Below are 72,089 nucleotides of genomic sequence, written 5' to 3'. Positions count from 1 at the left end.
GGCTGGACGTTGAAGCAGAGGAGATCCTCCTCTCCAGCATCCTGCCTGCACGTAGGCTCCCCTCCCTGGGGCCCCCTCTCAGGCTACACACTTAAGCCTTCCCCACTCCATCTTCCACCCTGCACTGCCCACTACTCCCCAGTCTTTGTCATTTTTAAGGGTTGCCCTGGACACCTCGCCCAGCCTCCTGCCAGGGGATTGGCCAGGGTCCCTCAAACATGCATATCTGAGCTTCCTCCCCTCCACCACCCCTCTTCCAGAAAGTTCTCTAGTTTCTGGGAAGGTGAGAGGGCTCCAGAAGCCCTGATCTGCAGAACCTCCCTAACCTGTCCTGAGGTGAACTTCTGCCTCACTCCTAGGCTGACCCATCCCAGGCTGCTACTCAGCCTCTATCTAAAAAAAAAAAATGAAATAACAAAACTTCCTAGTTAAGCCCAGGAGGTGTTACATGTGTAAATAATATTTTGTTTATCAGGTGAAAATGTACTCCTGAAAATTTACTGAAATTTGAATTAAGTTCTGAACTTTCCAAAATGAAAAGACTTGTAAATGTACTTACCGGTCCTGCAGTACTTCCAGGGGAGGACAGCTTTCGAGACTTTACTGACTGGATTTTCTGCTGTGCATATATAGGTAAAGTTGATATTACTGGGAGGTACAAACACAATATTCTGTATCGGGGTAATGTCACTGCTGTTTACACTCCTCCAGGCGACGGTCACATTGCTTCTATTTACTGAACATCCCAAGATGACCTCACACATCTTATTATCCATCACATTGGAGATGATGGCGATATCCTCAACTGTTAAGTTACCTGGAGGATGGGAGCAATAAACATTGTAAACGTCTCTCCGGAAAAGTATTAAAACTCCTAACCCTGGCGCTACAAATGTCATTATTAATTATGTAAAATCCATGAATATTACAATTTTGTTTTGGAAGCTAAATGCTAAATGGGAAAATTAAAGGACCACTAGGGCCCTGTGGCTTTTGTATTTTAAATGATAGAGACAGAATATCAACCAAAAATCCAGAAAAAAAACACATGATAGAAATGTTATAAATTGAGTTGCAGTTAAGTGAGTAAAATAAGTATTTGATCCCCAAGCAAAACATGACTTCATACTTGGTGGAGGAACCCTTGATGGCACGTACAGAAGTAAGACGTTTCTTGTAGTTAGTTGCCAGGTTTGCACACATCTCAGGAGGGATTTTGGTCCACTCTTCTTTACAGATCTCTAAATCCTTAAGGTTTCTTGACCGTCGCTTGACAACTCAAAGTTTCAGCTCCCTCCATATATTTTCTATAGGATTAAGGTCTGGAGGCTCCATGACCTTAATGTGCTTCTTCTTGAGACACTTCTTTGCTGCCTTGGCTGTATGTTTTGGGTCATTGTCATGCTGGAAGACCCATTCATGACCCATCTTCAGTGTTCTGGCTGAGGGGAAAAGGTTCTCATCCAAGATTTTACAATAAATCTTGGATTTATTGGACAATAAATGGCCCTGTTCATTGGCCCCTCAATGCGGCAAAGTCGGTCTTTATCTTTAGCAGAGAACCAGCCCCAAAACATAATGCGTCCGACTATTCTCCCCAACCCCCCTGAAGATTGCTGTGATATACCGGCCTCCTGGATCCATACCCCGCTTCCTGGAAGACTTCTCCTCCTGGCTACCCTTCTTCCTCTCCTCTGAGCTACCCACTATCATCCTTGGGGATTTCAACATCCCTGTCAACCTCGACAACCCGGACACAGCCCGTCTCCTCCACTTAACCTCCTCCTTTGCACTTGCACAGTGCATACAATCCACCACCCACTCCGACGGTAATATCCTTGATCTTGTCTTCTCCAACCGCTGCGCTCCCCACAACCTCACTAACACCCCCTTCCCTCTCTCTGACCACAACCTGATCACCTTCTCTATCTCCTCATCCTCCAACGCCTACCCCTCCAAATGTCACACTACTACCAGCCGTAACCTCCGCAACCTTAACCCTGCCTCCCTCCACTCCGCAGTTGATCAACTCCATGACAGCATCCTCCCCCTGTCCTGCCCCGACTTGGCTATGACCGCCTACAACAATGCGCTGTCAACAGCCCTTGACTCACTAGCGCCTTTAACCACACGCAACATCAGACCCCAACCGCTCCAGCCCTGGCAGACTGATCACACCAAAACCCTCAAACGACACAGTCGTGCCCTGGAGCGACTATGGCGCAAAACCAAATCCCAACAAGCCTTCACCCGATACAAATCTGCCTTCCACACCTACACCTCCTTCCTCCATACTGCCAAACAAGCCTACTTCCTGACCCTCATCAAGGCCCTCTCCTCCAATCCTCGCCGACTCTTCTCCACCTTCAACTCTCTACTCTCGCCACCCCCACCTCCACCCAGCACCTCACTCACTGCCCTTGAGATTGCCAATCACTTCAAAAACAAGATTGACACAATTCGCAAGGACATTGCCGCAACTCACACGCCTTCTCAACCCGTCCCCTCTCACACAGCTACCCCCTCATCCCCCCTCCCCCTCGACATAACCCACAGGGACTTCGTCACTGCTCAAACTCCCTCCAACCCCCTTCCCCCTCACTCAGCTACCCCCTCTACACCCCTCTCCCACGGCCCCACCACTGCTCTGACCTCCTCTCCCACCCCACCCTACATTCCTCATACTGAAGCTCCCCCAACACTCCGCACCTTTGACCTTACTACCATCGAAGAAGTCTCCAAGATCCTCTCTGATGCCCGCCTCACCACCTGCCCCCTTGACCCTATCCCCACACAACTCCTACAACCTCCCTCCCCCTCCATCCTACGCTCCCTCACCCACATCTTCAATCTCTCCCTCTCCTCCGGCACTTTCCCTTCCCCTCTGAAACATGCACACATCACCCCCATACTTAAAAAGCCCTCCCTGGACCCCAATGACCCGAACAACCTCAGACCCATCTCCCTGCTCCCATTTACATCTAAACTCCTCGAGCGCCTAGTCTACGCCCGCCTATGCTCTCACCTCAACGACAACAACCTCCTCGATCCCCTACAGTCCGGCTTCCGTCCCCTACACTCCACCGAAACTGCCTTACTCAACTCTCCAACGACCTGCTAACCGCCAAAGCTAATGGCCACTATTCAGTGCTCCTACTCCTTGACCTCTCTGCGGCCTTTGACACAGTCGACCACCCCCTCCTCCTCAAAAAACTACACTCCCTCGGCCTCAGAGATTCTGCTCTCTCCTGGCTCTCATCCTACCTGTCACAACGCTCTTTCAGCGTTACCTATAATGCCACCACCTCCCTCTCACTCCCCCTCTCTGTTGGGGTCCCCCAAGGCTCTGTCCTCGGGCCCCTTCTCTTCTCCATCTACACCTCCTCCCTTGGCCAACTCATACACTCTCACGGCTTCAACTACCACCTCTATGCCGACGACACACAAATCTATCTCTCAACCCCCCACCTCACCCCCTCGGTCTCCGCCCGAATCACACACCTGTTGAGCGACATATCAGACTGGATGTCGCTCCACTTCCTTAAACTGAACCTCTCCAAAACCGAGTTTCTTGTCTTCCCTCCAGCCCGGACACCACCCCCCATTGACTTCTCCATCATGTCCAACAACGCCACCATCAAACCCGCCCCGCAGGCCAGAGTACTTGGTGTCATTTTGGACTCCAACCTATCCTTCCAGCCCCAAGTCCACTCTTTAACAAACTCATGCAGACTCCACCTCCGCAACATCGCCAAAATCCGCACGTTCCTAACTCCAGAAACCACTAAACAGCTCATCCACTCCCTCATCATATCGCGACTCGACTACTGCAACTCCCTCCTCACTGGCCTGCCTCGCCGCTGGCTATCCCCGCTTCAGTCCATCCTGAATACGGCTGCCAGACTCATTCACCTTTCCAACCGCTCCGTTTCCGCCACCCCCCTCTGCCAATCCCTCCACTGGCTTCCGATTGCGCAACGGATCAAATTCAAAATCCTAACACTGACGTACAAAGCTGTCCACCATACTGCCCCGAACTACATCACTGACCTAATATCCAAGTACCGCCCAGCACGCACACTCCGCTCCTCACAAGACCTCCTTCTCTCTAGTTCCCTGGTCTCCTCCTCCCATGCCCGCCTCCAGGACTTCTCCAGGGTGTCACCCATCCTCTGGAACTCCCTGCCCCAACCCATCAGATTATCACCTACTCTCCTCTCCTTTAGGCGCACCCTGAAAACCCATCTCTTCAGGGAAGCCTACCCCGCCCCCTGCTAACTTGCCGACCTCCTCCACTCTTCCTACCACTCCATCCCCCACAGCTATCTCCTCCTGTGCCACCATCCCCTCCCTCCTAGATTGTAAGCTTGAAAGAGCAGGGCCCTCAATCCCCTCATGTTTTGCATTGTATTGGTATTGTTCTGTCACATGTTCTGTCCCCCTTTGTAATGTACAGCGCTGAGCGAACTATTGGCGCTTTATAAATACTGAATAATAATAATAATAAATAATAATGTTTCCACCTCCGTGCTTGACTGTAGGGATGGTGTTACTAGGGTCATAGTCAGCATTTTTCTTCCTCCAAACACGGCGAATTGAGTTAATACCAAAGAGCTCAATTTTGGTCTCATCTGACCACAGCACTTTCTCCCAATCCTTCTCTGAACCATTTAGATGTTCATTGGCAAACTTCATATGGGCCTGTACATGTGCCTTCTTGAGGAGGGGGACCTTGCAGGCACTGCAGGATTTTAATCCATGGCGGTGTATTGTGTTACCAACAGGGGTGGACTGACCATTTGGAAACTCGGGCACTGCCCTAGGGCCCGGAGTCAGTAGGGGGCCCCATGAGATGCCCCTGGTACCTTTTTCATAGGTATTTTGGGTTTGGGCAAGGACACAGGAGCCCCATGATCCCCTATTGCCCGGGGCCCCATGAGTTGTCAGTCCGCCCCTGGTTACCAATGGTTTGTTTGATGACTGTGGTCCCAACTGCCTTGAGATGCTTCACAAGCTCCTCCTGTGTAGTTCTGGACTGATCCCTCACTTTTCTTATGATCATCCTTACCCCACGAGGCAAAATCTTGCATTGAGCTACAGACCGAGGGTGACTGATGGTTATTTTTGTATTTCCTCCATTTGCGAATAACCACTCTAACAGTTCTCTCCTTCTCACTAAGCTTCTTGCTGATGGTCCTGTAGCCCATTCTAGCCTTGTGTATGTCTACAATATTGGTGTCCTTTGACAGCTCTTTGGCCTTGCCCATGGTGGTCAGTAGGGATGGTCTATATGTTGGTTCCCAGGTTGAGGAAAGGAGTGATGTGAGCCTAGAGAGAGGAGGTGCCAGTGAGGGAAAAGAAATCGACAGTCATGTTCCCCCAGCCATAGGACAAATGCCAAGTTGGCTCCAGAGAAGAGGAGGAAGAGGATGATGAGGATGATGAGGTCACTGACTGTACTTGGGTGCCTGAGAGAGCAGAGGAGGAAAGTGAGGAGGAGGCACAACTCCAATGAAGAAGGATGTCCTCCAGGGGCAGCCAACTGATGGCATCACACGACAGAGCTCCACAGGGGCAGGGTGCTGCTGACTACCGGCAGACTCCCAAAAGTTCTCTGGTGAGGGCTTATTTCAACGCATGTGCAGCAGACCACAGTTTTGCTGTTTGCAGTCTCTTTCTGAAACGGATCAAGCGTGACCACAACACCAGCCACTTGGGCACCACATGATTGAGAAGACATATGAGGAGCTGCCATGCAGCCCGTTGGCAACACCACCTGAAAGACCGACATCCTAAAAAAGTGCAGACTTCTCTTTGCTCCTCATCTGGGATCTCTACCCCTTCTATAAAATGTCAATTCTTCTCAACAGGCTCCACTGAGAGGAGTGATGGTACAGCCATGGGTGCCACAGGTCCTTGCACCCAATCTGCTAGCAGGACACCACCTGTTGAGTTCATTACTAGTAGTAAAAAAAAAAAATGACAGTATATATACCGCCATTTGTAGACGCTGTAACTTTTGCGCAAACCAATCAATATACGCTTATTGGGATTATGTAGCAGAAAACATATTGGCCTAAATTTATGAAGAAATCAGATTTTTAATTTTTTTTCTATTGGATATGTTTTATAGCAGTAAATAAAAAATATTGTTTTTTTTTAAATTGTCAATTACCCCCTCCAATTACCCCAGTCCATATCCAAATTCCTAGTTTTTCTCCTTTCCCGTGATGATCCATCTATATCTGTATCCCTTCCCTTCTATCTCCTTCTCTCTGTCGGAAACTCCATTAGAACTCCTCAAATACTCCTCCACCTACCGTATTTTTCGCTCCATAAGACGCATCTAGGTTTTAGAGGAGGAAAACAAGAAAAAAAATATTTTTAACCAATGGACTGCAGATATAGTACAGGAGATGGCCAGAGACTGCAGACACAGTACAGGAGATGACCAGAGACTGCGGACACAGTACAGGAGATGACCAGAGACTGCGGACATAGTACAGGATATGACCAGAGACTGCGGACACAGTACAGGAGATGACCAGAGACTGCGGACACAGTACAGGAGATGACCAGAGACTGCAGACATAGTACAGGAGATGACCAGAGACTGCGGATATAGTACAGGAGATGACCAGAGACTGCGGACACAGTACAGGAAATGACCAGAGACTGCGGACACAGTACAGGAGATGACCATAGACTGCGGACACAGTACAGGAGATGACCAGAGACTGCGGACACGGTACAGGGGATGACCAGAGACTGCGGACATAGTACAGGAGATGACCAGAGACTGCGGACACAGTACAGGAGATGACCAGAGACTGCGGACATGGTACAGGAGATGACCAGAGACTGCGGACACAGTACAGGAGATGACCAGAGACTGCGGACACAGTACAGGAGATGACCAGAGACTACGGACATAGTACAGTAGATGACCAGAGACTGCGGACACAGTACAGGAGATGACCAGAGACTGCGGACACAGTACAGGAGATGACCAGAGACTGCGGACACAGTACAGGAGATGACCAGAGACTGCGGACACAGTACAGGAGATGACCAGAGACTGCGGACACAGTACAGGAGATGACCAGAGACTGCGGACACAATACAGGAGTTGACCAGAGACTGCGGACACAATACAGGAGATGATCAGAGACTGCGGACACAGTACAGGAGTTGACCAGAGACTGCGGACACAGTACAGGAGATGATCAGAGACTGCGGACACAGTACGGGAGATGACCAGAGACTGCGGACACAGTACAGGAGATGACCAGAGACTGCAGACACAGTACAGGAGATGACCAGAGACTGCGGACACAGTACAGGAGATGATCAGAGACTGCGGACATAGTACAGGAGATGACCAGAGACTGCGGACACAGTACGGGAGATGACCAGAGACTGCGGACACAGTACGGGAGATGACCAGAGACTGCGGACATAGTACGGGAGATGACCAGAGGCTGCGGACACAGTACAGGAGTTGACCAGAGACTGCGGACACAATACAGGAGATGATCAGAGACTGCGGACACAGTACAGGAGTTGACCAGAGACTGCGGACACAGTACAGGAGATGACCAGAGACTGCAGACATAGTACAGGAGATGACCAGAGACTGCGGACATAGCACAGGAGATGACCAGAGACTGCGGACACAGTATAGGAGATGACCAGAGACTGCGGACACAGTACAGGAGATGACCAGAGACTGCGGACATAGCACAAGAGATGACCAGAGACTGCGGACATAGTACAGGAGATGACCAGAGACTGCGGACACGGTACAGGAGATGACCAGAGACTGCGGACACGGTACAGGAGATGACCAGAGACTGTGGACACGGTACAGGAGATGACCAGAGACTGCGGACACGGTACAGGAGATGACCAGAGACTGCGGACATAGTACAGGAGATGACCAGAGACTGCAGACAAATCGGCATTGCTAAAGATAATACTTACTGAACACTGTGAGATGATATTTGCAGATCAGTACCTCTTCCCCAATTCTGATTTGTGCCTTGTAGGTCCCCCGATCTTCCAGTCTCGGCTCAGTTATGATTAAGGATCCATCAGATGTGCTGCTCAGTCTTCCTTTATACTCTCTATGCTCAATATCAACAGGTTCTCCTGGTTTTGTTGTGGCGATAGCAGTACTGATTTTTTCAAAAGTCCAAATAATTTTTCTGACCCCAGTGTAGCTGACTTGTAGAGTGACAGCTCCTCCCACAGCGCCAATTACATTTCTCTCACAGGGGTCCTCACTCATCACATCTGATAAAGAAGAACAATACTTGGTGTCAGCGGTCACCAGACATTACATCATATTACATTTCATTATATGCAGCTCTTCTATTGGATCGGACTACGCGGGCCAGCCTTCCCTCCCCATGTGCACCAATGAGCCTTGGCCGACCATGGCCCGGTCTCCCTTTCGCCGTTTTTTCTTCCTTGGTCTGTCCTGACCAATGCAGACCGGGAACATCCCTCAAGAACTGCAGTTTTGACGTTGGCCTAGCCATTGTCCTTCTCCCTGGGAAGCTCTAAAGCAGGGGTTGTCAACCTTACTGAGACCAGGGCCTGGTAGATTCCTACAAAACCCAACATGACCCAACAGTAAAGATTAAAAAAAGTCTATACTTACACAATATATTAAAATATGTATTGAAGGCTCTGGATGGGGCTGGGAGTCATTGTGGGGAGGATGAAGGTTCTGGGGGAGGTTAGGGAACTCTGCAGCTTGGTGGTTCTGTAGGGGATGAGGTTTCTAGAGAACAGGGAGGGAGGGCTATAGAGGGCTGGGGACTTTGTATGGGGCATTGTGGAAGACTAGAAGGTTGGGGGTACTGTGGACCACTGTTAGAAGTTTGGGGTACTATGAAGGCTCTGCAGCAAGCTAGAGGGCACTGCAGGGGGCTGTGGGGTCTATATGCGGTTAAGTAGCACTGTGGGAGCTGAGGTCTTTCAGGGGGCCTGGGGTCACTGTGGCCCATTGTGGGAAGTTGTGTGGTACTATGAGAAATAGAAGGCACTATGGCAGGGGACCTGCAGATGGCTGGGAGCCCGGGAGGAGAAAGGCCATGGCCAAGCATTGAGAACCACTACTATAAAAGACACCCAAACGTGCCTTGCAACTCCACTTCACCTATATTCCAGCCAGTTCCAGATATCTTTTAGATGTTTTGAAAAGTAACCAGCTGATCCACATTTTCCTAAATTTTTCTATTCTATCTTCCTCAATTTGACACAACATCCTCCATCCTGACATGGCCAGGCATTGAGATCCACTGCTATGAAAGACATCCAAAAGTGCAACTCCATTTCATCCACCGCATGATGACCTAAACCAGGGGTCTCCAAACTTTCTAAACAAAGGGCAAGTTTACTGTCCTTCAGACTTTGAGGGGGCCAAACTGTGGCCAGTGAGAGTAGAAAAAGCCCCAGAATCAATGGGAGTAAACAATACCATTCATTGTACATTCAGTAACCCTCAAAGGGTGTACAATCTAAGGTCCCTAACTCACATATATACAGATCATGGGTGGACTGACAACTCATGGGGCCCCTGGGCAATAGGGGATCATGGGGCCCCTGTGTCCTTGCCCAAACTCAAAAAAGCCTATGAAAAAGGTACCAGGGGCATCTCATGGGGCCCCCTACTGACACTGGGTCCTCAGGCAGTGCCCAAGTTTCCAAATGGTCAGTGATACAGATACTAGGGTCAATTTACCTACCATCATGTGTTTGGAGTGTGGGAGGAAGCCCACACAGGCAGAACAAGCAAACTCCAGGCAGGTGGTGCCATGGTTAGGACTGGAACCAGCAACCCTAGTACTGCCAGGCAGAAGTGCTAACCATTTAGCCACTGTGGTGCTGGCTGCTGAAGAGTTCATTGATGCTGCCTGCTGGGGGATCTGTTGTTGCTGCTGGGGGTCTATTGTTGCTGGGGTGGCATTTTGTTGAGCGTCCACTGCTGTTGGGGAATCTATTGTTGCTGGGGGGGGTTCTCTATTGCTGCTGGCTGTATGGAATCTATTTTGCCAGGGGGAGGTGGGGGGGGGGGGGGCTAGTATGGAGGCAAGAAGTGACTCAGAATGGAAATATTTCTACACCTAAGAAAAAAAAAGGATACATAAAAGTATAAAAAAAGAACAATATGGTGATAATCCTCATCATGCAGAGACCTAGAGGTGACCACTGGAGGGAGACATGGACGGGAAATGATCAAACTGTGGATCAGTAGATGTAAGAGACAATACAAAGCAGACACAACACACCCCGTACGTATCCTGGTGTCAGTGAGTTTTGAATGCAGGGATCCCTATACATGGTATGAATTTCAGATACAAGAAGACCCCCCCAGTCATCTAGCCAATCTGTCTGCTCAGGAAGTAGAACTCTTCATCTACCATCAATATTCTGCTACTTTTGTTCATTACTCTATAAAAGTCAGTAAATGGAATCTCCTGTGATGGTCAAAGTGATCGATAAATGACTAGAGAAACAAAATGAGGACATCCTTACAGTTCTGAAGAGTCAACAACACGACCATCCAGAGGTAGAATGGAGACATTGTGTCTGTCCGTGTGGAATGTGTAAGTCGATGGTCAGTGGACAGCTGAGACTGATCTGTATCATGCATGCGGTACAAGACAGGAAATCTGTGAGAGCTCAGCGTTAAAAGAAGGAAGTTTTTTTATATATTAACCACTTCCCGTCCATCCTATAGCAGATATACTGCTACAGGGCGGTGCGGGTGCACAAAATCACGTATACATGCATAGGTAGGGGGCGCGCACCCTACCTGCGCCGCCATTTGTGGTCGCATCTGTCAATCATGATTACCCGCTGGCGCCCGGTGATTAGCGAGCATCTCCAACTTGGAGGAAGACTGTTTTGTTTACTAACAGTCCTCCTCCCTCTCAGCTCGGGCACACTGCACAGCACAGCCATCCTGATCAGTGTGCTTACAGTGAAGCACCAACACACCACCCCCTAGTAAAACACTCCCAGCACAACCCTTTGATCGCCCCTCATGTTAACTCCTTCCTGCCCAGTGCCATTAGTACAGTGTCAGTCCGTTTTATTAGCACTGATCACTGTATTGGTGTCACTGGGGATGTGAGTGACACCAAGTCAGTTCCCTCCCAGTGTTAGAATGCACAGCACAGCCATCCTGATCAGTGTGCTTACAGTGAAGCACCAACACACCATCCCCTAGTAAAACACACCCAGCATAACCCTTTGATCGCCCCTCTTGTTAACTCCTTCCTGCCCAGTGCCATTAGTACAGTGTCAGTGCTTTTTATTAGCACTGATCACTGTATTGGTGTCACTGGGGATGTCAGTGACACCAAGTCAGTTCCCCCCCAGTGTCAGAATGTCCACCACAGTCCCGCTATAAGTCGCTGATCGCCGCCATTACTAGTAAAAAAAAAAATTCCACTATCTACACCGCCATTTGTAGATGCTATAACTTTCACCGTAAACCAATTAATTCACACGTATTGAGATTTTTGTCGCAGAATACATTTTGGCCTAAATTTAGGACGAAATTTGATTTTTTACATTTTTTTAATGGACATGTTTAATAGCAAAAAGTCAAAAATATTGTTTTTTTTCTCAAAATTGTTGGTCTTTTTTTTATAGCGCAAAAAATAAAAACTGCACAGGCGTTCAAATACCACCTAAAGAAAGCTCAATTTGTAGGAAAAAAGGACGTAAATTTCATTTAGGTGCGGCGTTGCATGACGCACAATTGCCAGTTAAAGGAATGCAGCACCGTAATGCAAAAAATGGCCTGGTCAGGAAGGGAGAGGGGAATCCTCAGGGGGGCGAGGGGTTAATATCCGTCTAGCACTGAGCGCCGGGAGAGGACACCATAGGTCTGATTTACTAAAACATGATATGACGGCCATTTACCTACAATGCAGTTTTATTTCCTGAAGTTTGCAATGCAGACACAAAGTTGTAAAGCTCCTCTGGTTATCTCCCCAACAGCTCCCACCGACAGGGTGTCCATTGAGGGCAGGTCCATACCAGATGTAGCCTTCTAGGTTTTTAATTCTGCATCAATAATACATGGACAGTGGTTAACATCAGGGGCGGACTGACAACTCATGGGGCCCCCGGGCAATAGGGGATCATGGGGCCCCTGTGTCCTCACCCACACTCAAACCACACCCAAAAAAGCCTATGAAAGGTACCAGGGGCATATCATGGGGCCCCTTACTGACCCCGGGCCCTCAAGCAGTGCCCAAGTTTCTGAATGGTCAGTCCGCCCCTGGTTAACATGGATGCCAATGGCCTTGGTGTACACCAGTGCAGTGCATTGCAGGGCGTAGAACAAGTTGTGGTAGGGGACCTACTCGCCCTGCACTTGGGGGATCCCCTTGTGTTCTTGTGATCTTCAATGCCCGGGACCAGGCAGGGCTGAGTCCATGTGAAAGCCAACATTATGGCGGTACCCCAGCTAGAGATGAGCAGTACATTGTGTGCAGTAGTTATATGTACAGAGCCCCTCTGTGAAACGTGTTGTCCTGTGTTACCGGGGCTAGGGGCGGACTGACAACTCATGGGGCCCCTAGGCAATAGGGGATCATGGGGCCCCTGTGTCCTTGCCCAAACTCAAAAAAGCCTATGAAAAAGGTGCCAGGGGCATCTCATGGGGCCCCCTACTGACCCCGGGCCCTCGGGCAGTGCCCGAGTTTCCAAATGGTCAGTCTGCCCCTGACCGGGGGCCGTGGATAAGGTGTTACCACCAGTCATCCTGTACGGGGCCCAGGCCAGCAGGGGGGCCCAGGCAGCTGGGTGAATCAGATGTTGGCAGGGAGGATGATCGGCACGGTGGGGGCAATTACTGGAACTGATCCCCTGAATGGCTTTCTCTGCAGCAGCTGAAAGTTGGCTTCTCCTGGCTCCACTCCCCCTGGCTTTCAGCTGCTGCAAGGAAAGCCATACAGAGGATCGGTTCCAGTAATTTCCCCCCCACCCATCACTCTCCCTGTGCACCATACATTTCCACCTGCTGTCCAGGCCCCCCTGTGTGTCCCCACCCCCACAGTGCTGCCATCCTCTCCTTCCCACTGGCAGCTGCAAGCACATAATAGGATTCCTCAAGATGGAGAGCAGGGGAAGGGTCCGGTAAAAATGTCACATTTACCAGCCCCTTCCTTTCCCGAATGAACACAATGGGTGATCAGTACTGATTACTCACTGTGTTCATTCATATTCATACCTGAAGCATAGTAAACTGTGGTTTTTTGGAGGCGGAAAGAGGGCCTGTCAGGTTGGCTGTATAGGGCCCCATAGTTTCTAATAGCAGCCCTGCATGTTACTACACACCCTGGCCCAATGTGCGGTATGTTGCATTTAGGAGGCACACTCCTGCGCCCATGCCCCCTCCACCAGTCCAGCATACCTCTGCCACCTCACTCCCAGTGAAAGAATGGGGTCCCGTGGAGCACTGGTGCAGACCTCATGCGTGCACATTATTAACTTCTATTCTCCCGTACCTCGCAGCTAGGTACAGGGGGTCTCTATTCCGTGGGTTCAGTCCCAAATACCTTGGGGGAACCAACTGCTATGGAGGAAGCCAGAACACCGACCCTCTCGCCACTGGAGGACCTGTTCCCTAAGCTGGGTACAGGGGCGGACTGACCATTTGGAAACTCGGGTCAGTAGGGGGCCCCATGAGATGCCCCTGGTACCTTTTTATAGGCATTTTTGAGTTTGGGCAAGGACACAGGGGCCCCATGATCCCCTATTGCCTGGGGGCCCCATGAGTTGTCAGTATGCCCCTGGCTGGGTACCAAGCTTATTGACCCGCTGCTATACATTCCCATCAGCTCTTGGTTGCCCATGGCAAGTGCTTTCATTCTCCAACTCTCCAGCCGAGTTAACTCTTCGTAATGGCCTTGTTTTCACACCCCGTGGTTGCTTTACAGGCCCTGTTCTTCTGATACACCATTTACCACCATGCATGCCTGGAATAACTTTAGACCGGGCTTAAGAACAGTCAGTGAAACTTTACTTAAGATGCTTCCGGAACATTACAACATAACATGCATCTCAGTCCATCTCCTAGCTAACAATTTGGTGGCTCTTTCTGTGCGAAAGCCATTTTGGTATGCAACGTGCACTAACTTTTTGAAAATGTTCGTGAATGATCGTGTTCTCCATTCCCACAGAAAGATTTATCTCTTGTGCAACTTCATGATAGGTTATGGGTTGAATATCCAGGATCAGGCGCTCCACGTGCTGAATGTTCACAGGAAAGTAGATGGCCTGGAACTGAGCAAAGCTAAAGAGAGGGCCAACATGACTGGGGCTTCTAGACGAGGCAGATATTCTTATAAGGTGGTTCTATATTCATTAGTAAGGGGTGATGACTTACTTGATTGGAGGTTTGAGTGAAAAAGGAGGTTCTCCAGGGTGAGGAGAGGAGGCTGGACTTGTCGGGGGTCAGTCGGAGCTTGTGGCAGCACTGGGGAGGTTTCTTCTGCCCTCCCTCCCTGGACCTGTTTCGTTGGTGTTCTTTGTTTGATGTTCCTTGTTCTGTCTATTGTGATTGTCTTCTTGGCCTCTTTTTGTTTTTATTTCTTGTAATTGAATTTTATATCTTGGGGTCATTGCCCTTGTGTTTTGTCATGGCAGCTGACAGGGGTTGCTGGGTCTTTGAAGGCAGTGCTGGAGTAACATTTTTGAGGATTATGGGTTGGGCCCATTGTAGGTATGGGTGTCCCTTCCCAGTTATATGGTTACATTGGTAATATTGGAGGTAATGGGCTGTACTGGGACTACGTAGCTGTAGCATTGCCCCCGAGGTGCTATAGTAGCGGCTGGGGGCCGTCTCATTGGGTGGCAGATACAGCCAGGTTATTTGATGTGATCATGAATGCCTTTCGAAGACCTTGGACCCGGTTGGGATCATTACTGTTCAGTTAATACATTGATTGTACTTGATGCATTGCTATGTAATAGTTATGTTAAATAAAAGGGCTGCTATGGCCGTGTGACACCATAGAAGGAGAGTTGTGTGGTTATTTCAGGTAGGGGAAGGTTGAGGGCAGGAGCGGACTGACCATTAATCTCATTGTTCCATTGACCATCCAGAGGAATTTCTCAGGTGTTATCTGTCATTACCTATACCCCAATCTGAGTCACCTAGATCAGGGGATCAGGACCCAAACATACAATATGTGGTCTGCCAGACTACACCTCTCCCAGCACAAATTTTTGTAAGGACTGTAATTACAAGGGGTGTTCAAGTCAAACTGGGACTTTTAATTTTACAGGTGTAAAAAAAGGGATGCTGGCATGGAGGTACTACACGCAGTAGTAAGTGGCAAGCGTGTCCTATTACTGATAGGCGGCACACATGTTGCAGGCCAGTCCAGAAACCGTTAATCAAGATGGTAGACAACAGTCTTAGGGTGTGCGTGGAACAGCGTGTGGTGATGAAGTTTCTTGTGAACGAAGGTGTAAAACACTCAGATATCTAAAAGAGACGTCAAGCACAATACGGTGATGAGATGCTCAGCCGCAGTAAGACATTTGAATGCAGGAAACATTTCAAAGATGGCCGTAGGTTCGTCAGTAATGACCTGGCGGTCCCCAGCCCACAGCAGTCATGACTGAGGGACATGCAGAATATCGAGGCTAATCACTTACTAGCCACCTAATAAAGACAACCACCCCTCAACCAGGGGTGGACTGGCAACTCATGGGGCCCCTGGGTAATAGGGGATCATGGGCCCCTGTGTCCTTGCCCAAACTCAAAAAAGCCTATTAAAAAGGTACCAGGGGCATCTCATGGGGCCCCCTACTGACCCTGGGCCCTCGGGCAGTGCCCGAGTTTCCCAATGGTCAGTCCACCCCTGGGTATGAGATTAACTCTCCGGTAGAAGAACCTCAAGTGCCCAGTGCCTTTTGCTTTGACGGTACAACCTTCCGTGGTCGTGGGCTGGGAAAACAGAGAGCCCCCCAGCGATAAGTTCTCTCTAGAAGTGGCACCATGAAGATGCTCTTGGTATCATTATGGGTTTGGAACCCCACTGTGAGAATGAACACTGGGCTATAACACCTCTTGCTTTTTTTCTGCACTACGCCTCATGAACTAGGCCTTTTAGCCAATACTAGGGAAAGTTTTCTTACCAGGCCTCAAGGCTTAGCCAATGCACCTGCACTGGCACTTTTTTGCTGTTACATATTTATTTTGCTCTGCAAGTGTGTCACTCTGCACTTATATATGTTTTCCCTTTTCACTCAGGATGGAGGATGTGGGTCTTCAGGCCTACCCTGAAGTCTAGCGGGAGGATGTGTGGCCATCAAGTTCCTTATTCCCCTGCTTTGGGACATCTTGCTTTGGAAGAGCTCCTCACTTAATACTTGTTGGTCAGCTTTGGCTGATCATGAGGAGAGGGGTCCTGCCAGTCCTTTTGGCTAGGTGTACCTTACTGCTGTCAGGAGCCTTGTACCATAGGATGTCAGGGAAGGGTCCTGCTTCTTTGGGAGGTGGACCGGAGACACACACTAAGTGCACTTTTTTAGTTTACTTACCGGTGTTTCATTTTTGCACAACCTCCACGGATTCAACAAAAAATTAGTTAGTAAATAGATGAAAATGTGACTTTTGTAAAGGATGTAAGGATGGTATTCTTGTTATTGTTCTACAAATATAGAAAAATAAAGATAGACCTAAATGGTTTATGTACCACTGGAAGTGTAAGCAGGACTAACTCACCAACATATTTTTCTCATTTCCAGGACTCCCCCCTCCCATTCCTGACCATGGCCCATATTTGATATGCCTTCAACCTGGTCCCCCCAGAACATGCCGATTTTCTGGATGTTCTCTCCTAGATCACATCTACTTTCTAGGTGGTCCCATCACAAATTATGCAGGAACTGCTCACTTGCAGTCATGATCCCCTTCGTCCAGGGGCGGACTGACCATTCCAGCGCTCGGGCACTGCCCGAGGGCCCGGGGTCAGTAGGGGGCCCCATGAGATGCCCCTGGTACCTTTTATAGGCTTTTTTTGGGTGTGGTTTGAGTGTGGGTGAGGACACAGGGGCCCCATGATCCCCTATTGCCAGGGGCCCCCTGAGTTGTCAGTCTGCCTCTGCCTTCGTCATACCCTTTTTTTTAAGTTAATGTGCATGCTCTGTAACTCCCATATGGGCGATGCTGGGTTCCCAGGACACAGCATCTTTGGGAGAGAAGACAGAGATATGGGATTGTCCCAGTAAATTTTTCAAAGCTGGCATCTATGGCAGGGATGTGTGTTTCTATGTGTTTTCCTTAAAATATCTGAAACATAAAACACGTCCCTCATTCATATATCAACACTTAGGGATCCTAGCTCTGAATTAATAAAGACATACTGGATATGGGCAGCACAGTGGCTAAATGGTTAGCACTTCCGCCTGGCAGTACTAGGGTCGTTGGTTCGAATCCCAACAATGGCACCACCTGCCTGAAGTTTGCATGTTCTCCCTGTGCCTGCATGGGTTTCCTCCGGCTACTCTGGTTTCCTCCCACATTCCAAAGACATGCTGGTAGGTTAATTGGATCCGTTCTAAATTGGCCCTATTATGTGTATGTATGAATGTGAGTTAGGAACCTTAGATTGTACCCCCCTTGAGGGTTAGGGACTGATGTGAATGTACAATATATATATATGTAAAGCACTGCGTAAATTGATGGCGCTATATAAGTACCATAAATAAATATATAGAGATGGGCACTGAGTTCCCTGTCAGCAGGTCTTGCACATGTCTTTATTAATGTTACAAGCAGAGTAAGCAATGGTAACAGCTTGACCAGGATGACTGGCGGGGGACTCCAGATCTAACATTGACTCTTGGAAATAACAGGTCCAGTAGTTTTTCCAATGTTAACATACTGTAAGTCACGAGGATCTGGATTTCTGTGGTACATACAATGATCATCAATACAATGAGCAATTATATTCAGCGCTCACGCAATGATAAATGAGATAGTAACGGATAAATACACATAAGTGGATAAATGAGAAATTGGAACTGACTGTACAATGGATGAGATGACAATTGTCAAAAAAGTCAATAAGTCCATAGGATGGGCAGAATGAGGAAGAAGTGGACCAAGGAAACAGGGCACATGGGATGGGACCGGCAGCTCCTCGTCAAGGATGTGGGGGTTCCTCAGAGATAAACCGAAGGGAAAGGAGGGCGCCAGGTCAGTGAAAGTTAAAACCGTAGATACTTTGTTGCAGAAAACTTACATCTAGAAATCCTTCGCTCAGCATGCAGGATGAGATGGTGAAAAGAGAGGATCGCAGTTCACTCTGTAGGGTGGATCGAAGTAGGTTGCATAATCTGGAAGGGAGCCGCTTATGGACTCGGCCGCATTTGTTCAAAATTCCCACCGAGATGTACAGGGATGTGGCGGGTGCCATGACAGATACCGTGAATGGCGAGTGGACGGGCTTCTGTGGATCTGGATTTCTAAATGGCTTTAGAACACCACTCAAGGTTGGCCAGTGAAAATGGACATGGAATGATCGTCTCCAAATCATTGCCTAGTGCTTCTTGGCTTGGAGACATCTTTAAATACCCAAAATTTATGTACAGTGTCAGGGTTGTTCCAGCAAAACTCATTGCAGTGCTGAACTAAAACAAATTTAGCTTGTATTTCAACATGGCCATATCATTGATGAGTCCTTAATGGCTATCAGTCCACATAAACAGACTGAATATTGAAGTAGGCTGCATAACCTGGAAGGGAGCCGCTCATGGACTTGGCGGCGTTTGTTCAAAATTTTGCCGAGCGGTAGAGGGATGTGGAGGGTGCCATGACAGATACCGTGAATGACGAGTGGGTGGGCTTCTGTGGATCTGGATTTCTAAATGGTTTTAGAACACCACTCAAGGTTGGCCAGTGAAACCGGACATGGAACGATCTTCTCCAAATCATTGCCTAGTGCTTCTTGGCTTGGAGATATCTCTAAATACCCAAAATGTATGTACAATACAGGGCTGTTCCAGCAAAACTCATTGCAGTGCTGAACTAAAACAACTTTGGCTTGTATTTCAACATGGCCATATCACTGATGAGTCCTTAATGGCTATCAGTCCACATAAACAGACTTATGAAAAACACTTATGTATGGAGGCTTGCAGAGGATCAGATATTCCTTGCAGTGAGCCCAGTGTATGGTCTTCAGAAATTGTCTGTACTTGGACGTTGTGTGATCACCTCAGTCTTCAAGTGATGGATGAGTATACAACAGCAGATCAGCAGCACACAGCCAGATGTCACCGAACGTGCGCAGTTCTCTGTGGTGTAATCTGTGTTTTCTGGAAGTAGAAGATGTCATAGAGCGTTATTACATTTGTAAGAGCCTGCAGCAGGGGCTGGTCTATGTCACACATTTGAGCATAGAAACCAGTATTTATATCACTGAGTCATCTCTGAGCTGGCATCTCAGTCCAGAAAGTAGATGGTGACCATCAATGATGCCTGAACAAAGATGGTGCCAATCAACTGGAGAAAAAAACAGATGAAGGCATTGTCATGGGGAATACTGTGATCTCTGTAGGAGGTAGTACATGCCAGTAAGTGTTACACTTTTGTATTGCTGAGCATGCTACACGTGTCTAATGCTAGGCACTCTTCAAAATGATGTTGTGGAGGATAACCTTTGTGGGGGTTCACCACCCTGCTATACAAAAAATCAGCATTTGTTTGTGAAGGATGCCATGTAAGGTTTGGTAGCACTAGTTACTGGACAGAGTTCATTATTGCTGGTATGGCTCCTTTATAGAGAATCTGTTATTTTGCCAGTTCAGGACAAAATGACAGGTTCTCTTGAAAGCTCACAACTCCATCCACCAATGCTCACCTTTGTCATGCTTCCCCACTCCTCCATTCATCCATTGAAGTCCTACGAAATACTGTGTATGAGGTGGTCCTCAACCTTCTCCCTTCCTTCGAGGATGCAGTGCTCAGACTAAAGTGGCCAATCACCATTCCTACTTACAGTTTATGAGAGATCATGTGATCTTCCTCCTTCCTCTGAGGATGCAGTGCTCAGACTAAAGTGGCCAATCACCATTCCTACATACTGGTTATGGGAGATCATGTGACCTTCTCCCTTCCTCTGTGGATGCAGTGCTCAGACTAAAGTGGTCAATCACCATTCCTACATTTTCATTATAGGAGATCATGTGATCTTCCCCCTTCCTCTGAGGATGCAGTGCTCAGACTAAAGTGGTCAATCACCATTCCTACATTCTGGTTACAAGAGATCATGTGACCTTTTTCCTTCCTCTGAGGATGCAGTGCTCAGACTAAAGTGACCAATCACCATTCCTACATACTGGTTATGGGAGATCATGTGACCTTCTCCCTTCCTCTGTGGATGCAGTGCTCAGACTAAAGTGGCCAATCACCATTCCTACATTCTGGTTAAAAGAGATCATGTGACCTTTTTCCTTTCTCTGAGGATGCAGTGCTCAAATTAAAGTGACCAATCACCATTCCTACATTCTGGTTATGGGAGATCATGTGACCTTCTCCCTTCCTCTGTGGATGCAGTGCTCAGGCTGAAGTGGTCCATCACCATTCCTGGGAAGGAGAAGACCATTAACCCCCTGGTAGCTTTGACATTGACCAACATTGAGCTTGCACAGAATTTAAATGCATGGCTCCAATGGACAAAGAGAGAAATGGGGGAGCATGGCAAAGATGTGCATCAGCGGGTGGACAGGTGAGAGTGTGAGCTTTCGAGAGAATCTATCGCTTTACTCTAAATTATCACAACTGAGACATTCACTTTACGGTCCCAACATTAATAGCTGTGGTTGGTCTCTAACAGACAAAACAGATAAATATTTTCCCAAAACCAGAATGAAAAGAGGTTTAGGACATATTAGTAGTCACACAAGCCATACACTACAAAGATACTGGAGCAGGAGGACATACAAACAAGTATTCATTCTGAAATGAAGGTAGAAGTAAGGGTTATATTGCCCTACTAAATACACAAGATATTCACTTTCTCCTGTATTATACCAACACTTTTAGGCAAACCCAAACAAAGTAGACAAATGAGGCTTGGATGACTGGTGAGGGGGTCACAGGAAAACTTTCCTGACAAAAACATGGATGCCATTGCTGACGTCCTTCTGAAGTTATCAATTTCCCGACTGTTCATTGCTTAGGTTTTGTTCATCTCAAGTAACCTTGCACAAATGGGTCAGATGATTGTTGTTTTAGTTTTGATGGGTAGTGTGTTCGGTCAAAGTGGACCTCTGTTGGTATAAATCCCCTACATATCACACATACACCCAGTGATCACTCAGACTGTACATTGAAATTTTCTTTTAGCAAGACAACAACATGAGACTGCAGCAAGGGTCTATCTGTGAGGACAGCCAAGAATGGCACAGGCACCAAGGTTTACATCACTGTGAAGACTCTGAGCCGGTATCTCAGTCCAGGAAGGTAGATGGTGACCCTGGATGATACCTGATCAAAGATGGTGCATAAAAGTAGAAATATTAGTTGTCACACAAGCCATAAACCACGAAGACATTGGGGTAGGAGGAAATACAAACAAGTCTACGGTATTCCAACTACAAACAGACATTTCAGTATGTTGAACACAGATAAAGACATAGCAGGGATCTATCTCAATCACCAGTATAAATACAAGATAAATACGTGTATAGGTGTGTAGCACTACCCCCTCAGGGGCCGCTGGTTCTGAATTGGGTCCCCCTTAAGCTCTGCACAGCCAGGTAACATGTACTTTCCACACCTGTACACTTGAAGACAGTAAACAGTCCTTGAGCTTGGTTTTGTTGTTTTTTTTTATTAGGGGTTAACAATTTGGATGGGGTCTAGGGGTATATGGGATGCCCAAGCAATTGAAGAACTTCAGAACAACTTCTGAGCAACTATGTACAAAAAATGCAGATAGCAACAGTCTCTCTGCTCAGGCTGGACATTGAAGCAGTGGAGATCCTCCTCTCCAGCATCCTGCCTGCAGGTAGGCTCCCCTCCCTGGGGCCCCCTCTCAGGCTACACACTTAAGCCTTTCCCACTCCATCTTCCACCCTGCACTGCCCACTACTCCCCAGTCTCTGTCATATTTAAGGGTTGCCCTGAACACCACACCCAGCCTCCTTCCAGGGGATTAGCCAGGGTCCCTCAAACATGCATCTGAGCTTCCTGCCCTCCACCACCCCTCTTCCAGAAAGTTTTCTAGTTTCTGGAAAGGTGAGAGGGCTCCAGAAGACCTGATCTGTAGAACCTCCCTAACCTGTCCTGAGGTGAACTTCTGCCTCACTCCCAGGCTGACTCATCCCATGCTGCTACTCAGCCTCTATCTAAAAAAAAAAAATGAAATAACAAAACTCCCTAGCTAACCCTGGGGGGTGTTACATGTGTAAATAATATTTTGTTTATTAGGTGAAAATGTACTCCTGAAAATTTACTGAAATTTGAATTAAGTTCTGAAGTTTCCAAAATGAAGAAACTTGTAAATGTACTTACCGGTCCTGCAGTATGACCAGGGGAGGACAGATTTTGAGGCTTTACTGACTGGATTTTCTGCTGTGCATATATAGGTAAAGTTGGGGGGAGATGGGATTGGGGGGGAATGTGTGCTAGGAGAGGGGGATTGAGGGGATTTGTGTTAAGAGGGGAAATTGGGGGGGTTGTGCCAGGAGGGGGGATTTGTGCTGGAGGGGGGATTGTTATGAGTTGTGGTAGGAGGGGGGATGGGGCGGGAATTTGTACTGGGAGAGAGGCGTGGAGAGGGAGTGTTGTGCTAGGAGGGAGTACTAGTTGGGGGATTGGGGGGAGGTTGTGCTAGGAGGGGGGATTTGGAGGGGATTTGTGCTGGGAGATGGGATTGGGGGGATGTGTGCTAGGAGAGGGGGATTGGGGGGATTTGTGTTAGAAGGGGAAATGGGGGGGGGTTGTGCCAGGAGGGGGGATTTGTGCTGGAGGGGGGATTGTTATGAGTTGTGCTAGGAGGGGGGATGTGGGTGGGGAGGAAAGATGGGAAGGGTCATTTGGAGGGGGTTGTACTAGGAGGTGGGATTGGGGGGGAGAGGATTTTTGCTACGGTGGATGATTTGAGTGGAAAGAGGATGTGTGCTAGGAGGGGTGAAGTAGAATTACAGTTGATGTTTTAATTTTCTTTTTTTTTGGGGGGGGGGGTGCAAGTACCCAGCCCTGTCCATTCCCAGAAATAGCAGGCAAAGCACAGGTTCACAATAAAGTGTGAAGTTTAACTCTAGGTGCAAGTATAAGCCGTGTTGTACCTACCTTCTCGGCAGTACTTCCAGGGGAGGACATCTTTCGAGACGTTACTGACGGGATTTTGTGCTGTACATACATAGGTGAAGTTGACATGACTTGGCGGTACAACCACAACGCCCTGCGTATCATTAATGTCAGTGCTGTTTAAACACGTCCAGGCGACGGTCACATTGCTGCTATTTACTGAACACGTCAAGATGACCTCACACGTCTTATTATCGGTGACATTGGATGTGATGACGACATCCTCAGCCGTTAAGTTTCCTAAAGGAAAAAAAAAACATGGAGCGTCAGACATCCCTCCAGAGAAGTATTGCCGCTCCCGCCCCCCACCGTGATGCTGAATGTCGGGGTAATGTCACTGCTGTGTACACTCCTCCAGGCGACGGTCACATTGCTTCCATTTACTGAACATCCCAAGATGACCTCACACGTTTTATTATCCATCAAATTGGAGATGATGGCGATATCCTCAAATGCTAAGTTACCTGGAGGATGGGAGCAATAAACATTGGAAACGTCTCTCCGGAAAAGTATTAAAACTCCTAACCCTGGTGCTACAAATGTCATTATTAGAGATGAGCGAATCGAACTTGGCAAAGTGGAATTCGTTTCGAATATTAGGAAAATTTCGATTCGCCGAATCCAAAAATTAGCAGACTTCGGATGCGCGAATCGAAATTTTTCCAAAAATGGCGGCGACATGTGTGGCGATGGAGCGGGGATCTCTGGGAAGGCGCGCAGACAAGGCGCGCTGACCCATAATGCATTCATTCATGACATGTGATCGCATTAGTCAATCAGCAGCCAGCCAGCCAGCACTGTGTAATGGTCGAGCTATAAATAGCGGCCATCTTAGAATTCTCCATTAGCCTCCGGTCATTCAAGAGAGACAGACCTCTCTGTATTAGGGACAGAGTTAGGGCCACAGAGACTTTAGGGACACAGAATCGTTACTTAGGGACACAGAATTGTTACTCAGGGACAGACACAGAATTTTTACTGAGGGACACAGAATTGTTACTGAGGGACAGACACAGAATTTTTACTGAGGGACACAGAATTGTTACTGAGGGACATAGAATTGTTACTGAGGGACACAGAATTGTTACTGAGGGACACAGAATTGTTACTGAGGGACACAGAATTGTTACTCAGGGACAGACACAGAATTGTTACTCAGGGACAGACACAGAATTGTTACTCAGGGACAGACACAGAATTGTTACTCAGGGACAGACACAGAATTTTTACTGAGGGACACAGAATTGTTACTGAGGGACACAGAATTGTTACTGAGGGACACAGAATTGTTACTGAGGGACACAGAATTGTTACTGAGGGACAGACACAGAATTGTTACTCAGGGACAGACACAGAATTGTTACTGAGGGACACAGAATTGTTACTGAGGGACACAGAATTGTTACTGAGGGACACAGAATTGTTACTCAGGGACAGACACAGAATTGTTACTCAGGGACAGACAAAGAATTGTTACTCAGGGACAGACACAGAATTGTTACTCAGGGACAGACACAGAATTGTTACTGAGGGACACAGAATTGTTACTGAGGGACACAGAATTGTTACTCAGGGACACAGAATTGTTACTGAGGGACACAGAATTGTTACTCAGGGACAGACACAGAATTGCTACTCAGGGACAGACACAGAATTGTTACTCAGGGACAGACACAGAATTGTTACTGAGGGACACAGAATTGTTACTGAGGGACACAGAATTGTTACTCAGGGACAGACACAGAATTGTTACTCAGGGACAGACACAGAATTGTTACTCAGGGACAGACACAGAATTGTTACTGAGGGACACAGAATTGTTACTGAGGGACAGAATTGTTACTGAGGGACACAGAATTGTTACTCAGGGACAGACACAGAATTGTTACTCAGGGACAGACAAAGAATTGTTACTCAGGGACAGACACAGAATTGTTACTCAGGGACAGACACAGAATTGTTACTGAGGGACACAGAATTGTTACTGAGGGACACAGAATTGTTACTCAGGGACAGACACAGAATTGTTACTCAGGGACAGACACAGAATTGTTACTGAGGGACACAGAATTGTTACTGAGGGACACAGAATTGTTACTGAGGGACACAGAATTGTTACTCAGGGACAGACACAGAATTGTTACTCAGGGACAGACACAGAATTGTTACTGAGGGACACAGAATTGTTACTGAGGGACACAGAATTGTTACTGAGGGACACAGAATTGTTACTCAGGGACAGACACAGAATTGTTACTCAGGGACAGACACAGAATTGTTACTCAGGGACAGACACAGAATTGTTACTCAGGGACAGACACAGAATTGTTACTGAGGGACACAGAATTGTTACTGAGGGACACAGAATTGTTACTGAGGGACACAGAATTGTTACTCAGGGACAGGCACAGAATTGTTACTCAGGGACAGACACAGAATTTTTACTCAGGGACAGACACAGAATTGTTACTCAGGGACAGACACAGAATTGTTACTCAGGGACAGACACAAAATTTTTACTGAGGGACACAGAATTGTTACTGAGGGACACAGAATTGTTACTCAGGGACAGACACAGAATTGTTACTCAGAGACAGACACAGAATTGTTACTGAGGGACACAGAATTGTTACTGAGGGACACAGAATTGTTACTCAGGGACAGACACAGAATTGTTACTCAGGGACAGACACGGAATTGTTACTCAGGGACAGACAGAGAATTGTTACTCAGGGACAGACACAGAATTGTTACTGAGGGACACAGAATTGTTACTGAGGGACACAGAATGGTTACTGAGGGACACAGAATTGTTACTCAGGGACAGACACAGAATTGTTACTCAGTGACAGACACAGAATTGTTACTCAGGGACAGACACAGAATTGTCACTCAGGGACAGACACAGAATTGTTACTGAGGGACACAGAATTGTTACTGAGGGACACAGAATTGTTACTGAGGGACACAGAATTGTTACTCAGGGACAGACACAGAATTGTTACTCAGGGACAGACACAGAATTGTTACTCAGGGACAGACACAGAATTGTTACTCAGGGACAGACACAGAATTGTTACTCAGGGACACAGAATTGTTACTGAGGGACACAGAATTGTTACTGAGGGACACAGTATTGTTACTCAGCGACAGACACAGAATTGTTACTCAGGGACAGACACAGAATTATTACTCAGGGACAGACACAGAATTGTTACTGAGGGACACAGAATTGTTACTGAGGGACACAGAATTGTTACTGAGGGACACAGAATTGTTACTCAGGGACACAGAATTGTTACTGAGGGACACAGAATTGTTACTGAGGGACACAGAATTGTTACTGAGGGACACAGAATTGTTACTCAGGGAAGACACAGAATTGTTACTCAGGGACAGACACAGAATTGTTACTCAGGGACAGACACAGAATTGTTACTCAGGGACAGACACAGAATTGTTACTGAGGGACACAGAATTGTTACTGAGGGACACAGAATTGTTACTGAGGGATACAGAGTTATTACTCAGGGACAGACACAGAATTGTTACTCAGGGACAGACACAGAATTGTTACTCAACGAAAGACACAGAATTGTTACTCAGGGACAGACACAGAATTGTTACTGAGGGACAAAGAATTGTTACTGAGGGACAGACACAGAATTGTTACTCAGGGATAGACACAGAATTGTTACTTAGAGACAGACACAGAATTGTTACTGAGGGACACAGAATTGTTACTGAGGGACACAGAATTGTTACTGAGGGACACAGAATTGTTACTCAGGGACAGACACAGAATTGTTACTCAGGGACAGACACAGAATTGTTACTCAGGGACAAACACAGAATTGTTACTCAGGGACAGACACAGAATTGTTACTCAGGGACAGACACAGAATTGTTACTGAGGAACACAGAATTGTTACTGAGGGACACAGAATTGTTACTGAGGGACACAGAATTGTTACTCAGGGACACAGAATTGTTACTCAGGGACACAGAATTGTTACTCACGGACACAGAATTGTTGCTCAGGGACAGACACAGAATTGTTACTGAGGGACACAGAATCGTTACTGAGGGACACAGAATTGTTACTCAGGGACACAGAATTGTTACTCAGGGACACAGAATCGTTGAATTAAAGAGTATGTCAGACAACACGCAGAGGAGTGGCAGAGGAGGCAATGTTTCAGGAGCGAGCAGACGTGGCAGCAGAGGAAGGGGTCGAGGCAGCACTAGTCGCAGCCAGAGGCCAGTGCTCCCGGTGTCATCCAGCGGTCGTGTCTCCACCGACAACCCGTCATCGATTGGTTGGCTCGGTCGTCTTCCTCTTCCCAGGTCACCTCTGACACCTACAGCCAACGGTCGGTGGGTACGTCAGACACAACCGTTAGTTGGCATGGCCCAGGAGCAAGCCCACTGAAATCACGTGTCCTCTACCTGCCCCTGTCCTTTGGTGTTCCCTCACCAAGCGAAGTATCGCATGCTGTGGGCTCAGCCCCACTGTACAGTGAGGAAGAGCTAACAGAGGGCGGTCAGGAACGGGGGGAGACATCCGCCTCTTCAGCAGCCAGGCGAAGAAGTAGTGGCGAGGAGAGTGGCTCGGTAGCCGGTCTAGAGACAGGTCTGTCTCCTGACCCACATGCAGCCGAGGGGGCTAGTAGTGACGCGGAGACCCTAATTGATGATGATGAGGCTGATCGCACTTGGCAGCCTCGTCGTCATCAGGCTATTGCTTCCGCATCATCAGGAGAAGAGGGCGCCAGCTTGGCAGCGAGCAAAACAGTCGGTGGGTTGCCCAGGAGGCAGCAGGGTCGCAGCAGTGTCAGTGGAGGCAAGCGGCCACGGAGTAGAGCACCAGCTCCACTGCAGCCTACCACCACGGCCAGTAGTGGTGCCGGTGTGCACGGAGGAAGTAGCAGTCAGCCAGTGAGGAGTAGCGGGGGCAAAGTTTCCTACTCGGCGGTGTGGCAATTTTTCGTCAAGCCGCCCGAGGAAGTAAACGTAGCCGTATGTCGACTATGTGGCCAGAAAGTCAAGCGTGGCCAGGGGGCCCATGTTGGGACTACAGCGTTGCATCAGCATATGCAGCGTCGCCATTTGGTGGCCTGGGAAAACCGTGATAAAGATACGGCGGTTCTGCCTGCCCCAGCCCCCGCTCCATCACCCGCTCCGTTACTTGCTCCGTCACCCGACGTCAATCGCCCTCTATCAGCCAGTCGAGGCTCCAACACCTCTGCTGAGGGGAGTTGTCGCTCGTTGGCATCTTCCGCTCGTTCAGATGCTCCTTCTCCTGCTACTCCTCTTCACGGATTCCGTCAGCAGTCTTTCTTGGAATCCGTTTCCAAGAGACAACAGTTTGCGAGCACGCACCCGACGGTGCAAAAGCTGAACGTCCTCCTGTCCAAGTTGCTGGTGCTGCAGTCCCTCCCTTTCCAACTGGTGGACTCAGCACCTTTCCGAGAAATGATGGCTTGTGCCACGCCGCGGTGGAGAGTGCCAAGCCGTCATTTCTTCGCCAAAAAGGCAGTGCCAGCCCTGCATTCACATGTAGAAGAGATGGTGGGCCAGTCTTTGAGCATGTCGGTCTCTGCCAAAGTGCACGGCAGCGCCGACGTGTGGAGCTGTAACTACGGTCAGGGACAGTACATGTCATTTACGGCCCACTGGGTGAACGTGGTGCCGGCACAGCCGCACCAGCAACTTGGACAGGTCACGCCGCTTTTGCCTCCACGTTTGCACGTCCTTGGTCCACAAAAGATGTCCGCCTCTACCACCTCTTCTTCCGCCGTGTCCTCAGCCGCCACCCCCGTGCCAAGTCCCATTACCCGACCGGCATATCACATGTGCAGTTCGCAACGGTGTCACGCTGTGCTGCACCTGGTATGCCTTGGCGAACGTAGTCACACAGGGGAGGAACTTCTGAGTGTAATGAACAGAGAAATCGACAGATGGCTGTCTCCGCGCAAACTGAAAATCGGAACCATGTTGACCGACAACGGAAAGAACATGGTGTCTGCTCTGCGTCAAGGAAGGTTGTGCCATGCGCCATGCATGGCTCACGTGTTCAATCTGGTTGTCAAGCGGTTCCTAAAATCCACCATCCCACTGCAAGACATCCTTAAAATGTCACGTAAACTTTGCATGCATTTCAGCCATTCCTACACCGCAAAGCACACCCTCCTTGAGCTGCAGCGGCAGAACGGAATTCCACAGCATCGCCTGATCTGCGACGTTGCAACAAGGTGGAATTCAACCCTACATATGTTAGACCGCCTTTACGAACAGCGAAAGGCCATCACCGATTTCCTGATGTTACAAGCGGATAAAGGTACTCCCCTGTGTAACTTCGATGTCAGCCATTGGCAGCTCATGCGTGACACCTGCCGCTTGCTCAGGCCCTTTGAGGAGGCCACGCTATTCGTGAGTCGGCAGGACTATGGGATGAACGACGTCATTCCTCTGTTGCACGTCCTTGAACAAATGCTGTTAACAATGGCTGGTCAGGGTGCGGTAGACGTGGCGCACAGATCTCAACGCCACATGACCCCTGTGGGGGCAGGACAGGAAGAAGAGGAGGAGGTAGAGGAGGACATTGGTGCTCAGGAATTATTGAGTGAAATGGGTGGTTTTTCCACTCAGCGGACAGGAGTGGAGGAGCAGGAGCATCTGGTAGAGGAGGAGGAGACAGAGGACCCAGACACACCGTGGCAGTATGCTGTGGAGATGGAGGCAGGGAGTCCCTCGCATTCCTTGGCACAAATGGCCCATAGCATGCTCGGTTGCTTGCGTAGCGACAGCCGAATAATAACCATCAGACAGAGGGATGACTTTTGGCTGTCCACCTTGTTTGACCCTCGCTACCGTTCAAAAATGGTGGCCTTTTTCACACCTGCTGAGAGGGAGGCCAAAATAACGTACTATAAAAACCACCTATGTAGTCAGTTGGTCTCTGCCTTTCTGCGCCAACGTCCATCCTCAGACACTGTGGGCCCTGTGCGCTCGCGTTCCGCTGCCATGGCAGCAGGGGAGGGGTGGGGTGGTAGGAGCAGTGGCAGCTCCACCAGCAGCGGCTGCCTCAGTCCGCAGTCGATGATGAGTAGCTTTCTTCACCAGCGCAGTGAGGAAACTACTAACCAGCCGCAGCAGCAGCAGCAGCATCAGGTGGACCTGGAGCAGGAGCTCAAACAACAGGCTTGGGCCTACTTGGACAGCACCCTGCCAACCGAGGTAGACAATCCCCTTGACTACTGGGCAACGAAACTTGACCTTTGGCCCCAACTAGCTGAATTTGCCCTTAAAAGGCTGTCATGCCCGGCCAGTAGCGTGGCATCGGAGCGCGTGTTTAGTGCGGCAGGAGGTATTGTAACTCCACGGAGGACACGACTGTCCACCCAAAGTGTGGAGAGACTCACGTTTGTGAAAATGAATCAGGCGTGGATTAGTCTGGATTTCAAACCACCAGTTCCTGACACAACTGACTAAATCCGCCATGAATCATGCCCCAAACATGGTATTATTTTTAACATAGGCCTCTGTATGGCCTTCAATTTAAGCTGCTTACGCTTCGCCACTCTGCCATGGGCCCCTGTACCGCCTCCTCTTGCTGCTGCCAGGTCCAGAGTGTCTCATGGGTCCCTGTACGGCCTCCCATTGCTGCTGTCTCCATCGCCACACTCTGCCATGTGACACTTTTAGGTCTCCTCACACTGCTGGTGGGTTCCATTTTGTCATAGGGTGCTGGCAGATTACGGGCTTCCCATTGCTGCTGCCAGGCCCCTAATCTGCCATGGGCCCCCGTACCGACTCCTCATGCTGCTGCCAGGTCCAGAGTGTCTCATGGGTCCCTGTACGGCCTCCCATTGCTGCTGTCTCCATCGCCACACTCTGCCATGTGCCACTTTCAGGTCTCCTCACACTGCTGGTGGGTTCCATTTTGTCATAGGGTGCTGGCAGATTACGGGCCTCCCATTGCTGCTGCCAGGCCCGTAATCTGCCATGGGCCCCTGTACCGCCTCCTCATGCTGCTGCCAGGTCCAGAGTGTCTCATGGGTCCCTGTACGGCCTCCCATTGCTGCTGTCTCCATCGCCACACTCTGCCATGTGCCACTTTCAGGTCTCCTCACACTGCTGGTGGGTTCCATTTTGTCATAGGGTGCTGGCAGATTTTGGGCCTCCCATTGCTGCTGTCAGGCCCGTAATCTGCCATGGGCCCCCGTACCGACTCCTCATGCTGCTGCCAGGCCTGTAATCTGCCATGGGCCCCTGTACCGCCTCCTCATGCTGCTGCCAGGTCCAGAGTGTCTCATGGGTCCCTGTACGGCCTCCCATTGCTGCTGTCTCCATCGCCACACTCTGCCATGTGCCACTTTCAGGTCTCCTCACACTGCTGGTGGGTTCCATTTTGTCATAGGGTGCTGGCAGATTACAGGCCTCCCATTGCTGCTGCCAGGCCCGTAATCTGCCATGGGCCCCCGTACCGCCTCCTCATGCTGCTGCCAGGTCCAGAGTGTCTCATGGGTCCCTGTACGGCCTCCCATTGCTGCTGTCTCCATCGCCACACTCTGCCATGTGCCACTTTCAGGTCTCCTCACACTGCTGGTGGGTTCCATTTTGTCATAGGGTGCTGGCAGATTACGGGCCTCCCATTGCTGCTGCCAGGCCCGTAATCTGCCATGGGCCCCTGTACCGCCTCCTCATGCTGCTGCCAGGTCCAGAGTGTCTCATGGGTCCCTGTACGGCCTCCCATTGCTGCTGTCTCCATCGCCACACTCTGCCATGTGCCACTTTCAGGTCTCCTCACACTGCTGGTGGGTTCCATTTTGTCATAGGGTGCTGGCAGATTACGGGCCTCCCATTGCTGCTGCCAGGCCCGTAATCTGCCATGGGCCCCCGTACCGCCTCCTCATGCTGCTGCCAGGTCCAGAGTGTCTCATGGGTCCCTGTACGGCCTCCCATTGCTGCTGTCTCCATCGCCACACTCTGCCATGTGCCACTTTCAGGTCTCCTCACACTGCTGGTGGGTTCCATTTTGTCATAGGGTGCTGGCAGATTACGGGCCTCCCATTGCTGCTGCCAGGCCCGTAATCTTCCATGGGCCCCCGTACCGACTCCTCATGCTGCTGCCAGGCCCGTAATCTGTCATGGGCCCCTGTACCGCCTCCTCATGCTGCTGCTAGGTCCAGAGTGTCTCATGGGTCCCTGTACGGCCTCCCATTGCTGCTGTCTCCATCGCCACACTCTGCCATGTGCCACTTTCAGGTCTCCTCACACTGCTGGTGGGTTCCATTTTGTCATAGGGTGCTGTATGGCCTCCCATTGCTGCTGCCTCCACCGCCACACTGTGGCTCCACACTCTGGTTTTGGCCCCGTGACTGCCCAAATGAGTGAAGTGTGCGGTGATTCTAAGATCGACGGCACTCATCTGCATGTCATACTGACTGACAGTATTATTTCTCTTCCCCAGCAGACTCCAAGGGCATTTAAATTAAAGGTACAGTGTTCTGCACTAATATAAAGGCTCTCTGAAGCCTAGAAACACCCTTTTATAAGTTAAATTCGCAGCGAATATATTCGCATCGAATCGAATTTATTCCTCGAATTCGCCGAATCAGCCGAATCGAATGTTTGAATACTTCGCTCATCTCTAGTCATTATAGATTGTGTCAAATCCACGAATATTACATGACTATTGCACCAGAGATAGGCTTGTCCACTCCCCATTACCACCATGACCGTTCCGTACAAACCCCCCTTTCCCTTTAACCCATTATACTTACAAAACACATGACACCAATTTTTGGAGTAAATGGCCAACATGGCCTTTTAAAAGAATTGTTGTTGGCCTTCGAAGGCACCCCCAAACAATCCGAAATGCACCTGCGGACAACCATATACACTAGGCCTCCAGCCGCAACCAACCAGCTCGGAGACAACCATACCGTCTGCAGTGCAGCACCACCACCTTCCAGTTAAACCTTGGTTAACTGGGAATGTCCCCAGGCATCCCATACCACCGATGGGTCCCACACCATTGTTTTTTACCTTCCAAGATAAGAACCGCCTCCAAAGACCAACAACCCCCCAGGAACCAACATAACCCCCCTTTACCTGGAGGGACCCAATACTCACCAAAAACAGGGAGGGTGGGAGGGAAGCTTTCACTCCTGACTTCCAGCTCAACTGACGCCCCCTCACTGAAACTCCCCACCCTAAGGTGCAGGAAACCCCACCTACTCTCAACCTTCCACCAACCAAATACCCCCACTATCAAAACAAACCCCTTGGATCTGCCTTAACCCTTTCTGTCTATCCTCCTTCCCCACTCTGGGCCTAGTCATGTATGCCCTGCGCCATTTCTTCTTTCTTTTTTGCTATGGGCATTTCTATTTTGTTTTAGAAGCTAAACTTATTGAAATGCTAATTAAAGGACAAATTAAAGGACCACTAGGGCCCTGTGGCTTTTGTATTTTAAATGATAGAGACAGAATATCAACCAAAAATCCAGAAAAAACACACATGATACAAATGTTATAAATTGAGTTGCAGTTCAGTGAGCAAAATAAGTATTTGATCCCCAAGCAAAACATGACTTCATACTTGGTGGAGGAACCCTTGATGGCACGTACAGAAGTAAGACGTTTCTTGTAGTTGGTTACCAGGTTTGCACACATCTCAGGAGGGATTTTGGTGCACTCTTCTTTACAGATCTCTAAATCCTTAAGGTTTCTTGACCGTCGCTTGACAACTCAAAGTTTCAGCTCCCTCCATATATTTTCTATAGGATTAAGGTCTGGAGGCTCCATGACCTTAATGTGCTTCTTCTTGAGACACTTCTTTGCTGCCTTGGCTGTATGTTTCGGGTCATTGTCATGCTGGAAGATCCATCCACGACCCATCTTCAGTGTTCTGGCTGAGGGGTAAAGGTTCTCATCCAAGATTTTACAATAAATGGCCCCGTTCATTGGCCCATCAATGCGGCAAAGTCGGTCTGTAGCTTTAGCAGAGAAGCAGCCCCAAAACATAATGTTTCCAACTCCGTGCTTGACTGTAGGGATGGTGTTACTAGGGTCATAGTCAGCATTTTTCTTCCTCCAAACATGGTGAGTTGAGTTAATGCCAAAGAGCTCAGTTTTGGTCTCATCTGACCACAGCACTTTCTCCCAATCCTTCTCTGAACCATTTAGATGTTCATTGGCAAACTTCATATGGGCCTGTACTTGTGCCTTCTTGAGGAGGGGGACCTTGCAGGCACTGCAGGATTTCAATTCATGGGGGTGTATTGTGTTACCAACAGGGGCAGACTGACCATTTGGAAACTCGGGTGCTGCCCGAGGGCCCGGGGTCAGTAGGGGGCCCCATGAGATGCCCCTGGTACCTTTTTCATAGGCTTTTTTGAGTTTGGGCAAGGACACAGGAGCCCCATGATCCCCTATTGCCCGGGGCCCCACGAGTTGTCAGTCCACCCCTGGTTACCAATGGTTTGTTTGATGACTGTGGTCCCAACTGCCTTGAGATGCTTCACAAGCTCCTCCTGTGTAGTTCTGGACTGATCTCTCACTTTTCTTATGATCATCCTTACCCCATGAGGCAAAATCTTGCATTGAGCTACAGACCGAGGGTGACTAATGGTTATTTTTGTATTTCCTCCATTTGCGAATAACCACTCTAACAGTTCTCTCCTTCTCACTAAGCTTCTTGCTGATGGTCCTGTAGCCCATTCTAGCCTTGTGCATGTCTACAATATTGGCGTCCTTTGACAGCTCTTTGGCCATGCCCATGGTGGTGAGTAGGGATGGTCTATATGTTGGTTCCCAGGTTGAGGAAAGGAGTGATGTGAGCCTAGAGAGAGGGGGTGCCAATGAGGGAAAAGAAATCGACAGTCATGTTCCCCCAGCCATAGGACAAATGCCAACTTGGCTCCAGAGAAGAGGAGGAAGAGGATGATGAGGTCACTGACTGTACTTGGGTGCCTGAGAGAGCAGAGGAGGAAAGTGAGGAGGAGGCACAACTCCAATGAAGAAGGATGTCCTCCAGGGGCAGCCAACCGATGGCATCACACGACAGAGCTCCACAGGGGCAGGGTGCTGCTGACTACCGGCAGACTCCCAAAAGTTCTCTGGTGTGGGCTTTTTTCAACGCATGTGCAGCAGACCACAGTGTTGCTGTTTGCAGTCTCTGTCTGAAGCGGATCAAGCGTGACCAAAACACCAGCCACTTGAGCACCACATGATTGACAAGACATATGACGAGCTGCCATGCAGCCCATTGACAACACTACCTGAAAGACCCACATCCTAAAAAGGTGCAGACTTCTCTTTGCTCCTCATCTGGGATCTCTACCCCTTCTATAAAATGTCAAGTCTTCTCAACAGGCTCCACTGAGAGGAGTGATGGTACAGCCATGGGTGCCACAGGTCCTTGTAATCAATCTGCTAGCAGTACACCACCTGTTGAGTTCATTACTAGTAGTAAAAAAAAAAATGACAGTATATATACCGCCATTTGTAGACGCTGTAACCAATCAATATACGCTTATTGGGATTATGTAGCAGAAAAATATTGGCCTAAATTTATGAAGAAATTAGATTTTTTAATTTTTTCCTATTGGATATGTTTTATAGCAGTAATTAAAAAATATTGTTTTTTTTTAATTGTCAGGTTTTTTTATATAGTACCAAAAAGAAAAACCCAGTGTTGATCAAATACCACCAAAATAAAGCTTTGTGTGAAAAAAAATCACACAGATTTTCTTTGGGTACAGGGTTGCATGACCGCGCAGCTGTCAGTTAAAGTAATGCAGTGACGTATCGCAAAAAATGGCTTGGTCAGGAAAATGACCAGAGACTGCAGACACAGTACAGGAGATGACCAGAGACTGCGGACACAGTACAGGAGATGACCAGAGACTGCAGACATAGTACAGGAGATGACCAGAGACTGCAGACACAGTACAGGACATGACCAGAGACTGCGGACATAGTACAGGAGATGATCATGTGTCTGGTGTCAAATCGGCATTGCTAAAGATAATACTTACTGAACACTGTGAGATGGTATCTGCAGATCTGTATCTCTTCCCCAATGATGATTAGTGCTCGGTAGGTCCCCCGGTCTTCCAGTCTCGGCTCAGTTATGATTAAGGATCCATCAGATGTGCTGCTCAGTCTTCCTTTATACTCTTTATAGTCAATATCAACAGGTTCTCCTGGTTTTGTTGTGGCGATCACAGCACCAGTTTTTTCAAAAGTCCAAATAATTTTTCTGACTCCAGTGTAGCTGACTTGTAGAGTGACAGCTCCTCCCACAGCGCCAATGACATTTCTCTCACAGGGGTCCTCACTCATCACATCTGATAAAGAAGAACAATACTTGGTGTCAGCGGTCACCAGACATTACATCATATTACATTTCATTATATGCAGCTCTTCTATTGGATCGGACTACGTGGGCCAGCCTTCCCTCCCCATGTGCACCAATGAGCCTTGGCCGCCCATGGCCCTGTCTCCCTTTCGCCATTTTTTCTTCCTTGGTCTGTCCTGACCAATGCAGACCGGGAACATCCCTCAAGAGCGGCAGTTTTGACGTTGGCCTAGCCATTGTCCTTCTCCCTGGGAAGCTCTAAAGCAAGGGTTGTCAACCTTACTGAGACAAGGGCCTAGTAAATTCCTACAAAACCCAACATGACCCAACAGTAAAGATTAAAAAAAGTCTATACTTACACAATATATTAAAATATGTATTGAAGGCTCTGGATGGGGCTGGGAGTCATTGTGGGGAGGATGAAGGTTCTGGGGGAGGTTAGGGAACTCTGCAGCTTGGTGGTTCTGTAGGGGATGAGGTTTCTAGAGAACAGGGAGGGAGGGCTATAGAGGGCTGGGGACTTTGTATGGGGCATTGTGGAAGACTAGAAGGTTGGGGGTACTGTGGACCACTGTTAGAAGTTTGGGGTACTATGAAGGCTCTGCAGCAAGCTAGAGGGCACTGCAGGGGGCTGTGGGGTCTATATGCGGTTAAGTAGCACTGTGGGAGCAGGGGTCTTTCAGGGGGCCTGGGGTCACTGTGGCCCATTGTGGGAAGTTGTGTGGTACTATGAGAAATAGAAGGCACTATGGCAGGGGACCTGCAGATGGCTGGGAGCCCGGGAGGAGAAAGGCCATGGCCAAGCATTGAGAACCAGTACTATAAAAGACACCCAAACATGCCTTGCAACTCCACTTCACCTATATTCCAGCCAGTTCCAGAAATTTTTTAGATGTTTTGAAAATTAACCAGCGGATCCACATTTTCCTAAATTTTTCTATTCTGTCTTCTTCAATTTGACACAACATCCTCCATCCTGACATGGCCAGGCATTGAGATCCACTGCTATGAAAGACATCCAAAAGTGCAACTCCATTTCATCCACCGCATGATGACCTAAACCAGGGGTCTCCAAACTTTCTAAACAAAGGGCCAGTTTACTGTCCTTCAGACTTTGAGGGGGCCAGACTGTGACCAGTGAGAGTAGAAAATGCCCCAGAATCAATGGGAATAAACAATACCATTCATTGTACATTCAGTAACCCTCAAAGGGTGTACAATCTAAGGTCCCTAACTCACATATATACAGATCGTGGGTGGACTGACAACTCATGGGGCCCCTGGGAAATATGGGATCATGGGGCCCCTGTGTCCTTGCCCAAACTCAAAAAAGCCTATGAAAAAGGTACCAGGGGCATCTCATGGGGCCCCCTACTGACACTGGGTCCTCAGGCAGTGCCCAAGTTTCCAAATGGTCAGTGATACAGATATTAGGGTCAATTTACCTACCATCATGTGTTAGGAGTGTGGGAGGAAGCCCACACAGGCAGAACAAGCAAACTCCAGGCAGGTGGTGCCATGGTTAGGACTGGAACCAGCAACCCTAGTACTGCCAGGCAGAAGTGCTAACCATTTAGCCACTGTGGTGCTGGCGCTGGGGGTGAAGAGTTAATTGATGCTGGCTGCTGGGGGATCTGTTGTTGCTGCTGGGGGTCTATGGTTGCTGGGGTAGTATTTTGTTGAGAGTCCATTGTTGCTGGGGAATCTATTGTTGCTGGGGGGTTCTCTATTGCTGCTGGCTGCATGGAATCTATTTTATTAGGGGAAGGTGGGGGGGGGGGGTAGTATGGAAGCAAGAAGTGACTCAGAATGGGGATGTTTCCAGACCTCTTCTCTGAGAAAAAAAAACCTGCATAAAAGTATAAAAAAAGAACAATATGGTGATAATCCTCATCATGCAGAGACCTAGAGGTGACCACTCGAGGGAGACATGGACGGGAAATGATCAAACTGTGGATCAGTAGATGTAAGAGACAATACAAAGCAGACACAGCACACCCCGTACGTATCCTGGTGTCAGTGAATGTTGAATGCAGGGATCCCTATACATGGTATGAATTTCAGATACAAGAAACCCCCCCAGTCATCTAGCCAATCTGTCTGCTCAGGAAGTAGAACTCTTCATCTACCATCAATATTCTGCTACTTTTGTTCATTACTCTATAAAAGTCAGTAAATACAATCTCCTGTGATGGTCAAAGTGATCGATAAATGACTAGAGAAACAAAATGAGGACATCCTTACAGTTCTGAAGAGTCAACAACACGACCATCCAGAGGTAGAATGGAGACATGGTGTCTGTCCGCGTGGAATGTTTAAGTCGATGGTCAGTGGACAGCTGAGACTGATCTGTATCATGCATGCGGTACAAGACAGGAAATCTGTGAGAGCTCAGCGTTAAAGAAGGAAGTTTTTATATATATTAACCACTTCCCGTCCATCCTATAGCAGATATACTGCTACAGGGCGGTGCGGGTGTGCAAAATCACGTATACATGCGCGGGTAGGGGATGCGCACCCTACTTGCACCGCCATTTGTGGTCGCGTCTATCAATCACTAGGTCCCGGCCGGTGATTACCCGCCGGTGCCCGGTGATTAGTGAGCATCTCCAACTTGGAGGAAGACTGTTTTGTTTACTAACAGTCCTCCTCCCTCTCAGCTCGGGCACACTGCACAGCACAGCCATCCTGATCAGTGTGCTTACAGTGAAGCACCAGCACACCGCCCCCTAGTAAAACACTCCCAGCACAACCCTTTGATCGCCCCTCATGTTAACCCCTTCCTGCCCAGTGCCATTACTACAGTGTCAGTGCTTTTTATTAGCACTGATCACTGTATTGGTGTCACTGGGGATGTCAGTGACACCAGGTCAGTTTCCCCCCAGTGTCAGAATGTCCGCCACAGTCCCGCTATAAGTCGCTGATCACCGCCATTACTAGTAAAAAAAAAAATTCCACTATCTACACCTCCATTTGTAGATGCTATAACTTTCACCGTAAACCAATTAATTCACACGTATTGAGATTTTTGTCACAGAATACATTTTGGCCTAAATTTATGACGAAATTTGATTTTTTACATTTTTTTACTGGACATGTTTAATAGCAAAAAGTCAAAAATATTGTTTTTTTCTTTTTTCAAAATTGTCAGACTTTTTTTTATAGTGCAAAAAATAAAAAACGCACAGGTGATCAAATACCACCTAAAGAAAGCTCAATTCGTGGTAAGAAAAGGATGTAAATTTCATTTGGGTGCAGCATTGCATGACCGCGCAATTGCCAGTTAAAGTAACACAGTGCCGTAATGCAGAAAATGGCCTGGTCAGGAAGGGAGGGGGGAATCCTCAGGAGGGCGAGGGGTTAATGTCCATCCAGCACTGAGTGCCGGGAGAGGACACCATAGGTCTGATTTACTAAAACATGATATGACGGCCATTTACCTACAAAGCAGTTTTATTTCCTGAAGTTTGCAATGCAGACACAAAGTTGTAAAGCTCCTCTGGTTATCTCCCCAACAGCTCCCACCGACAGGGTGTCCATTGAGGGCAGGTCCATACCAGATGTAGCCTTCTAGGTTTTTATTCTGCATCAATAATACATGGACAGTGGTTAACATCAGGGGCGGACTGACAACTCATGGGGCCCCCAGGCAATAGGGGATCACGGGGCCCCTGTGCCCTCACCCACACTCAAACCAAACCCAAAAAAGCCTATGAAAGGTACCAGGGGCATATCATGGGGCCTCTTACTGACCCCGGGCCCTCGGGCAGTGCCCGAGTTTCTGAATGGTCAGTCCGCCCCTGGTTAACATGGATTCCAATGGCCTTGGTTTACACCAGTGCAGTGCATTGCAGGGCGTAGAACAAGTTGTGGTAGGGGGCCTACTCGCCCTGCACTTGGGGGATCCCCTTGTGTTCTTGTGCTCTTCAATGCCCGGGACCAGGCAGGGCTGAGTTCATGTGAAAGCCAACATTATGGCGGTACCCCAGCTAGAGATGAGCAGTACATTGTGTGCAGTAGTTTTATGTACAGAGCCCCTCTGTGAAACGTGTTGTCCCGTGTTACCGGGACCAGGGGCAGACTGACAACTCATGGGGCCCCCGGGCAATAGGGGATCATGGGGCCCCTGTGTCCTTGCCCAAACAAAAAAGCCTAGAAAATAGGTATCAGGGGCATCTCATTGGGCCCCCTACTGACCCCGGGCGCGCGGGCAGTGCCCGAGTTGCCAAATGGTCAGTCTGCCCCTGACCGGGGCCATGGATAAGGTGGTACCACCAGTCATCCTGTATGGGGCCCAGGCCAGCAGAGGGGCCCAGGCAGCTGGGTGAATCAAATGTTGGCAGGGAGGATGATCGGCACGGCGGGGGCAATTACTGGAACTGATCCCCTGAATGGCTTTCTCTGCAGCAGCTGAAAGTTGGCTTCTCCTGGCTCCACTCCCCCTGGCTTTCAGCTGCTGCAGGGAAAGCAATACAGGGGATCGGTTCCAGTAATTGCCGCCCCCACCCATCACTCTCCCTGTGCACCATACATTTCCACCTGCTGTCCAGGCCCCCCTGTGTGTCCTCACCCCCACAGTCCTGCTATCCTCTCCTTCCCACTGGCAACTGCAAGCACATAATAGGATTCCTTAGGATTGAGAGTGGGGGAAGGGTCCAGTAAAAATGTCACATTTACCAGCCCCTTCCTTTCCTGAATGAACACAATGAGTGATCAGTACCGAGTACTCACTGAGTTCATTCATACCTGAAGCATAGTAAACTGTTTTTTTTTGGGCAGGTGGGGGGCCTGTCAGGCTGCCTGTATAGGGCCCCATGGTTTCTAATAGCAGCCCTGCATGTTACTGCACACCTTGGCTCAATGTGCGGTATGTTGCATTTAAGAGGGACACTGCTGCACCCATGCCCCCTCCATCAGTCCAGCGTACCTCTGCCACCTCACTCCCAGTGAAAGAATGGGGTCCCATGGAGCACTAGTGCAGACCTCATGCGTGCACATTATTAACTCCTTCTGTTCTCCCGTACCTCGCAGCTAGATCTCTGTACCATGGGTTTGGTCCCAGATACCTTGGGGGAACCAACTGCTAGGGAGGGAGCCAGAACACTGACCCTCTCGTTACTGGAGGACCTGTTCCCTAAGCCAGGTACCACGCTATACATTCCCATCAGCTCTTGGTTGCCCATGGCAAGTGCTTTCATTTTCCAACTCTCCTGCCGAGTTAACTCTTCGTAGTGGACTTGTTTTCACACCCCGTGGTTGCTTTACAGGCCCTGTTCTTCTGATACGCCATTTACCACCATGCACCCCTTGAATAACTTCAGACCGGGCTTAAGAACAGTCAGTGAAACTTTACTTAAGATGCTTCCGGAACATTACAACATAACATGCATCTCAGTCCATCTCCTAGCTAACAATTTGGTGGCTCTTTCTGTGCGAAAGCTGCTTTGGTATCCGGCGTGCACTAACTTTTTGAAAATGTTCGTGAATGATCGTGTTCTCCGTTCCCACAGAAAGATTTGTCTCTTGTGCAACTTCATGATAGGTTATGCATTGAATATTCAGGATCAAGCGCTCCATGTGCTGAATGTTCACAGGAAAGTAGATGGCCTGGAACTGAGCAAAGCTAAGGAGAGGGCCAACATGACTGGGGCTTCCAGACGAGGCGGAGATTCTAATAGGGTAGGTGTATATTCATTAGTAAGGGGTGATGGCTTACCTGATTGGAGGTTTGAGTGAAGAGGGAGGTTCTCCAGGATGAGGAGAGGAGACTGGACTTGTCGGGGGTCAGTCGGAGCTTGTGGCAGCACTGGTGAGGTTTCTCCTGCCCTCCCTCCCTGGACCTGTTTCGTTGGTGTTCTTTGTTTGATGTTCCTTGTTCTGTCCATTGTGATTGTCTTTTTGACCTCTTTTTGTTTTTCTTTCTTGTAATTTAATTTTATGTCTTGGGGTCATTGCCCTTGTGTTTTGCCATGGCAGCTGACAGGGGTCGCTGGGTCTTTGAAGGCAGTGCTGGAGTAACATTTTTGAGGATTATGGGTTGGGCTCATTGTAGGTATGGGTGTACCTTCCCAATTATAAGGTTACCTTGGTAATATTAGAGGTAATGGGCTGTACCGGGACTACGTAGCTGTAGCATTGTCCCAGAGGCGGTGTAGTAGTGGCTGGGGGCCGTCTCATTGGGTGCAAGCTACAGCCAGGTTATTTGATGTGATTATCAGTGCCTTCGAAGACCTTGGACCCGGTTGGGATCATTACTGTTCAGTTAATACATTGATTGTACTTGATGCATTGTTATTTAATAGTTGTTATGTTAAATAAATGGGCTGCTATGGCCATTTGACACCATAGAAGGAGAGTTGTGTGGTTATTTCAGGTGGGGAAAGGTTGAGGGGTGGTTGTCTTTATTAGGTGGCTAGTAAATGTATAGCCTCGATATTCTGCATGTCCCTCAGTCATGACTGCTGTAGGCTGGGAACCACCACGGCCAGGTCATTACTGACGAACCTACGGCCATTTTTGAAACGTTTCCTCCATTCAAATGTCTTACTGAGCGTCTCATCACTGTACTGTGCTTGAAGTCTCATATCGATATCTGCGTGTTTTACACCTTCTGTGATGGGAGTCACGTTGGGTGGGGGGGCCCATGGAACCCAGCTCACTTTGGAGAGGTGGGGAGACCCCTGTCTCAGCTCCCCATATCCCTCTGATGTGTAAGTCACTCTGTGCCTGTTAGGGGTACAGGGTGATCTGTCCTAATATTGGGGTGGGGGGTTGTTGATTGTTTAATGACATATGGTTGCATCCCATTGTTCTATTGTGTGTCTTCCTTGGGAGCAAACTATTATAGGATGTATGTGTATTACCTTAGTGGGGGTGTCTCCAGCAGCCCTCCCTCCTGATGGGACTGTCTGCTGGTGTGAAGTTTGAATACCTGCGTGTCTTGTTGCTAAGTGTAGATTGCCCCGCACTGTGTCATTGTGCAGGGAGGAGGGATTGTCCCGAGTGTATAAAAAGCCAGTTCGAGTTTCAAATAAAGAGTTCCATATTCAGACAGACTGGTGTCGTCTAGACTTGTTTGGTCGGCTGTGGTCTCTGTGGTCGGTGTTCGGACGGGGAAGCGGTATTATAATGGAAGTACCCAAGCGCAGACTGGGTCGGTTCCGTTACACCTTCGTTCATAAGAAACTTCATCACCACACGCTGTTCCACGCACACCCTAACACTGTTGTCTACCATCTTGATTAACGGTTTCTGGTTTGGCCTGCGACATGTGTGCCGCCTATCAGTAATAGGACACGCTTGCCACTTACTACTGCGTGTAGTACCTCCATGCCAGCATCCCTTTTTTTACACCTGTAAAATTAAAAGTCCCAGTTTGACTTGAACGCCACTTGTAATTACAGTCCTTACAAAAAGTTGTGCTGGGAGAGGTGTAGTCTGGCAGACCACATACTGTATGTTTGGTGCCTGATCCCCTGATCTAGGTGACTCAGATTGGGGTATAGGTAATGACAGATAACACCTGAGAAATTCCTCTGGATGGTCAATGGAACAATGAGATTAATTACTGGAGAAGTGCATGTAATCGCTATGCTAAATGAACATTCTATCCTCCCCGACAAAAAGTCATGTTGGAGGAGCTGTTGATGGGACCACAGAGGGACAAACAAGGTCACCTGATCCTAATCAAGATGAATTACATTTGGAGATAGGAGATAAAACCTGAGAAATGCCTCATAGGTACAATGATGATGGAGTGTTGGACAAAATAGGGGCTTCCACATCGGGGGGGGGGGGGGGGGGGAGTATGATGATAAAATAGAAGAGGCGGAGAAAAATAAGTTTCTACATTTACCTGCTTTTCTTCTTGCATCCCATTAGTGATACCATTAGCCAGAATGATTTTTCTTTTTTGTCTTTTTGGCCTATGTAAGCCTGTCCAGAGTATAACCCCATCGCCATCGGAATTGTGGACACCAATAGCACCACTGCTAAAAAGGAGACTTCATTGTCTAAAATCTCCACTCGCCCTTCCATCTGGAGGTGCTTAGCTAGAAATTTCCCATATGCAATCTACAGTAACTGCAAGATTCAGCAAACTGGCAACTGCTCTGCCAAAAAATATTATTTGAACTTATACTCTACATTCTGTGAGACAGAAACATGAGATGGCGGCTGCCTCCTATCCCCCCTCCATCCCCAACAATATTGGGATCTTGGGTTTTCCAAATCTAATTTTATATCTGCACCAACAAAACATTGACTATAGTGACTAACAACCCCCCCAAAAAAAAAAAAAAAAGTAAAAAGCTAGTACCTAAATGTTTACAGATTTTGACAGGGCAAGTTTTCAGTTTTATTGGAAAAGGTTTTAGGTCCAATAGATAATTTTCTAAATCAATCCAGAAATATTATGGAATTTAGTTATCATAAGCAGTACCTCATTTTTTCAAACAAGCATGTTTGAGTGATCTGTGACTTTGTAGTATCTGTTTTGCCAGTTTTGTCTCTTGTAGGAGTCGATAAACAGCCATTTGGATAGGATCAGCTCTAGTATCTGGGCAGCACAGTGGCTAAATGGTTAGCACTTCCACCTGGCAGCACTAGGGTTGTTGGTTCAAATCCCAGCCACGGCACCTCCTGCCTGGAGTTTGCATGTTCTCCCTGTGCCTGTGTGAGTTTCCTCCCACACTCCAAAGACATGCTGGTAGGTTAATTGGGTCCTGTCTAAATTGGCCCTTGTATATGAATGTGAGTTAGGGACCTTAGATTGTATGCCCCTTGAGGGTTGGGGACTGATGTGAATGTGTAACATATATGTAAAGCGCTGTGTAAATTGTTGGTGCTATACAAGTACCTGAAATAAATAGTATCTCTTCCCTATCAGTGTCCAGAAGGGGTGCTCCACAGATTGTCCAGTCCTTGCAGACAGGATGGCTGTTTATATGTTGTTCCTGCTGGTAAGTTAGGGGCTTGTCCCCAGAGGAACAGAAACTGCTCAGGGGGTAAGGTGGGGTATGAGCAGGGGTGGACTGACAACTAATGGGGCCCCCAGGCAATAGGGGATTATGGGGCCCCTGTGTCCTTGCCCACATTCAAAAAAGCCTATAAAAAAGTACCAGGGGCATTTCATGGGGCCCCCTACTGACCTTGGGCAGTGCCTGAGTGCTTGAATGGCCAGGGTGCAGTGCTCAGACTAAAGTGGCCAATCACCATTCCTACATTTTCGTTATAGGAGATCACGTGATCTTCCTCCTTCCTCTGAGGATGCTGTGCTAAGACTAAAGTGGCCAATCACCATTCCTACATTCTGGTTATAAGAGATCATGTGACCTTTTTCCTTTCTCTGAGGATGCAGTGCTCAGACTAAAGTGACCAATCACCATTCCTACATACTGGTTATGGGAGATCATGTGACCTTCTCCCTTCCTCTGTGGATGCAGTGCTCTGACTGAAGTGGTCCATCACCATTCCTGGGAAGGAGAAGACCATTAACCCCCTGGAAGCTTTGACATTGACCAACATTGAGCTTGCACAGAATTTAAATGCATGGCTCCAATGGACAAAGAGAGAAGTGGGGGAGTGTGGCAAAGATGAGCATCAGTGGGTGGACAGGTGAGAATGTGAGCTTTCGAGAGAATCTATCGCTTTACTCTAAATTATCACAACTGAGACATTCACTTTACGGTCCCAACATTAATAGCTGTGGTTGGTCTCTAACAGACAAAACAGATAAATATTTTCCCAAAACCAGAATGAAAAGAGGGTTAGGAAATATTAGTAGTCACACAAGCCATACACTACAGAGATACTGGAGCAGGAGGACATACAAACAAGTATTCATTCTGAAATGAAGGTAGAAGTAAGGGTTATATTGCCCTACTAAATACACAAGATATTCACTTTCTCCTGTATTATACCAACACTTTTAGGCAAACCCAAACAAAGTAGATAAATGAGGCTTGGATGACTGGTGAGGGGGTCACAGGAAAACTTTCCTGACAAAAACATGGATGCCATTGCTGACGTCCTTCTGAAGTTGCCAATTTCCTGACTGCTCATTGCTTAGGTTTTGTTTTCCCTGAAGAAGCAGGCCTTGTCCCTTAAAATGCGCTGGAATTTTGAAACAAAGTACCTACTCATGGTCCTAAATGGAAACCATATGTTTATTAACCCCTATGATACTATCTGTTTAGGTGTTCTAGACCAACCAATTCACTACATATGTAGTAAAACCATGTCCACGAGGATATGGAAAGCAATTTTTTTCTCCATCTCCCACTCCCTATACATTTCCTGCATTAATGCCCAATGCCGGGGATGTTCCAGCTGCATCCTCCAAAGTGATGTCCTACAAGTTTCAGCATTATGAGTTGCACAACCTCCTATGGTAACCTCCATACATGATCTTACAGGAAAGACAGTTTAGATTCAGATTCCAGTGAGTATCATATATAGACATATCATTCCTTAGCATCCCAATGTCCTTCAATGGCAGTCAACCTCCTCTTCAGCCACAGGTAAAGCACAACTAGACAAACAGATATTCCTTGCAGTGAGCATTGAGCCCGATGTATGGTCTTCAGATGACGTCACTCCTTAGACGTTCTCCTTGTGCGATCACCTCAGTCTTTATGTGATGGATGAATATACAGCAGGACATCAGCACAATGAAGACAGATATTGCCAGACGTATGAGATTCCTCATGGTGTAATTTGCCATTCGTAGGTACTTTGAGATTTCATCTGAAATGAAGGTAGAAGAAAGAGTTATATTGCCCTACAAAATACACAAGATATTCACTTTCTCCTGTACCAACCATTTTAGGCAAACCCAAACAAAGTAGATAAATATGAGGCTTGGATGACTGGTGAGGGGGTCACAGAAAAACTCTCCTGACAAAAACATGGATGCTATTGCTGACATCCTTCTGAAGTTGCCAATTTCCTGACTGCTCATTGCTTAGGTTTTGTTCAGCTCATGTAACCTTGCACAAATGGGTCAGTTGATTGTTGTTTTAGTTTTGATGGGTAGTGTGTTCGGTCAAAGTGGACCTCTGTTGGTATAAATCCCCTACATATCACAAAAACACCCAGTGATCACTCAGACTGTACATTGTATTTTTTTTTTTTTTAGCAAGACAACAACATGAGACTGTGTGAGATGGGGAAACAGCTCTCATTGTTTGAACACTGTGTGGAAGTAAATTAATGTTTTGACTGACATTCTGTGGTTTAGCCACAAGATATCACTGTTTTTCTAACACAGGCTCAGACTGCATAGATATTTGTATATTCATGAAGAGGTGGGGTTTTTTGCACTCAGAGTTGGAGTTTAGTAAACAGGAAGAGGAGACTGCAGCCATGTTTTGGATGATGCTGAATGAAGGGGCCATGTGAGCTGAGTGAAGCTGATGAGATTGCTGCCAGGAAGCTGATGAGATTGCTGCCAGGAATACTGATGAGATTGCTGCCAGAAATGCTGATGAGATTGCTGCCAGAAAGGCTGATGAGAGCAGAGGAACTAAACAACATATACGGCAAGACCGCATGCTTGTTGGAGAGACATTTGTTCTGTTCAGAGTCACCAGTGGATGAAAAGCAGACCCGGGTCGGTAAGATCGTGCACGCACCTCATTTCAGTGTTAGCGCCTAGAGACTAAGGCCAGGCCTATAGTTAGTTAGTTAGGGTCTCTGTTTGTGTCAGGCCACAAGTGTTGTTACTGATTATTGGAAGGACTCCACAACTTAAAGTGACATTTCACATTGGAGAGCTGATAAAATCCCACAAACTCAAGCCAGACTGGCGTTTTGCTCAGAAGGAATACTCAGGCACGTGCTACAGGACCAGTTATGGGAGGGGGAATACTGTAGAGTTGTGTAAGATTGTAAGCTGTTGTGCTGCACCGCAGACTAGCCCATACCGTACACCCATACACTGATTCCTGCTCTGTAGGGTAATAACAGGTAAGGTGTGGCAGCTTAGTTGTGCCCCCCCAGTAGGTAAATTACTACACCTTCTACCTTCATCCATCAGGAGGCGCCGTGCTGTGCAGCACAAGGGTCTCAGCCTTTGGGCCGGGTGTATGTAAATTTATAGTATGTTTCCAGCATTTGTGGTTGTGTTTATTTGCCACATCTAAGTAAAATTCTGTTGTGGCAAAAGCTGGTGTTCGGGTTGCTTTCCTCGTTCGTAACTTCGCTGTATCCTGGGGAGCCCACCCCGGTACACGGCTTACAACTGCAGCAAGGGTCTATCTGTGAAGACAACCAAGAATGGCACAGGCACCAAGGTTTACATCACTGTGAAGACTCTGAGCCGGTATCTCAGTTCAGGAAGGTAGATGGTGACCCTGGATGATACCTGATCAAAGATGGTGCGTAAAAGTAGAAAAATTAGTTGTCACACAAGCCATAAACCACAAAGACATTGGGGTAGGAGGAAATACAAACAAGTCTGTGGTATTCCAACTACAAACATACATTTCAGTATGTTGAACACAGATAAAGACATAGCAGGGATCTATCTCAGTCACCAGTATAAATACAAGATAAATACTTGTAGAGGTGTGTAGCACTACCCCCTCAGGGGCCGCTGGTTCTGAATTGGGTCCCCCCTTAAGCTCTGCACAGCCAGGTAACATGTACTTCCCACACCTGTACACTTGAAGTCAGTAAACAGTCCTTGAACTTGGTTTTGTTGTTTTTTTTTATTAGGGGTTAACAGTTTGGATGGGGTCTAGGGGTATATGGGATGCCCAAGGACCTGAAGAACTTTAGAACAACTTTTGAGCAACTATGTACAAAAAATGCAGATAGCAACAGTCTCAAAGTCTTAAAGAGCACTAAAAGCTCCTTGGTGTACCTCCTTAGATCCCTGATGATTCCTTCTCTTGACCCAGCTGCCTGAGGATGTCCCTGAGCAAGGGAGCCCAGGAGCTACCAATTGAACAGTCCCAGATGAGAAGCTAGTTGGGTATTACACCTGACTGCCCTCTCCCTTTATCTGTCCCAGGGGGTGTAGGAGTACTCACACTGTTCTCTCCTGCTAGCTTAGTGGGTTGGTTGCTGCCTTCAGGTCTCATGCTGGGCTTGCTTCTTCCCTGTTGCTCAGGCTGGACGTTGAAGCAGTGGAGATCCTCCTCTCCAGCATCCTGCCTGCAGGTAGGCTCGCCTCCCTGGGGCCCCCTCTCAGGCTACACACTTAAGCCCTCCCCACTCCATCTTCCATCCTGCACTGCCCACTTCTCCCCAGTCTTTGTCATTTTTAAGGGTTGCCCTGGACACCATGCCCAGCCTCCTGCCCGGGGATTGGCCAGGGTCCCTCAAACATGCATATCTGAGCTTCCTCCCCTCCACCACCCTCTTCTAGAAAGTTCTCTAGTTTCTGGAAAAGTGGGAATGCTCCAGAAGCCCTTACCTGTAGAACCTCCCTAACCTGTCCTGAGGTGGACATCTGCCTCACTCCCAGCCTGACTCATCCCAGGCTGCTACTCAGCCTCTATCAAAAAAAAAAAAAGCAAAATAACAAAACTCCCTAGCTAAGCCTGGGGGGTGTTACCTGTGTAAATAATATTTTGTTTATTAGGTGAAAATGTACTCCTGAAAATTTACTGAAATTTGAATTAAGTTCTGAACTTTCCAAAATGAAGAGACTTGTAAATGTACTTACCGGTCCTGCAGTATGACCAGGGGAGGACAGCTTTTGAGGCTTTACTGACTGGATTTTCTGCTGTGCATATATAGGTAAAGTTGGGGGGAGATTGGATTGGGGGGGAATGTGTGCTAGGAGAGGGGGATTGAGGGGATTTGTGTTAAGAGGGGAAATTGGGGGGTGTTGTGCCAGGAGGGGGGATTTGTGCTGGAGGGGGGATTGTTATGAGTTGTGGTAGGAGGGGGGATGGGGCGGGAATTTGTACTGGGAGAGAGGCGTGGAGAGGGAGTGTTGTGCTAGGAGGGAGTACTAGTTGGGGGATTGGGGGGAGGTTGTGCTTGGAGGGGGGATTTGTGCTGGGAGATGGGATTGGGGGGATGTGTGCTAGGAGAGGGGGATTGAGGGGATTTGTGTTAAGAGGGGAAATTGGGGGGTGTTGTGCCAGGAGGGGGGATTTGTGCTGGAGGGGGGATTGTTATGAGTTGTGGTAGGAGGGGGGATGGGGCCGGAATTTGTACTGGGAGAGAGGCGTGGAGAGGGAGTGTTTTGCTAGGAGGGAGTACTAGTTGGAGGATTGGGGGGAGGTTGTGCTAGGAGGGGCGATTTGGAGGGGATTTGTGCTGGGAGATGGGATTGGGGGGATGTGTGCTAGGAGAGGGGGATTGGGGGGATTTGTGTTAGAAGGGGAAATGGGGGAAGGTTGTGCCAGGAGGGGGGATTTGTGCTGGAGGGGGGATTGTTATGAGTTGTGCTACGAGGGGGGATGTGGGTGGGGAGGAAAGATGGGAAGGGTCATTTAGAGGGGGTTGTGCTAGGAGGTGGGATTGGGGGGGAGAGGATTTTTGCTACGGTGGATGATTTGAGTGGAAAGAGGATGTGTGCTAGGAGGGGTGAAGTAGAATTACAGTTGATGTTTTAATTTTCTTTTTTTGGGGGGGGGGGTGCAAGTACCCAGCCCTGTCCATTCCCAGAAATAGCAGGCAAAGCACAGGTTCACAATAAAGTGTGAAGTGTAACTCTAGGTGCAAGTATAAGCCGTGTTGTACCTACCTTCTCGGCAGTACTTCCAGGGGAGGACATCTTTCCAGACGTTACTGATGGGATTTTGTGCTGTACATACATAGGTGAAGTTGACATGACTTGGCGGTACAACCACAACGCCCTGCGTATCATTAATGTCAGTGCTGTTTAAACACGTCCAGGCGACGGTCACATTGCTGCTATTTACTGAACACGTCAAGATGACCTCACACGTCTTATTATCGGTGACATTGGATGTGATGACGACATCCTCAGCCGTTAAGTTTCCTAAAGGAAAAAAAAAAACATGGAGCGTCAGACATCCCTCCAGAGAAGTATTGCCGCTCCCGCCCCCCACCGTGATGCTGAGTGTCGGGGTAATGTCACTGCTGTGTACACTCCTCCAGGCGACGGTCACATTGCTTCCATTTACTGAACATACAAGATGACCTCACACGTCTTATTATCCATCACATTGGAGCTGATGGCGATATCCTCAAATGCTAAGTTACCTGGAGGATGGGAGCAATAAACATTGTAAACGTCTCTCTGGAAAAGTATTAAAACTCCTAACCCTGGTGCTACAAATGTCATTATAGATTGTGTCAAATCCACGAATATTACAATTTTGTTTTGGAAGCTAAACGTATTGAAATGCTAATTAAAGGACCACTAGGGCCCTGTGGCTTTTGTATTTTAAATGATAGAGACAGAATATCTACCAAAAATCCAGAAAAAAACACACATGATACAAATGTTATAAATTGAGTTGCAGTTCAGTGAGTAAAATAAGTATTTGATCCCCAAGCAAAATAATGACTTCATACTTGGTGGAGGAACCCTTGATGGCACGTACAGAAGTAAGACGTTTCTTGTAGTTGGTTGCCAGGTTTGCACACATCTCAGGAGGGATTTTGGTCCACTCTTCTTTACAGATCTCTAAATCCTTAGGGTTTCTTGACCGTCGCTTGACAACTCAAAGTTTCAGCTCCCTCCATATATTTTCTATAGGATTAAGGTCTGGAGGCTCCATGACCTTAATGTGCTTCTTCTTGAGACACTTCTTTGCTGCCTTGGCTGTATTCTTCGGGTCATTGTCATGGTGGAAGACCCATCCACGACCCATCTTCAGTGTTCTGGCTGAGGGGAAAAGGTTCTCATCCAAGATTTTACAATACATTGCCCCGTTCATTGGCCCATCAATGCGGCAAAGTCGGTCTGTAGCTTTAGCAGAGAAGCAGCCCCAAAACATAATGTTTCCAACTCCGTGCTTGACTGTAGGGATGGTGTTACTAGGGTCATAGTCAGCATTTTTCTTCCTCCAAACATGGTGAGTTGAGTTAATACCAAAGAGCTCATTTTTGGTCTCATCTGACCACAGCACTTTCTCCCAATCCTTCTCTGAACCATTTAGATGTTCATTGGCAAACTTCATATGGGCCTGTACATGTGCCTTCTTGAGGAGGGGTACCTTGCAGGCACTGCAGGATTTCAATCCATGGGGGTGTATTGTGTTACCAACAGGGGCGGACTGACCATTTGGAAACTCGGGTGCTGCCCGAGGGCCCGGGGTCAGTAGGGGGCCCCATGAGATGCCCCTGGTACCTTTTTCATAGGCTTTTTTGAGTTTGGGCAAGGACACAGGAGCCCCATGATCCCCTATTGCCTGGGGCCCCATGAGTTGTCAGTCCACCCCTGGTTACCAATGGTTTGTTTGATGACAGTGGTCCCAACTGCCTTGAGATGCTTCACAAGCTCCTCCTGTGTAGTTCTGGACTGATCTCTCACTTTCTTATGATCATCCTTACCCCACGAGGTGAAATCTTGCATTGAGCTACAGACCGAGGGTGACTGATGGTTATTTTTGTATTTCCTCCATTTGCGAATAACCACTCTAACAGTTCTCTCCTTCTCACTGAGCTTCTTGCTGATGGTCCTGTAGCCCATTCTAGCCTTGTGCATGTCTACAATATTGGCGTCCTTTGACAGCTCTTTGGCCTTGCCTATGGTGGTGAGTAGGGGTGGTCTATATGTTGGTTCCCAGGTTGAGGAAAGGAGTGACGTGAGCCTAGAGAGAGGGGATGCCAGTGAGGGAAAAGAAATCGACAGTCATGTTCCCCCAGCCATAGGACAAATGCCAAGTTGGCTCCAGAGAAGAGGAGGAAGAGGATGATGAGGTCACTGACTGTACTTGGGTGCCTGAGAGAGCAGAGGAGGAAAGTGAGGAGGAGGCACAACTCCAATGAAGAAGGATGTCCTCCAGGGGCAGCCAACTGATGGCATCACACGACAGAGCTCCACAGGGGCAGGGTGCTGCTGAATACCGGCAGACTCCCAAAAGTTCTCTGGTGTGAGCTTTTTTCAACGCATGTGCAGCAGACCACAGTGTTGCTGTTTGCAGTCTCTGTCTGAAGCGGATCAAGCGTGACCAAAACACCAGCCACTTGGGCACCACATGATTGAGAAGGCATATGAGGAGCTGCCATGCAGCCCGTTGGCAACACCACCTGAAAGACCCACATCCTAAAAAGGTGCAGACTTCTCTTTGCTCCTCATCTGGGATCTCTACCCCTTCTATAAAATGTCAAGTCTTCACAACAGGCTCCACTGAGAGGAGTGATGGTACAGCCATGGGTGCCACAGGTCCTTGCACCCAATCTGCTAGCAGTACACCACCTGTTGAGCTCATTACTAGTAGTAAAAAAAAAAAATGACAGTATATATACCGCCATTTGTAGACGCTGTAACCAATCAATATACGCTTATTGGGATTAAGTAGCAGAATACATATTGGCCTAAATTTCTGAAGAAATCAGATTTTTAATTTTTTTTCTATTGGATATGTTTTATAGCAGTAAATAAAAAATATTGTTTTTTTTTTAATTGTCAATTACCCCCTCCAATTACCCCAGTCCATATCCAAATTCCTAGTTTCTCTCCTTTCCCGTGATGATCCATCTATATCTGTATCACTTCCCTTCTATCTCCTTCTCTCTGTCGGAAACTCCATTAGAACTCCCTCAAATACTCCTCCACCTACCGTATTTTTCGCTCCATAAGACGCACCTAGGTTTTAGAGGAGGAAAACAAGAAAAAAAATTTTGAACCAATGGACTGCAGGCATAGTACAGGAGATGACCAGAGACTGCGGATATAGTACAGGAGACGACCAGAGACTGCGGACACAGTACAGGAGATGACCAGAGACTGCAGACATAGTACAGGAGATGGCCAGAGACTGCGGACACAGTACAGGAGATGACCAGAGACTGCAGACATAGTACAGGAGATGACCAGAGACTGCGGACATAGTACAGGAGATGACCAGAGACTGCGGACACGGTACAGGAGATGACCAGAGACTGCGGACACAGTACAGGAGATGACCAGAGACTGCAGACACAGCACAGGAGATGACCAGAGACTGCGGATACAGTACAGGAGATGACCAGAGACTGCGGACACGGTAAAGGAGATGACCAGAGACTGCGGACACGGTACAGGAGATGTCCAGAGACTGCGGACACGGTACAGGAGATGACCAGAGACTGCGGACACGGTACAGGAGATGACCAGAGACTGCTGACACGGTACAGGAGATGACCAGAGACTGTGGATATAGTACAGGAGATGACCAGAGACTGCGGACATAGTACAGGAGATGACCAGAGACTGCGGACATAGTACAGGAGATGACCAGAGACTGCGGACACAGTACAGGAGATGACCAGAGACTGCAGACATAGTACAGGAGATGACCAGAGACTGCGGACATAGTACAGGAGATGACCAGAGACTGCGGACACGGTACAGGAGATGACCAGAGACTGCGGACACAGTACAGGAGATGACCAGAGACTGCAGACACAGCACAGGAGATGACCAGAGACTGCGGATACAGTACAGGAGATGACCAGAGACTGCGGACACGGTAAAGGAGATGACCAGAGACTGCGGACACGGTACAGGAGATGTCCAGAGACTGCGGACACGGTACAGGAGATGACCAGAGACTGCGGACACGGTACAGGAGATGACCAGAGACTGCTGACACGGTACAGGAGATGACCAGAGACTGTGGATATAGTACAGGAGATGACCAGAGACTGCGGACATAGTACAGGAGATGACCAGAGACTGCGGACATAGTACAGGAGATGACCAGAGACTGCGGACACGGTACAGGAGATGACAAGAGACTGCGGACACGGTACAGGAGATGACCAGAGACTGCGGACACAGTACAGGAGATGACCAGAGACTGTGGACACAGTACAGGAGATGACCAGAGACTGTGGACATAGTACAGGAGATGACCAGAAACTGCGGACATAGTACAGGAGATGACCAGAGACTGCGGACACGGTACAGGAAATGACAAGAGACTGCTGACATGGTACAGGAGATGACCAGAGACTGCGGACACGGTACAGGAGATGACCAGAGACTGCAGACACGGTACAGGAGATGACCAGAGACTGCATACATAGTACAGGAGATGACCAGAGACTGCAGACATAGTACAGGAGATGGCCAGAGACTGCGGACACAGTACAGGAGATGACCAGAGACTGCAGACATAGTACAGGAGATGACCAGAGACTGCGGACATAGTACAGGAGATGACCAGAGACTGCGGACACGGTACAGGAGATGACCAGAGACTGCGGACAAAGTACAGGAGATGACCAGAGACTGCAGACACAGCACAGGAGATGACCAGAGACTGCGGATACAGTACAGGAGATGACCAGAGACTGCGGACACGGTAAAGGAGATGACCAGAGACTGCGGACACGGTACAGGAGATGTCCAGAGACTGCGGACACGGTACAGGAGATGACCAGAGACTGCGGACACGGTACAGGAGATGACCAGAGACTGCTGACACGGTACAGGAGATGACCAGAGACTGTGGACATAGTACAGGAGATGACCAGAGACTGCGGACATAGTACAGGAGATGACCAGAGACTGCGGACATAGTACAGGAGATGACCAGAGACTGCGGACACGGTAAAGGAGATGACCAGAGACTGCGGACACGGTACAGGAGATGTCCAGAGACTGCGGACACGGTACAGGAGATGACCAGAGACTGCGGACACGGTACAGGAGATGACCAGAGACTGCTGACACGGTACAGGAGATGACCAGAGACTGTGGATATAGTACAGGAGATGACCAGAGACTGCGGACATAGTACAGGAGATGACCAGAGACTGCGGACACAGTACAGGAGATGACCAGAGACTGCGGACACGGTACAGGAGATGACAAGAGACTGCGGACACGGTACAGGAGATGACCAGAGACTGCGGACACAGTACAGGAGATGACCAGAGACTGTGGACACAGTACAGGAGATGACCAGAGACTGCGGACATAGTACAGGAGATGACCAGAAACTGCGGACATAGTACAGGAGATGACCAGAGACTGCGGACACGGTACAGGAAATGACAAGAGACTGCTGACATGGTACAGGAGATGACCAGAGACTGCGGACACGGTACAGGAGATGACCAGAGACTGCAGACATGGTACAGGAGATGACCAGAGACTGCAGACACGGTACAGGAGATGACCAGAGACTGCAGACATAGTACAGGAGATGACCAGAGACTGCAGACATAGTACAGGAGATGACCAGAGACTGCGGACACAGTACAGGAGATGACCAGAGACTGCGGACAGTACATATATACTGTACAGTTGTGACCAAAATTATTCAACCCCCAATGCTGTAAAGGGGTTTAGGGACTATAGTGTACATTTGGAATTGTATTCAGAATCAAATCCTACAAGGACGTTGTAACTACCCAAATGCAACTAAAATGACATCAATTGTTTATGTAATACAGTAGTAAATGGTTCTTATGTGGTTTCTTCATTGCCACAATTATTCAACCCCTTAAAGACTACCACTCTGAAGAACAGAGGTTCATACAGGTGCTTTCCATCAGGTATTGAAAACACCTGTGGATGTCACCGAGCAGCAATCAAGCATAATAAGCACCAATTAGGCAGCTTTAAAATGACTGTGATACTCAGCTCCTTCTAGACATTTACTGGTGTGGTTACAAACATGGTGAAGGCAAGAGAATGGTCCAGGAAGACAAGAGAAGAGGTGATTTCTCTTCACAGGAAGGGCAATGGCTATAAGAAGATTGCAAAGATGTTAAACATACCAAGAGACACCTTAGGAAGCATCATTCGCAAATTCAAGGCAAAGGGCACTGTTGAAACGCTACCTGGTCGTGGCAGAAAGAAGATGCTGACTTCGACTGCTGTGCGCTACCTGAAGCGTAGAGTGGAGAGAAGTCCCCGTGTGACTGCTGAGGAACTGAGAAAAGATTTGTCAGATGTGGGTACAGAAGTTTCAGCCCAGACAATAAGACGCACACTGCGTAATGAAGGCCTCCGTGCCAGAACTCCCAGGCGTACCCCCTTGCTGTCTCCAAAGAATAAGAAGAGTCGACTGCAGTATGCCAAAAGCCATGTGGACAAACCACAAAAGTTGTGGGATAGTGTTCTGTGGACTGATGAAACAAAATTAGAACTGTTTGGGCCCATGGATCAACGCTATGTTTGGAGGAGGAAGAACAAGGCCTATGATGAAAAGAACACCTTGCCTACTGTGAAGCATGGTGGAGGGTCAATCATGCTTTGGGGCTGTTTTGCTTCTGCAGGTACAGGGAAGCTTCAGCGTGTGCAAGGTACCATGAATTCTCTTCAGTACCAGGAGATATTGGATGGAAACGTGATGCAGTCCGTCACACACCTGAGGCTTGGGAGACGTTGGACCTTTCAACAGGACAATGATCCCAAGCATACCTCCAAGTCCACTAGAGCATGGTTGCAGAGGAAAGGCTGGAACATTTTGGAGTGGCCATCGCAGTCACCAGACTTAAATCCGATTGAGAACCTCTGGTGGGACTTAAAGAAAGCAGTTGCAGTGCGCAAGCCTAAGAATGTGACTGAACTGGAGGCCTTTGCCCATGAAGAATGGGCGAAGATACCCGTAGATCGCTGCAAGACACTTGTGTCAAGCTATGCTTCACGTTTAAAAGCTGTTATAACTGTAAAAGGATGCTGTACTAAGTACTAAGATTGAATGTCACTTGGGGGTTGAATAAAACTGATAATGCTGTGAGCACAGAAAAGACATTTGTGGTTATTTCATTATAACTGTTATGTTATATTTGTCTGACCTACAAGTGCCTCTTTAATGTAAATGTAAGCAAGATGACTGAATGATCAAAAGCAATGTCAAACTGGCCAAAACACTCAATTTCAGTGGGGGTTGAATAATTTTGGTCACAACTGTATATCAGATTAAAAGAGACCCTGTGTGAATCTGATCATGTGTCTGGTGTCAAATCGGCATTGCTAAAGATTATACTTACTGAACACTGTGAGATGGTATCTGCAGATCAGTATCTCTTCCCCAGTGGTGATTTGTACCCGGTAGGTCCCCCGATCTTCCAGTCTCGGCTCAGTTATGATTAAGGATCCATCAGATGTGCTGCTCAGTCTTCCTTTATGCTCTCTATAGTCAATATCAACAGGTTCTCCTGGTTTTGTTGTGGCGATAATAGCACCAATTTTTTCAAAAGTCCAAATAATTTTTCTGACCCCAGTGTAGCTGACTTGTAGAGTGACAGCTCCTCCCACAGCGCCATTTACATTTCTCTCACAGGGGTCCTCACTCATCACATCTGATAAAGAAGAACAATACTTGGTGTCAGCGGTCACCAGACATTACATCATATTACATTTCATTATATGCAGCTCTTCTATTGGATCGGACTACGCGGCCCAGCCTTCCCTCCCCATGTGCACCAATGAGCCTTGGCCACCCATGGCCCTGTCTCCCTTTCGCCGGTTTTTCTTCTTTGGTCTGTCCTGACCAATGCAGACCGGGAACATCCCTCAAGAGCTGCAGTTTTGACGTTGGCCTAGCCATTGTCCTTCTCCCTGGGAAGCTCTAAAGCAGGGGTTGTCAACCTTACTGAGACCAGGGCCTGGTAGATTCCTACAAAACCCAACATGACCCAACAGTAAAGAGAAAAAAAAAGTCTATACTTACACAATATATTAAAATATGTATTGAAGGGTCTGGATTGGGCTGGGAGTCATTGTGGGGAGGATGAAGGTTCTGGGGGAGGTTAGGGAACTCTGCAGCTTGGTGGTTCTGTAGGGGGTGAGGTTTCGAGAGAACGGGGAGGGAGGGCTATAGAGGGCTGGGTACTTTGCTTGGGGCACTGTGGAAGACTAGAAGGCTGGGGGTACTGTGGACCACTGTTAGAAGTTTGTGGTGCTATGAAGGCTCTGCAGCAAGCTAGAGGGCACTGTAGGGGGCAGGTCTATATGCGGTTAAGCAGCACTGCGGGAGCTGAGGTCTTTCAGGGGGCCTGGGGTCACTGTGGCCCATTGTGGGAAGTTGTGTGGTACTATGAGAAATAGAAGGCACTATGGCAGGGGACCTGCAGATGGCTGGGAGACCAGGAGGAGAAAGGCCATGGCCAGGCATTGAGAACCACTGCTATAAAAGACACCCAAACGTGCCTTGCAACTCCACTTCACCTATATTCCAGCCAGTTCCAGATATCTTTTAGATGTTTTGAAAATTAACCAGCTGATCCACATTTTCCTAAATTTTTCTATTCTGTCTTCTTCAATTTGACACAACATCCTCCATCCTGACATGGCCAGGCATTGAGATCCACTGCTATGAAAGACATCCAAAAGTGCAACTCCATTTCATCCACCGCATGATGACCTAAACCAGGGGTCTCCAAACTTTCTAAACAAAGGGCAAGTTTACTGTCCTTCAGACTTTGAGGGGGCCAGACTGTGGCCAGTGAGAGTAGAAAATACCCCAGAATCAATGGGAGTAAACAATACCATTCATTGTACATTCAGTAACCCTCAAAGGGTGTACAATCTAAGGTCCCTAACTCACATATATACAGATCATGGGTGGACTGACAACTCATGGGGCCCCCGAGAAATATGGGATCATGGGGCCCCTGTGTCCTTGCCCAAACTCAAAAAAGCCTATGAAAAAGGTACCAGGGGCATCTCATGGGGCCCCCTACTGACACTGGGTCCTCAGGCAGTGCCCAAGTTTCCAAATGGTCAGTGATACAGATATTAGGGTCAATTTACCTACCATCATGTGTTAGGAGTGTGGGAGGAAGCCCACAAAGGTACAGGGAGAACAAGCAGACTCCAGGCAGGTGGTGCCATGGTTAGGATTTGAACCAACAACCCTAGTACTGCCAGGCAGAAGTGCTAACCATTTAGCCACCGTGGTGCTGGCTGCTAAAGAGTCTATTGATGTTGGCTGCTGGGGGATCTGTTGTTTATTGCTGGGGGTCTATGGTTGCTGGGGTAGTATTTTGTTAAGAGTCCATTGTTGCTGGGGAATCTATTGTTGCTGGGGGGGGGTTCTCTATTGCTGCTGGCTGCATGGAATCTATTTTATTAGGGGAAGGTGCGGTGGGGGGGGGGGTAGTATGGAGGCAAGAAGTGACTCAGAATGGGGATGTTTCCAGACCTCTTCTCTGAGAAAAAAAAGCCTACATAAAAGTATAAAAAAAGAACAATATGGTGATAATCCTCATCATGCAGAGACCTAGAGGTGACCACTCGAGGGAGACATGGACGGGAAATGATCAAACTGTGGATCAGTAGATGTAAGAGACAATACAACGCAGACACAACACACCCCGTACGTATCCTGGTGTCAGTGAGTTTTGAATGCAGGGATCCCTATACATGGTATGAATTTCAGATGCAAGAAACCCCCCCAGTCATCTAGCCAATCTGTCTGCTCAGGAAGTAGAACTCTTCATCTACCATCAATATTCTGCTACTTTTGTTCATTACTCTATAAAAGTCAGTAAATATAATCTCCTGTGATGGTCAAAGTGATCGATAAATGACTAGAGAAACAAAATGAGGACATCCTTACAGTTCTGAAGAGTCAACAACACGACCATCCAGAGGTAGAATGGAGACATTGTGTCTGTCCGCGTGGAATGTGTAAGTCGATGGTCAGTGGACAGCTGAGACTGATCTGTATCATGCATGCGGTACAAGACAGGAAATCTGTGAGAGCTCAGCGTTAAAAGAAGGAAGTTCTTTAAATATTTATTATTTCCCATCCACCCTATAGCAGATATACTGCTACAGGACGGTGCGGGTGCACAAAATCACATATACATGCGCTGGTAGGGGGCGCGCACTCTACCTGCGCCGCCATTCGCGGACGCGTCTGTCAAACACCGGGTCCTGGACGGTGATTACCCGCTGGCGCCCAGTGATTAGCGAGCATCTCCAACTTGGAGGAAGACTGTTTTGTTTTTCTAACAGTCCTCCTCCCTCTTAGCTCGGGCACATTGCACAGCACAGCCATCCTGATCAGTGTGCTTACAGTGAAGCACCAACACTCCGCCTCCTAGTAAAACACACCCAACACAACCCATTGATTGCCCCTCTTGTTAACTCCTTCCTGCCCAGTGCCATTAGTACAGTGTCAGTGCTTTTTATTAGCACTGATCACTGTATTGGTGTCACTGAGGATGTCAGTGACACTAAGTCAGTCCCCTGCCCCCCCCCCAGTGTTAGAATGCACAGTACAGCCATCCTGATCAGTGTGCTTACAGTGAAGAACCAACACACCACCCCCTAGTAAAACACACCCAGCACAACCCTTTGATCGCCCCTCTTGTTAACCCCTTCCTGCCCAGTGCCATTAGTACAGTGTCAGTGCTTTTTATTAGCACTGATCACAGTATAGGTGTCACTGGGGATGTCAGTGACACCAAGTCAGTACCCCCCCAGTGTCAGAATGCACAGCACAGCCATCCTGATCAGTGTGCTTACAGTGAAGCACCAACACACCGCCCCCTAGTAAAACATTCCCAGCACAACCCTTTGATTGGTCTCCATGTTAACCCCTTCCTGCCCAGAGCCATTAGTACAGTGTCAGTGCTTTTTATTAGCACTGATCCAGGGGCGTATTTACCATAAGGCAAACAAGGCATTTGCCTAGGGGGGCAGCACTGCCCCCTGGAAGAAGGGACATATGCAGTATGGGGACCTTATGGGATCTGAAAGAGGCTGCTTGATGATGTATGCAGAGCCCGACTGTTGTTCCTGGGGATGTCCAGAGCTGTAAAGGTGAGTGTCTTTCTATCTGTCACGGGGGGTGGGGGTGTTAGGGAAAGGCTCTCTCAGGTGGGGGGGATGATGGGGCATTGGTGTTGTTGGGCACTGTCTGTCAGTCTACCTCTGCAGGGGTGGGGGGAGGGGAAGGGAGCCTGGTGTTGGTTGGTGTTGAGCTCTCTACGCCTGGGAGGGGGGGCATCCAATCTTTATGTTGCCTAGGGCAGCACAAAACCGAAATACACCACTGCTCTGATCACTGTATTAGTGTCACTGGGGATGTCACTGACACCAAGTCAGTTTCCCCCCCCCCCAGTGTTAGAATGCACAGCACAACCAAGACATGTCGCAGAATACATTGTGGCCGAAATTTATGATGAAATTTGATTTTTTAAATTTTTTACTGGACATGCTTAATAGCAAAAAGTCAAAAATATTGTTTTTTTTCTCAAAATCGTCAGACTTTTTTTTATAGCGCAAAAAATAAAAAACGCACAGGTGATCAAATACCACCTAAAGAAAGCTCAATTCGTGGTAAAAAGAGGAAGTAAATTTCATTTGGGTGCAGCATTGCATGACCGCGCAATTGCCAGTTAATGTAACGCAGCGCCGTAATGCAGAAAATGGCCTGGTCAGGAAGGGGGGGGGGGGGAATCCTCAGGAGGGCAAGGGGTTAATGTCCGCCCAGCGTTGAGCGCTGGGAGAGGACACCATAGGTCTGATTTACTAAAACATGATATGACGATCATTTACCGACAAAGCAGTTTTATTTCCTGAAGTTTGCAATGCAGACACAAAGTTGTAAAGCTCCTCTGGTTATCTCCCCAACAGCTCCCACCGACAGGGTGTCCATTGAGGGCAGGTCCATACCAGATGTAGCCTTCTAGGTTTTTAATTCTGCATCAATAATACATGGACAGTGGGTAACATGGATGCCAATGGCCTTGGTGTACACCAGTGCAGTGCATTGTAGGACGTAGAACAAGTTGTGGTGGGGGACCTACTCGCCCTGCACTTGGGGGTTCCCCTTGTGTGCTTGTGCTCTTCAATGCCCAGAACCAGGCAGGGCTGAGTTCATGTGAAAGCCAACATTATGGCGGTACCCCAGCTTGAGATGAGCAGTACACTGTGTGCAGTAGTTAAATGTACAGAGCCCCTCTGTGAAACGTGTTGTCCCGTGTTACCGGGGCCGTGGATAAGGTGGTACCACCAGTCCTCCTGTACGGGGCCCAGGCCAACAGGGGGGCCCAGGCAGCTGGGTGAATCAAATGTTGGCAGGGAGGATGATCGGCACGGTGGGGGCAATTACTGGAACCAATCCCCTGTATGGCTTTCTCTGCAGCAGCTGAAAGTTGGCTTCTCCTCTCCCTCCCCCTGGCTTTCAGCTGCTGCAGGGAAAGCCATACAGGGGATCGGTTCCAGTAATTGCCCCCCCCCCACCCATCACTCTCCCTGTGCACCATACATTTCCACCTGCTGTCCAGGCCCCCCTGTGTGTCCCCACCCCCACAGTGCTGCCATCCTCTCCTTCCCACTGGCAGCTGCAAGCACACAATAGGATTCCTCAGGATGGAGAGCGGGGGAAGGGTCCAGTAAAAATGTCACATTTACCAGCCCCTTCCTTTCCCGAATGAACACATTGGGTGATCAGTGCTGATTACTCACTGTGTTCATTCATATTCATACCTGAAGCATAGTAAACTGTGGTTTTTTGGAGGCGGAAAGAGGGCCTGTCAGGTTGGCTGTATAGGGCCCCATAGTTTCTAATAGCAGCCCTGCATGTTACTACACACCCTGGCCCAATGTGCGGTATGTTGCATTTAGGAGGCACACTCCTGCGCCCATGCCCCCTCCACCAGTCCAGCATACCTCTGCCACCTCACTCCCAGTGAAAGAATGGGGTCCCGTGGAGCACTGGTGCAGACCTCATGCGTGCACATTATTAACTTCTTCTATTCTCCCGTACCTCGCAGCTAGGTACAGGGGGTCTCTATACCGTGAGTTCAGTCCCAAATACCTTGGGGGAACCAACTGCTATGGAGGAAGCCAGAACACCGACCCTCTCGCCACTGGAGGACCTGTTCCCTAAGCTGGGTACAGGGGCGGACTGACCATTTGGAAACTCGGGTCAGTAGGGGGCCCCATGAGATGCCCCTGGTACCTTTTTATAGGCATTTTTGAGTTTGGGCAAGGACACAGGGGCCCCATGATCCCCTATTGCCTGGGGGCCCCATGAGTTGTCAGTATGCCCCTGGCTGGGTACCAAGCTTATTGACCGGCTGCTATACATTCCCATCAGCTCTTGGTTGCCCATGGCAAGTGCTTTCATTCTCCAACTCTCCTGCCGAGTTAACTCTTCGTAGTGGCCTTGTTTTCACACCCCGTGGTTGCTTTACAGGCCCTGTTCTTCTGATACGCCATTTACCACCATGCACCCCTTGAATAACTTCAGACCGGGCTCAAGAACAGTCAATGAAACTTTACTTAAGATGCTTCCGGAACATTACAACATAACATGCATCTCAGTCCATCTCCTAGCTAACAATTTGGTGGCTCTTTCTGTGCGAAAGCCGTTTTGGTACCCAGCGTGCACTAACTTTTTGAAAATGTTCATGAATGATCGTGTTCTCCGTTCCCCCAGAAAGATTTGTCTCTTGTGCAACTTCATGATAGGTTATGGGTTGAATATCCAGGATCAAGCGCTCCACGTGCTGAATGTTCACAGGAAAGTAGATGGCCTGGAACTGAGCAAAGCTAAGGAGAGGGCCAACATGACTGGGGCTTCCAGACGAGGCGGAGATTCTAATAGGGTGGTTGTATATTTGTTAGTAAGGGGTGATGGCTTACCTGATTGGAGGTGTGAGTGAAGAGGGAGGTTCTCCAGGATGAGGAGAGGAGACTGGACTTGTCGGGGGTCAGTAGGAGCTTGTGGCAGCACTGGGGAGGTTTCTTCTGCCCTCCCTCCCTGGACCTGTTTCGTTGGTGTTCTTTGTTTGATGTTCCTTGTTCTGTCCATTGTGATTGTCTTCTTGGCCTCTTTTTGTTTTTATTTCTTGTAATTGAATTTTATATCAGTAATAGGACACACTTGCCACTTACTACTGCTTCTGGTACCTCCATGCTAGCATCCCTTTTTTTTACACCTGTAAAATTAAAAGTCCCAGTTTGACTTCCCGACCGGCCGTTGTATATAAACGGCCGGGCGGTGGCAGTGCAGGGTCGGGTGGCCGTTTCTAAATGTCCTCCCTACCCCCTGCTTGTGCGCGCTCCCTGATCGTCGGATGGGACTTCTGTACGAGGTCCCGATCATGTGATCACTGATTGGCCAATCAGTGATCACATGCAAAGTAGTAAGCAAGATGTCACTTGTGAGATCATTGCTTACTACCTGTGAAATCTGTGAATGATCACAGAGGTCACATGGTACAGGGCCATTCACAACAGCCTTGTACCATGTGACAAGCTGTGACCAATCACAGATCACTCAGTACTTCCAAATGACTGCAAGAATTCAGACAGAGAGAAAAACATTTTTTGCTTTTACATCCTATATGGGTGTAAAAGCAATCAGTGTAAAAAAAAAATCTTCATCACCCCCTACAAGTAGTACAGTGTCACCATGTAAAAAATAATAATATAAAAAAATAAAATAAAAATGTAAAAAAAAAGTTTAAAAATTATAATTTTTGGTTATAAACTAATTTGGATTTTTGTTTTTACTAAAAAGATAACGGAATAAATTTTGGCCGAGATTTATGATGAAATATTATTTATTTGCAAAATTTTATAAAAAAAACACTTTTTTCAAAATTTAGCAAAAAAAAATAAAAATCCCAGCGGTGAATAAATACCATCAAAATAAAGCTTTATCTGTCTCAAAAAAATGGTAAAAAAATTCATTTGGGTACAGTGTTGCATGACCGCGCAATTGTCATTCAAAGTGTGATAGCGCTGAAAGCTGAAAATTGCCCTGGTCAGGAAGGGGGGGAAAATGTCCGGACTGGAAGCAGTTAATACTTGTTGGTCAGCTTTGGCTGATCATGAGGAGAGGGGTCCTGGCAGCCCTTTTGGCTAGGTGTACCTTACTCCTGACAGGAGCCTTGTGCCATAGGATGTCAGGGAAGGGTCCTGCTTCTTTGGGAGGTGGACCAGAGACACACATGAAGTGCACTTTTTTAGTTTACTTACCGGTGTTTCGTTTTCGCACAACCTCCACGGATTCAACATAAATGAGTTGGTAAATAGATGAAAATGTGACTTTTGTGAATGATGTAAGGATGGTATTCTTGTTTTTGTTCTACAAATATAGAAAAATAAAGATAGACCTAAATGGTTTATGTACCACTGGAAGTGTAACCAGGACTAACTCACCAACATATTTTTTCTCATTTCCAGGACTCCCCCCCCCCCATTCCTGACCATGGCTTATATTTGATATGCCTTTAACCTGGTCCCCCCAGAACATGCCGATTTTCTGGACGTTCTCTCCTAGATCACATCTACTTTCTAGGTGGTCCCATCACAAATTATGCAGGAACTGCTCACTTGCAGTCATGATCCCCTTCATCCAGGGGCGGACTGACCATTCCAGCGCTCGGGCACTGCCCGAGGGCCCGGGGTCAGTATGGGGCCCCATGAGATGCCCCTGGTACCTTTTATAGGCTTTTTTTGGGTGTGGATGAGGATACAGGGGCCCCATGATCCCCTATTGCCTGGTGGCCCCATGAGTTGTCAGTCTGCCCCTGCCTTCGTCATACCCTTTTTTTAAGTTAATTTGCATGCTCTGTAACTCCCATATGGGCGATGCTGGGTTCCCAGGACACAGCATCTTTAGGAGAGAAGACAGAGATATGGGATTGCATCAGTAAATCTGGGAAAGCTGGAATCTATGGCAGGGATGTGTGTTTCTATGTGTTTTCCTTAAAATATCTGAAACATAAAACACATCCCTCATTCATATATCAACATTTAGGGACCCTAGCTCTGAATTAATAAAGACATACTGGATATGGGCAGCACAGTGGCTAAATGGTTAGCACTTCCACCTGGCAGTACTCGGGTCATTGGTTCGAATCCCAACCATGGCACCACCTGCCTGGAGTTTGCATGTTCTCCCTGTGCCTGCGTGGGTTTCCTCCGGGTACTCCAGTTTTCTCCCACATTCCAAAGACATGCTAGTTGGTTAATTGGATCCTGTCTAAATTGTCCCTAGTATGTGTATGTATGAATGTAGGTTAGGGACCTTAGATTGTACGCCCCTTGAGGGTTAGGGACTGATGTGAATGTACAATATATATGTAAAGTGCTGTGTAAATTGACGGTGCTATATAAGTACCTGAAATAAATATATAGAGATAGGCACTGAGTTCCCTGTCAGCAGGTCTTGCACATGTCTTTATTAACGTTACAAGCAGAGTAAGCAATGGTAACAGCTTGAACAGGATGACCGGCGGGGGACTCCAGATCTAACATTGACTCTTCGAAACAACAGGTCTAGTAGTTTTCCAATGTTAACATACTGTAAGTCACGAGGATCTGGATTTCTGTGTTACATACAATGATCATCAATACAATGAGCAATTATATTCAGCGCTCACGCAATGATAAATGAGATAGTAACGGATAAATACAGATAGCTGGATAAATGAGAAATTGGAACTGACTGTACAATGGATGTGGTGACAATTGTCAAAAAAGTCCATACGTCCATAGGATGGGCAGAATGAGGAAGAAGTGGATCAAGGAAACAGGGCACATGGGATGGGACCGGCAGCTCCTCGTCAAGGATGTGGGGGTTCCTCAGAGATAAACCGAAGGGAAAGGAGGGCGCCAGGTCAGTGAAAGTTAAAACCATAGATACTTTATTGCAGAAAACTTACATCTAGAAACCCTTCGCTCAGCATGCAGGATGAGATGGTGAACAGAGAGGACCGCAGTTCACTCTGTAGGATGGATCGAAGAAGGCTGCATAACCTGGAAGGGAGCCGCCTATGGACTCGGCCGCATTTGTTCAAAATTCCCGCCGAGATGTACAGGGATGTGGCGGGTGCCGTGACAGATACCGTGAATGGCGAGTGGACGGGCTTCTGTGGATCTGGATTTCTAAATGGCTTTAGAACACCACTCAAGGTTGGCCAGTGAAAATGGACATGGAATGATCGTCTCCAAATCATTGCCTAGTGCTTCTTGGCTTGGAGACATCTTTAAATACCCAAAATGTATGTACAGTGTCAGGGTTGTTCCAGCAAAACTCATTGCAGTGCTGAACTAAAACAAATTTAGCTTGTATTTCAACATGGCCATATCATTGATGAGTCCTTAATGGCTATCAGTCCACATAAACAGACTGAATATTGAAGTAGGCTGCATAACCTGGAAGGGAGCCGCTCATGGACTTGGCGGCGTTTGTTCAAAATTTTGCCAAGCGGTAGAGGGATGTGGCGGGTGCCGTGACAGATACCGTGAATGGCGAGTGGACGGGCTTCTGTGGATCTGGATTTCTAAATGGTTTCAGAACACCACTCAAGGTTGGCCAGTGAAACCGGACATGGAACGATCTTCTCCAAATCATTGCCTTGTGTTTCTTGGCTTGGAGATATCTCTAAATACCCAAAATGTATGTACAATACAGGGCTGTTCCAGCAAAACTCATTGCAGTGCTGAACTAAAACAACTTTGGCTTGTATTTCAACATGGCCATATCACTGATGAGTCCTTAATGGCTATCAGTCCACATAAACAGACTTATGAAAAACACTTATGTATGGAGGCTTGCAGAGGATCAGATATTCCTTGCAGTGAGCCCAGTGTATGGTCTTCAGAAATTGTCTGTACTTGGACGTTGTGTGATCACCTCAGTCTTCAAGTGATGGATGAGTATACAACAGCAGATCAGCAGCACACAGCCAGATGTCACCAAACATACGCGGTTCACTTTGGTCTCCTCTTTGATTTCTGGAAGTAGAAGATGTCATAGAGCGTTATTACATTTGTAAGAGCCTGCAGCAGGGGCTGGTCTATGTCACACATTTGAGCATAGGAACCAGTATTTAGATCACTGAGTCATGTCTGAGCTGGCATCTCGGTCCAGAAAGTAGATGGTGACCATCAATGATGCCTGAACAAAGATGGTGCCAATCATCTGGAGAGAAAAACAGATGAAGGCATTGTCATGGGGAATACTGTGATCTCTGTGGGAGGTAGTAAATGCCAGTAAGTGTTACACCTTTGTATTGCTGAGCATGCTACACATGTCTAATGCTAGGCACTCTTCAAAATGATGTTGTGGAGGATAAACTTTGTGGGGGTTCACCACCCTGCTATAAAAAAATCAGCATTTGTTTGTGAAGGATGCCATGTAAGGTTTGGTAGCACTAGTTACTGGACAGAGTTCATTATTGCTGGTATGGCTCCTTTATAGAGAATCTGTTATTTTGCCAGTTCAGGGCAAAATGACAGGTTCTCTTGAAAGCTCACCCCTCCATCCACCAATGCTCACCTTTGTCATGCTTCCCCACTCCTCCATTCATCCATTGAAGTCCTACGAAATACTGTGTATGAGGTGGTCCTCAACCTTCTCCCTTCCTTCGAGGATGCAGTGCTCAGACTAAAGTGGCCAATCACCATTCCTACTTACTGTTTATGAGAGATCATGTGATCTTCCTCCTTCCTCTGAGGATGCAGTGCTCAGACTAAAGTGGCCAATCACCATCCTACATACTGATAAGGGGATATGGGATCTTCCTCCTTCCTCTGAGGATGCAGTGCTCAGACTAAAGTGGCCAATCACCATTCCTACATACTGATAAGGGGATATCATGGGATCTTCCTCCTTCCTCTGAGGATGCAGTGCTCAGACTAAAGTGGCCAATCACCATTCCTACATTCTGGTTATAAGAGATCATGTGACCTTTTTCCTTTCTCTGAGGATGCAGTGCTCAGACTGAAGTGGCCAATCACCATTCCCACATTCTGGTTATGGGAGATCATGTGACCTTCTCCCTTCCTCTGTGGATGCAGTGCTCAGGCTGAAGTGGTTCATCACCATTCCTGGGAAGGAGAAGACCATTAACCCCCTGGAAGCTTTGACATTGACCAACATTGAGCTTGCACAGAATTTAAATGCATGGCTCCAATGGACAAAGAGAGAAATGGGGGAGTGTGGCAAAGATGAGCATCAGCGGGTGGACAGGTGAGAGTGTGAGCTTTCGAGAGAATCTATCGCTTTACTCTAAATTATCACAACTGAGACATTCACTTTACGGTCCCAACATTAATAGCTGTGGTTGGTCTCTAACAGACAAAACAGATAAATATTTTCCCAAAACCAGAATGAAAAGAGGGTCAGGAAATATTAGTAGTCACACAAGCCATACACTACAAAGATACTGGAGCAGGAGGACATACAAACAAGTATTCATTCTGAAATGAAGGTAGAAGTAAGGGTTATATTGCCCTACTAAATACACAAGATATTCACTTTCTCCTGTATTATACCAACACTTTTAGGCAAACCCAAACAAAGTAGACAAATGAGGCTTGGATGACTGGTGAGGGGGTCACAGGAAAACTTTCCTGACAAAAACATGGATGCCATTGCTGACGTCCTTCTGAAATTGCCAATTTCCTGACTGCTCATTGCTTAGGTTTTGTTCATCTCATGTAACCTTGCACAAATGGGTCAGTTGATTGTTGTTTTAATTTTGATGGGTAGTGTGTTCGGTCAAAGTGGACCTCTGTTGGTATAAATCCCCTACATATCACACATACACCCAGTGATCACTCAGACTGTACATTGTAATTTTTTTTTAGCAAGACAACAACATGAGACTGCAGCAAGGGTCTATCTGTGAGGACAGCCAAGAATGGCACAGGCACCAAGGTTTACATCACTGTGAAGACTCTGAGCCGGTATCTCAGTCCAGGAAGGTAGATGGTGACCCTGGATGATACCTGATCAAAGATGGTGCATAAAAGTAGAAATATTAGTTGTCACACAAGCCATAAACCACGCAGACATTGGGGTAGGAGGAAATACAAACAAGTCTACGGTATTCCAACTACAAACAGACATTTCAGTATGTTGAAAACAAAAAAAGACATAGCAGGGATCTATCTCAGTCACCAGTATAAATATAATATAAATACTTGTATAGTTGTGTAGCACTACCCCCTTAGGGGCCGCTGGTTCTGAATTGGGTCCCCCTTAAGCTCTGCACAGCCAGGTAACATGTACTTCCCACACCTGTACACTTGAAGACAGTAAACAGTCCTTGAGCTTGGTTTTGTTGTTTTTTTTATTGGGGGTTAACAATTTGGATGGGGTCTAGGGGTATATGGGATGCCCAAGGACCTGAAGAACTTTAGAACAACTTCTGAGCAACTATGTACAAAAAATGCAGATAGCAACAGTCTCTTCTTAGAGAGCACTAAATGCTCCTTGGTGTACCTTCTTAGACCCCTGATGATTCCTTCTCTTGACCCAGCTGCCTGAGAATATCCCTG

At 47.9% G+C, this 72,089-nt stretch overlaps 3 protein-coding genes across 3 annotated transcripts in view; all 3 read right to left on the bottom strand.

The window, feature by feature from the left end:
- Positions 1-17,773: 17,773 nt before the first annotated feature.
- Positions 17,774-39,102, bottom strand: LOC149431541 (SLAM family member 9-like). The gene is made up of 4 exons (XM_089665491.1): positions 38,978-39,102; positions 36,411-36,722; positions 23,345-23,602; positions 17,774-19,362 (listed from the first exon to the last, which is right to left on the bottom strand). Exons 1-4 carry the CDS (start codon positions 39,093-39,095, stop codon positions 19,226-19,228), a joined length of 825 nt encoding a protein of 274 aa, XP_089521617.1. The 5' UTR covers positions 39,096-39,102; the 3' UTR covers positions 17,774-19,225.
- Positions 39,103-47,315: 8,213 nt separating this feature from the next.
- LOC149431540 (SLAM family member 9-like) lies at positions 47,316-61,523 on the bottom strand. Its single transcript, XM_089665495.1, has 4 exons — positions 61,390-61,523; positions 58,817-59,128; positions 51,438-51,695; positions 47,316-47,479 (listed from the first exon to the last, which is right to left on the bottom strand). Exons 1-4 carry the CDS (start codon positions 61,505-61,507, stop codon positions 47,316-47,318), a joined length of 852 nt encoding a protein of 283 aa, XP_089521621.1. The 5' UTR covers positions 61,508-61,523.
- A 6,443-nt stretch (positions 61,524-67,966) lies between these two features.
- LOC149431539 (SLAM family member 9-like) overlaps positions 67,967-72,089 on the bottom strand; it is a 9,019-nt gene continuing 4,896 nt past the window's right edge. The window contains exon 3 of the mRNA XM_089665494.1: positions 67,967-69,539. Within this exon, the coding sequence (XP_089521620.1) occupies positions 69,403-69,539 (137 nt within the window). The 3' untranslated portion in view covers positions 67,967-69,402. The remainder of the gene's footprint in view (positions 69,540-72,089) is intronic.

Source organism: Staurois parvus, unplaced genomic scaffold (genome assembly GCF_062004578.1).
Source record: "Staurois parvus isolate SC_StPar_1 unplaced genomic scaffold, SC_StPar_1.0 ptg002218l, whole genome shotgun sequence".
NCBI lineage: Eukaryota > Metazoa > Chordata > Amphibia > Anura > Ranidae > Staurois > Staurois parvus.
This window is presented reverse-complemented; position numbering and strand designations above follow the sequence as displayed.

What these genes read in the sequence shown, in the direction of transcription:
- LOC149431541 (XM_089665491.1), bottom strand. Translation starts at nt 39,095, where the DNA reads ATGCATGATACAGATCAGTCTCAGCTGTCCACTGACCATCGACTTAAA. An exon ending in GTTGTTGACTCTTCAGAACT is followed by an intron (nt 36,723 to 38,977) that starts GTAAGGATGTCC and finishes CTTCTTTATCAG; the next exon opens with ATGTGATGAGTGAGGACCCC. An exon ending in CTGGAAGTACTGCCGAGAAG is followed by an intron (nt 19,363 to 23,344) that starts GTAGGTACAACA and finishes TTCTACTTCCAG; the next exon opens with AAAACACAGATTACACCACA.
- LOC149431540 (XM_089665495.1), bottom strand. Translation starts at nt 61,507, where the DNA reads ATGCATGATACAGATCAGTCTCAGCTGTCCACTGACCATCGACTTACA. An exon ending in ATACCATCTCACAGTGTTCA is followed by an intron (nt 51,696 to 58,816) that starts GTAAGTATAATC and finishes TTTTTCCTTTAG; the next exon opens with GAAACTTAACGGCTGAGGAT. An exon ending in CTGGAAGTACTGCCGAGAAG is followed by an intron (nt 47,480 to 51,437) that starts GTAGGTACAACA and finishes CCTTCATTTCAG; the next exon opens with ATGAAATCTCAAAGTACCTA.